Below are 72,089 nucleotides of genomic sequence, written 5' to 3'. Positions count from 1 at the left end.
TGGAAAAGTGCCCAAACTAGGGCACTTACATTTTTGCAGAAATAAAATCAAGAAAAAAAAACAAAGTACATGGATAATCCACTAAACAGCTGGTGTTAAAGATTGCCGACTGTGGGTGGGGGTGATAACGATCAACGTTTTTGGTCTCTGACGAAAACGACAGATTGCGGGGTTGGATTTAATTATGGTTTGAAAACATATTGTGGTTTGCCTAAAACTGTCTAAAGCAGCGCTTCACAATTCTTTTTAAACGGCGTACCATTCTGTTATCCTGCTTTGTGTGTAGCTTAAGTCTAATGTCCCAAAAGGCGATGGTCACTGGTTTGCCTGAATGAGCTCCACCTCAGTGACATAAGCCTGCAGTCGCATGACAGGTAAACAGGTTCTCGGGAAGCTTGTCATTCAATCTCACCCATTTACCACATGCCCATCAAGAGAGACTTCATGCAAAACCCATCAGCACCACATAGGACAAGAAACAGCACAAGCAGTGTGGACAGTGGAACACTGGATTAGGTTTGTACATGCAGGACATATTCCAGAAGACTGTTCAGCTTCAAATCAAAATGCTGAAAGTTAGTGGGAGAGACATAAGGGGAAAAATTGTACAATATAAAAATAAAAAAAATACAAAAATATACACTTTGTCCACTGGTGTAAACTCTCAGAGCCCTGCATGTGCCAGAACAGATGCCTGTCTGTCTCAGAAAGGTACCACCAACTGCTTTCCTCTGTCTGCGGTTTTCATCACCGACAGCTTCCTCTCAGCCTGAGGTCAGCCTTTAACTGTGTTCCAGCTCCATTTCACTGGCACCTATAAACTCACGGCTACAAACTCAATGGTGCCTCATGCGGGCTGCACACCCCTACATATCTGGAGCTCCTGATGATTTCAAGTGAATAATTCTCAAAAGTCAGCCCAACAAACTGCATTTTTAAAAGAATTTACTGCATTAGGGTAGAATCATACTGTTGATGTGTAGCGACTTCCTGCTAACAAGTAAGCTTCTGGTCTAGCACACAAAAATGAAAGCTAAATAAATATCAAACACCTAATGAAACTATTACTGATATTGGTGGCTAAAAAGTGCATGTCATGCCAGACTAATCACAACAACTGTTGTATGCCAAAAGAAATGCAGGTCAGATACTCCCAGGCATTTCTATGCAAGGTAACTTTCAGGGGTGAGTTTCCCAAAGCCTTCTTAACGCTACGCCGTTCCTAAGTTCTATCTTTTATCATAGAACTTACGATCGACGTGGCGTTAAGAAGGTTTCGGGAAACTGGGTCCAGATCATTTTCTACGTAGCTATTACCTAGCAGTCTGTTACAAAACTCTTGCATCAATGGATTAGTTCTTTATTCAAACTGGTCTGTTTTGGCCTTTTTTGACCCTGAGCTGTCAAACGTTGAGACCCAAAACTCTCCAAAGTAAGCCTTCTGTAGGAATTATAAATATTAAAAACATATGTAAACGGCGTATAGGAAAAGTGCACTGATTTAGACTGGAGAACGAGGGGCTCCGTGCGGTGGGGGCGGGACGCAGTACCAGCGAAGCCGGGGCTTTCCGTAGCTTCCGTTGTCGTGACCATGCACTCCATTCATCTCCTGTTTTGTCGCTTAATTTTAAACTCGGCGTAAAGATTCAAGACCTTTTTCCCCTATATGCACAGCATAGTCAGTTACACTATACAGCGAAAATCTTACCGTGTATATTCTCCCGGCTACCAGTAAACACAAGTTAAGCACAAATACCAATTCAGGTACTTCAGTAAGACATCCATAAACACATATATAAACCTGTAATGAAAATACTGTGAGTGTTGTGCAATGACATATGACGCATGCTTGCAACACGTTTTGCGTCGCGGCATAAAGCAACATTATCTCTTAAAGTTTCAGTATAACTGGATCACAAGGACAACCGCGAAAAGCCGCAGTAATCCACATAAGTTTGTCGTCTGACCGAGAGACTACGAGCAGCGCGCCTTACTGGTCCCACCAAGGACCTCATGCAAAGTTTCAGATCCCGAAGTTCTCTTAGCTAGATAAAAAGCCATTTATCTTGGCAGCATCTATGCGCATACAGTACAGAATGCGCTAGGCAGAAAACAGGCATTGGGAGTTCTCGTAGTCTGTAACCATCTGTACAAGTTAACCGTATTAATCTAAGCACTGTAATAGTTCGCTAGGCAAGATCGATAATAAAAAGGCTAACCAAAAGGTACAATACTAGGCAGATAGGTCGACCGTGATGAAATACCTATTGAAGCCAGTTAGCTGGCCAAGTATCTTTCATACAATTTTGCTGGTTACTTTTGGACACAGCATCGATTTCACCCGTTCCTAATAAATGAAGTTAGCATCTAAATTGGCACATTCTAAATTTGATGCGAACAAGTCGCATTCTGTAAAAGTAAAAAGAGACAAGATAAAAAGATAGATAATATCATGAAAAAAAATCTCACAGGAAATGCCCCATTCGCGCTCACTTTCTTTAAAAAACGTATCTTAAAACATTGCAGTCGTTGGTGCTTTATATCCACCGACGGCTTTGCCAGGATCAAACCAAAGCTTAGCATTTAAAACGATATTATTGAAGCGATCGGACAATGCACTCACCCATGTTGTTGACGTCCGTAGCCTCCTCAATAACCAGCCCAGCTACAATCCTCACGCACCCACGGCGGCTCCCTCAATTCTGATCAAAATACGTCACTTTCCTCACGTAGCGCAGAGGCAGCGCTGGCGGCGTTGAGCAAATGGGGGACCGAGCAATGCACTTACGGCTTGGTGAATAGCAATTCGAAGCTCGACATCTCGCGATAGTCTCTCGAGCCACACCACGAGATGTTTGAGTCCTCGGGAGAGGCGCGAGGAAATCTATTCGTTAGGTTCGGGTGAAAATACTTCGCTTTGCAAAGAAGAGGACGCCGTGGGCAGGACGGAGAGGCGTGAAACAACGCCGATATGATCACTGAACGTATTCTGATGGTACAAAGCAAATGTCAGCATGAAACAAAGCGAAATCCCAGACATTTCTGACATTTTAGGTCTCAATAAAGAGAACAAGTCCGAGAAAAGAGGACGTACTGTCACCCTAGTCAGGCTTGAGTTTGAGGCTGTAAATGTATGTGTACCCAATTTAATGATATAATCTTGTTTTTGGTGATTTTGCAGGCTAATATGTCTTAATATTAAGTATTATCAACTACCACACTGAACAATGCCATTATTTCCTTTTTCAACAGGGAGATGTATGATATAGCGGTCGTATCCCTTCAGCAGAATAGAAGAAGAGGCGTGTTTACTGATTGATTTAAATGCGTACACATTAACTAAATCATATAAACACTGTACTCTTATTTAACAATATGGCATAAACTATAAAGACAGATACAATAATCAGAACACATTTTGAAAATTAAGGCATAAATATGACATCGTTGGCTAAATTTAATTTAAATCATGTTAATGTATTTTTTTAACACCGTATGTCCTTCTACGTTATACCAGTGATGTAATATCTAATGGTAATATCGCAGTTATACCTTGTAGTCAGATTGGAACCACAAAGGGAAAGTGCGAATCTTCCTGCCATCTACAGTTTGAGTGTATGAACGAGTATTGCTATGGTTGCCCATAGTGGACAATAAAAAAAGCTGTCAACGTTTTACATTTTCTCTGAATATATCGAAAACCTCCACCAAAACGGTAACAATACCTTGCAAACTGTTGCTCCCCAAAAGTTGGGGAGTCATGGAAACCGAGGAGAGCAACAATCACCATGGTGATGAGGGCACCCTTAACATCGTTGCTACCTATTGGCCGGTCTGGGTGTACGCCTAAAGACAGCCCTCTGTGATTCGGCGAAAACGTGTCAACGTCCTTACTGCTTCATTAAAAACAAACTCCTGCTGCGTAGATTCAGGAAGTGTCGCTGCTTTCTCGTTTTACCTGGTGGCACATTTTCAGGGTGAGTTTTAAACAGGGTGGAAATATTTATTTCAAATCTTCTGCCCATACAATTTAACATGCAAAAACTGAATTCATGCATTCAATTAACCTTTAATAATATTAAATTTGGTTGTTAATTGAATGCATACCAAAATTAGCCACTGAATAAGATTCCAACAGCCGTGTACAGTTTTTGCATTCTGTATTATTTGAAATTGGCCGCACTACGTTCTTCAGATAATTTTGATCTTGTATCTATAGGGATCATATAATGTCAGTGTTTAGGCTTAGTATTTACAATTGCCTTTATTTTAGAAAAGTTGTCCATAAACTGGTAATTATGAATGTGATTAATATACTTGTCGAATATATATCACAACCTCTGGCATATATGCAGAGGTTTGTCCTTGATATACGTATGTGTAAGTGTATGTAAACGTACATTTATACGGCATCCTTATTAAATGGGTGGGGTAAACGCATTTAATGAACTGCAGATTGTACACACATAGATATGGGGCAGTGAGAATTCGTGAGTAAATAGCATTCTTGCAGTCCATGTTTTGTTGTAATGACGTCGTATGACAACGCATACGATATGTATATATACAACTCCAGGGATGACTCGTGAGACTTTTTAAATGGCCAGCCAAGATAAAAAGGTGAAAGGACCTGACAAATCACTAGCAAGGTCGAAAGGACCAGTTGAAAGGTAAAATATTTTATTTTCAATATCTGTATATGTATTTTGTTATACACTTTATAGTAATTTAGTTATCCCCTCCATCCACCAGGGAATTGTGCTGCCTCAAAGCCCTCTTATCTCTCCTCAGTGTCCCTGTTTCCAGACATCAGGTAAAGTTTTCTTCATTACATCATTACATTTAGGAGTGATGCAGGGTGTCGGGTCTGCATGTGTTTTTGGGGGTTGCTCTAGTTGTTCCCATCATTTAAAGAGAAGCTCTTCAGATTATTTTTTTCGGTGAACATCTGTGCATATCCTGTGATCAAGTGGTATCCCATCCAGGACGTGAAGATATCCTATCTACGTTTTAACAGTATCGTGTCTTTTCTGCATTGCACCTTCTGCTCTGTATATCTGAGATATGGTCCTGCTCAGTGCAAATCAAATGAATAGTAAGACAGATATATTCATATATACAGCACGGCATATATCTTGCTTTCCAGTCTGCATTTCATTAAAACTATTCTGCTGTATAAATCTGCAATAGTATGTCTTAAGAATGCCTGAAATGGAAGAATGTAGCAACAGACAATTCTTTACTCGAAGATGCTGCGCTCTTAGGTTGCAGCAGGGAGCCAGTCGAGATCCCAACATATCCACCAGCGGAACAACAAAAGCTCGAAGAAGAGCAGCAAGCATACAGCTAACGAGGCTTCAGAGCTGGAGAGCTTCAGGTACTTGGCACGGGAGTACAGAACTCCCATTCCCGTCTGCCGTCTGCACAGCTGTTTTTAGTACCTACCCGCTAATTACTCACATCTCTTGCACAAGCGTGACATACAGAAATCAGAGAGACTTCAGCCACCACCCACTGCACAAGCTCTTCTTGAACATCTTCTCCTGTTTGATCAAGAATAGACTTGTTTGCAGGTACTTGTATTGTTTGCGCAGCACGTTTTTTTAAGCAACATTTTTCAGATGAGAAAAGCAGATAATAAAGTTGGAAGGGAATGGAAGAGTATTGATTAAATGGGAACAGGGAGCCACAGAGTAAGGGCAAGATATTGACATAGCTTGGGTAAACCCAAGATGAATGAGGGTTATTTCATTTTATTGTCCTGTACTACCAGTGAGTGGCTCCGGCAAGCCTCTCCTGACAACATCTTAGGAGTGCTGATCTGTCTGAGGCTGTTGATAAGAGACCCACACCACCAGGTAAAGTGTCTACTCCCATCTTCTCAATCTCACTGATGACATCAATGCCTCAGTTTACCTAGAATACCAAGCATGCCTGATGGGCTGTGTCATAACATCAATACCTATCAAAACGTCTCACCTGAAAAACTAGCTAAGTAACATTTTCTGTTTTAAGGAAACCGCGATTCTGCCATATGAAAAGCAAACGCTGCATTCTTTTGTTTGTGCCCAATTACGGTTAAACACAAATCTGTCGTTTTGTCGATTGTTAGCATGTGATGCCTTTTATTTGCATTTCTGTTTCAGAAAATCTTCCATGAACTCCACGGAGTTGATGGCCTAGCAAGGGTAAATCTATACAAATCTGTTTTATTTTCTGTAAATTGTATGAATAAGTTTAAATAATGTATAAGTTAAGAAATTTTTCACTTCTCTACAGTATATGGAATCAGTGTCCAGTGACTATCTGGAGGGAGGATATCAAATATTTGCTGTGGACAAACTGGTCAACATGACATGTGAGCAACATGTTATCTCTTCTGTTTTTTAATGAATTTATTTTAAAATATTGACTCTCTTGTTTTGCTTTGTTTTTTTTTTGTTTTTTTTTGTGCGCAGATATATTCCAGAAGCTTTCTGCTGTTGAACACCAAAGAGCCTGGGTTATCAAGTGTCGTGCTCACGAGGTCGTCTGTGTTCTCTGTCCTCCCATCTTTTATTGCTGGCCTTGTCATTTAAATCTGTTTGCTTCAGTCACTTTACTGTCTTTGGCAAAAATCTTCAGCCACAGAGTACTGATAAGTATGCAGTAGTAGGGCTAGGCAGGTAGCCCTGGTGTCTTGTGGAAGGAAATTCCAGGCAGAACGTGTGGTATTAGCCAATCAGGACTGATCCTTGGTCATTTGACTGAACAGATAAGAAACACAAATAAGTCTAATCAGACAGATATAGGGACCATTAGACCTTGACAAACGGTGCACTATGTCCGTCACACTTCAGCGTCAAACTCTGATCTTGACACCCGGAGTGGGAAATGAAAAATAACAGATACATTTGTTCAATGGCAGGACATTTGCAATTCTTGCTGTCACTGTAATGCCATCATTCATTTCACTTATGGCATTCCCCCCTCACATTTGCCATTATGATGTCATCATTAGCTCTCTTGCATCACTTTCATTTTACTCGCTTCTTGAATCTTCTAGTAATTCTCACGATTTTTCAAAAGACTTGGCGCTTTTCTGCCACGTGACTGTAATGATAAAATTACTGTGTGATTTATCTTACACCTGATGTATGGTCTTGAATTGTGGGACAGCTGATAACAGTGATGAGCAGCCATGTGGTTTTTCTGTACCCCCGTGTGTGTTTCTGAGTTTCTCCTCTATGTGACTAGACCCTGGTGAAGCTTCTGGCCTCACGGGACACCAGTGCATTACTGGGAGCTCTACTTGCCCTCACCAGCTTGGCAGACAGGTATCTATGCTCCTTCTCAGCCCAGAGCTTTATTAATGATGGTCACATGACTTGACTGCTCTTATAATGATCAGTAAAATGTACAGTTAAGGGGTAGATATCAGGGCAGTGTGGTGGTGCAGTTGTTAGCACTATTACATCACACCTCCGGGACCAGGGTTCGAGTCTCCAGGCGTGTGGAGTTTGCATGCCCTCCCCGTGTCGTCATGGGGTTTCCTCCGGATACTCTTGTTTTCCTCCACAGCCCAAAAACATGCTGAAGTTGACTGGAGTTATTAAATTGCTCATAGGCGTGCCAGTGTGTGAGTATGCCCTACGACGGGTTGGCACCATAGCCTGGGTTGTCCGTGTAGCTTCTGGGATACGCTCTGAACCCTCCGTGACCCTAAATTGGACAAGCGGATTCAGAAAACGGAAGGATAGAGGCAGATATTAAGTGTTAATAAACTGGCTCAACTGAGGATTATGCTTGTCAGCATTAAGGATTTAAGGGTTTTATTTGTCACATGCAAGGTACACACTCAGTATTCTATTTGAATGATCTATGTTGAATGACTTCCTCTAGTCTGGAATATAAGGAGAAGATAGGAGAGCTGCCAGTGGTCGGAAGTCTTCTCGTGATACTTCAGGAGTATGACCTGCTTTCGAAAAGGTAAATGTGCTTTATTTTTCGTCACGTGGTCGATGTGGCCGCACTGACGGTGCTTTGTGTCCCTGCATGGCTACCGTCCCTCAGAGTGAGTGCAGAGCTGCTGAGGCTGCTGTGTCCCGCCCCACGGATCCGGGAGCAGGTGCGGGCCTACGAGGGCGTCCCCGTGCTCCTCAGCCTGCTCCAGTCAGATCACCTCAGGCTGCTGGGGAGCGCAGTGTGGGTCCTGGTGCAGCTGTGCGAGGACCCTGGCATCGCGGCGGAGATCCGTGCTTGGGGCGGAGTACAGCAACTGCTGCATATTCTGCGCAAGTGAGTCCGTCGCCCGCAGTCCGGCAGTGCGGCATCGGACAGGCCCTGCATATAACGGCATGGGCCAGAATGACGCCTCAGTGAAGGTTGTCGCTGGGCATAGTTTCTGGGGTGAAAATGACATGCAGTCTTCTGAAGCTCCCCTTCCTGCTCCTCAAAGCAAGCGGGAATACATCTCGGACCGCTCCTCTGTGGAGACACTGTCCAGCGCCAATGCAGCTGGCCGCATCCAGAGGCAACACGTCTCGGAGGAGTTCAGCCCAAAGGAAACATTGGAGAATGTGATGTCTCTGCAAGCGGGTGATTGTTTCTAACACACACACTCACACACACACACACCTGTACACATATCTTTGTGGGGAGTGTCCATTCATTTCTATGGGCAAAACCATAACCCCAACATGACGACCTTAAGCTCTACCCAGCACTAACCTTAACCATAAGTAACCAAATAAAATACAAGACTTTTGGCATTTTTAGTTTTTTGATTGCAGTCACAGATTTTTTTTAAATTTGGATTTCCCCTTATGGGGGCCGAAAATGGTCCCCGCAAAAATGCCAAATGGTCCCCGTTCTTTGGTTCCCACAATGTAAAATATACCTGGGCTGCACACACACACATCGTGTACATGTATGAGTCAGGATGCTATACATGGGTGAAAGGACTTTCCTTTTAACGGAAGTTATCCTTTATGTGCCATTTGCACAAGTACATGCACTTTGGATGCTTCGTTTCTCATATCCCATCATGCTCTCCTTTGAGACAGACACACACACATATACAGCTGAGAGGGTGCCTGGGGTCCGAGTGCAGGGTCAGCCATTTATCTGGCATCCCTGGTGCACATTGGGGGGTTAGGGGCCTCGCTCAAGGGCCCAACGGAGATGCCGCTGTTCCTATGAGGCTCGAACTGGCCGCCTGTTATTTACTGCCACAGAGGATTGACTCACTCAGCTAACACACACAAAGTCGATTAAGAATTAGACAGGGAACATATTAGCCAAAAGCAAACACAAAGGAGTCATTTTCTAGGGCATAAAGAAGAAAAAAGCCAACAACCACAAGCATATCAGGCCGTCAGAAGTCACAGCAGGCAATGTGCTGCTGCAGATCAGCCCTAAATGTACCTTTCGTTTTAGATGAAAAACATGCATAATTTGAAATCAGGAATTCAGACGCTGACCTTTGTTAGTCCCCAGGATATAAGGCTGGAAGCTGGTTGTCAGAGCCCTGCCCTCTGCTGGTCTGCTTAGCTTCACGTGACGTTCAATGTTAACATGTTCTGTGCACTTGCTTTGTGAGACACAGCCCAGTTGTTGCCATTCACTTCATGCGTCCTTTCCCAGCATGCTGTGCTGCACTGACGGAGCTCATCCTGGATGACACCACGGCTCATCATGTTGTACAGGTTGGACACTTTGCACTTTGTCTTCACCAGTAAGGCTCACCAACACCATCCTTATAATACAAAGGCCTGGTCTTTTAACCTTTGATTTCAGTTTTGGATTTAAATCGCAATATTGTTATTATTTAAACTGATATTTCCCTAATACTTCTGAGAAATAAATCATTAGTATATTTTAGGCAAATTGAAGTCTCTGCATAATTTATGGGTTATCTCAGGTACTCACTTCCAGATTTTGCCTAAATCCAGCGATAACATGCACGGCGTGCACGCCCTGTCAGAGAAGAGGTGACCCCCTGCCCTTTGTCTTCCCAGGAGAATGGGGTGTATATCATAGGAAAGCTGGTTCTGCCACAAAGCTCACAGCCAGGGCCAAAAGCAACATCCCTCCAGGTTTCCAGCATCTCTCCTAATGCATTGCCCATATACATAATGAAACACTCATCTGCATGAATTCTCCCAGTGAATGCAGATAAACACAGACATTTGTTTCATTTATGGTCTTCCTAATTGTTTCTGGCATTTGTCTGCCTGAATATGATATTATTTCTGAGTAAAATTTAACGTTCTTTGTGAAACGTGTTTGTTTTTGGCAGTGCTGCGCCTTCAGGACATTACGTTTCCTCTTCAGCGTGGAGCGAAATCGCCGCCTATTTAAAAGGTGATTGTACGTTTCCTGTGTTAATGTTGCCCACAAAGGCAGAGCGCGTTATTCACGTTTTTTTGAAACTTCAGACTGTTTTCTGCAGAGCTGTTCGAGATGTTTATAGACGTCGGGCATTATGTTCGCGACATCACCTCGTATGAGGCACTGCAAGCGAAGGTCTCTCTTCTATCTGTAAGTGTTTTTCATTCAAATATGGCATTGCAGGCTAAAAGTGCAGATATATTATTGGTATAATTGATATTTAACAAATAAGTTGTACACTTTGGCACCCCATTTGCAAAAATAGAAAAGTTAATCTGGGGTGATGGCTGGCTCTGTGGTGCAGAACTCTGTCTGTAATCAGAAGGTTGCTAGTTCGAATCCCGTGATCATATCACCCTTAAGAAAACCTTTAACCCTAATTGCTCTGGGGACCGGCTGACCTGCTCTCTAATCCTTTCTTGTATGTTGCTTTGGACAAAAGTATCTGCAAACTAAATGTAATATAATCTATCAGCTTATGGAAACTGTATAGAGAAGGAATAACAAGAAAGACTTGGTTAATCTTCTGCTTTTTTTTTTAAATCTCTTCTGAGCGAAGAAACGTCCCAAAGAGTGAATTTGTCATGAGAAAGGAATCTGCGGCACATTCCTACCAGCAGGGCTGAAGTTCTTTTGCCGATGTGCAATTTCTCGCTTTTTCTGTAGTTGGTCTTATTTACCACTAGAGGGCGCAAGACATTTTGCAGTCAAGGCCTGGACTCGTAATTTCCTTCAGCGTATTACATGTGGTACTTTTGTAGATGCTTGTATCTATAAGTGTATAAAATGGTGAAAAGCTCATATGTATGCAGGAAGAAGAATTAAAGAGTCTGAGGGAAGGTATTGAGGCCGTGAACTTGCACAGGTCCCCCTTAAAAGTGATCAATGGCTATGCCGTTCTGGACCATCTGGGCAGTGGAGCCTTTGGCAGTGTGTACAAGGTGGGAACCTCATGCTGTAATTAATTAGATCCGTAATTTATTGCAGCATTTCTCATTTCTCAGCATTAAACATTAGAGCGTAATGAGATGGAAACCTGAGCCACTGAAAAACTCAGCAGGGTTAGTGGCTAAATTTTCAGATTTTCCTGGTGAGATATAAATGGATTCATCTTCCCTCCAGGCTGTTCGTTTGGTATAAGCAGTCAATGTAGTATCTCTCCTGCACTTTTTATTATATTACTCTACTTACACAGTGAAAATATCTTTCTTGTATGTATAACATAAACAGCAGTGATTTCCAGTGGATTCTCTTATAAACTATTTCAGGGCATCATCACCTAAGTTGAAACATTACTGATGAAAGAGACGAAAACTGTTTAATTGCATGTAATTTCGGTGACATTTGCTTTCTGAATCATTTATTAGATTGCATTTGCAAAGGGGTGTTCTGCCTTAGTTTTAGAGTCGTCATTACAGTTACTGTGAGATTCACATTCTGTTTTGTTTGAATCTAAGCATAGTTGAACAACGGTATTTATAATATATATATATAGATAAAACGGCACCTAAGAGACTCGATTTCGGTCACAATTCAGTTTTGATAAAATGTACAGGTGGAGTCTTTTGCCTTTGTAGGGCAGAATTGTGTTTAATGATATTTCATCCTTCCTGGCGCATGGCGAAAGGTCCGGAGGCAGAACGGGCAGAACCTCTTGGCTCTGAAGGAAGTGAACCTTCACAATCCCGCCTTTGGCAAAGATAAGAGAGAGCGGGACGTGAGCGTGGAGAAGGTGGTGTCTGAGCTGAGCGTCATGAAGGAGCAGGTAGTCCTCCAGGCTGCCTGTCGTGTTAGCAGGCTGCCTGTCTTCTCCCTACTGCATCATCCTCTTTAATCTGCAAAAACGCACATGGGCACCACAACTGTGCAGTTTACAGCATAGAGTGGAAGTAATTTGGGTGGTGATGAAGATTCAGGCAAGCTGTTGAGAAATGAGACCAAAATTGCTTATAAATTATAATTTGCATGCGTGTATCATGCTCTGCTACACCTGTATTTCTCTCTCCTTTTTTTTTTTTGGGAGGGTTGGGGGGGGGCGCAGTGTCCCAGGTTCCATGCCAGTCCGTTACAGGGCACACACACACCATGGATTATTTACCAATGCCAGCTAGCCAAACTACACCTCTTTGGACTGGAGAATGCCCACACTGCACAGGGAGAACTTGCAAACTGCACTCACACACGGCAGGGTTGGGATTTGAACCCCCAGCCCTGCATCTGCGCAGTGATGGTGTGCTCAACAAGTCACCATGCCAGCCATTTAGTGTTTACTAATTATGTCATTTATTTTTTATCTTTACTACAGATAAGCCATCCAAATATTGTTAAATACTACAAGACATTCTTGGAAAGTAAGTACATGCATGAATGTACAGGTTACACAAAATTATATTCAAGTCATATTGATATCAGTGTGGCTAATCATGTTCCTTGATATTCTGAAATAATAAAAAAATCAAAATTGTTTAACAGTTGATATACGGAACATACTTGCATGTTTATATTGATCAACATGAGCGTGTTAGTCAGAATATATAAAGCAACAAAGTAGCATCAGTGAATAAAGATTAAATTTGAGGTGGAATCCTTGCAGATGCTAGATGGATGGATGGATGGTTGGATACATAGATACATAGATGCTTAATTATTCCCAAAGGAAATTGCAGCCGCGTGTTCCTGATTGGTATTGGTCACGCTTGGTAGGTGACAGGCTCTACATCGTCATGGAGCTGATCGATGGCGTACCCCTGGCTGAACATTTAAACTCTCTGAAAGAGAAGCAGCAGCGATTCACTGAGGATAGAATTTGGAACATATTCATTCAGGTTGGGAAGCTGACATTACTGTCGCACTGTCACTCTTAGGCCTGAGTAATTAGTGTTCATCAAACACATCTACAGATAAGGGGCCATTGATGGATATCGACTCCCTGATGTCTTACTGTTTCCACAATGAATCCTCTTAGATGTGCCTGGCGCTCCGATATCTCCACATAGAGAAGAAGATCGTTCACAGAGACCTTTCCCCTAATAATATCATGCTAGGAGAGAGTGACAGAGTTACCATCAGTGAGTATTGTGCATCATACTGCGTGAGAGCGCTGGACTCGCACAGACATTGTGAAAAAGATTCTTGCCATTTTGCAATATGTATTCTAACATTTGTCCTACAAAAGGAGGAAGAATTCTGATACGTGATTTTTTGTACAGATGCAAATACTGATTTGTGATTAAGAACAATTCTGAGCTTTCCGTATCAAAGAGGAAATCAATAATAACATCTAGGCTTTGCCAAAGGGAATTTATAATTTGCTAAATTACAAAGTAGGACGTGGAAACACCATAACCACGATAATGTGTGGCTCTCTTAGCATGTGGCCATGTTTGTGCTCGAATATTATTTGATGTTTAGCGGACTTTGGCCTGGCGAAGCAGAAGGAGGCCGGCTGCGAGCTAACATCAGTGGTGGGCACCATGCTGTACTCCTGGTGAGTGCTTGTGAACACGCACATCCAAAGAGGTACTTGTGGGGAAAACAGGGAGGTTCACGTTCCGCGAGGCTGAATTAGTGCAGGATCTTCTGATGTCACCGAGGAGGTCGTGCCTGATTGGAAGGCTGCCACTTCAGATCCCAGGCTCAGCAGCGTGATGTCACTGCAAGGCCATTAACCCCCAATAGCCCCAGGAACCCTCTGACCCGGCTTTCTCAATTGTACCTCACTTTGGATAAAAGCTTCTGCTAAATAAATTACATGTATTAGTCTATCGCTCTCCTAACCTGCTCAGGTTCGTTTATTGTGGCCTCAAATGCATTCTTGTTATTATAGAGTTAAAGGGTTAAAGCCCAAGGGCAGAGCGACCGGTTGGATCATACAGAGGTCACGTTCACCCTGTCCCCGACATATAGACTTAGTGACAGTGTTCCCCCCGCCCCCCCCAGCCCAGAGATAGTGAAGAGTGAGCCCTACGGCGAGAAGGCTGACGTCTGGGCTCTGGGCTGCATCTTGTACCAAATGGCGGAGCTGCGCCCTGCGTTCTACAGCAGCAACACACTGGCTCTCGCTACCCAGGTCAGACACAGAGATACAGACGGAGACTGTGCACCAGCACTGTGTGGCTGGCTAATGAGCTAATGAGCATTTCAGCCAGAGACTGTGCACCAGCACTGTGTGGCTGGCTAATGAGCTAATGAGCATTTCAGCCACCCCATGTGTGCGTTGTATGTACCTGTGGAATATTCCAGATGGAAAACAAAACTTATGGTGCTTTTGTTATCTATGATTCCCTTTTGTTCTTTGGTATTAGATTGTAGAGGCTGTATATGAACCAGTGCAAGATGGTGTCTTCTCTACGAGAGTAACAGACATCATTAAGTGGTAATTTTTAATGAAATACTTATAAATATGGATTTACTTTTGTATCATCTAATTAGGTTACAGTCTGCTGACAGTGGATTAGCATCGCTAACAAACTGATAGATATGAATTTCTAGCATTAATACCCATGATTATCCAGATGGTTACATTTCTGTTTCTGCCAATGGGATGCTGGGAAATGGTGTTACACAAAGCATGGCGATAGACTTTTAAGAGTTTTAAGATGTGATTGGGATTTACAGATTTAAATGCTCCGGCATATAAATGCTGCTGTTTGGGTGCCTTGTAGGTGCTTGACCCCAGATGCCGACTTGCGCCCCGACATCGTGGAGATCAGTGGCAGGATCTCTGACCTCATGATGAAGTTCATCGACAACCTGTGCACTTCCCAGCAGGCACTGGAGAAAAAGCTGGAGCGCGACTGGAAACGGGCACTAAAGTACTTCCTTGAAGCCAGCAGAGGTGGGATCGGTGCTTGTCATTTGTACGTCTCGCAGGTAAGAACCTCACAGTGCTGAAACTCAGCTGGATCTCTTGAATATATTATAAAATAATGATTCCTTTGATGTGTTTTTATGTAACTGGGCTCGTTAAAGCTCTTACAGTTTCCAGCTGTGAATAAAAAGGTACCTGATGCTGAAAAAACATTTTCTTGCATTTTTATTGTCCAAGAGATTCCCCCTCCCTCCCACCCCAAAATTACAGAAGAATAAAAAGATTTTTGTCAGTAGGCCAGATCTGAAATGCCTCCGAACATCCAGCAGGTTTTGGGTTCGGAACCCAGACTTTGCACTGATGGGCTAGCAGATGTGAAGAGTGACCCCTGCGACACTGAATCGTTTCCCTCCCCGACTCAATGCCCCGCTCAGAAGGAGGAGGGATCTGCCCTGGTAGCCAGCCTGCAGGGCTCCAAGCAGGGTAAGCTGCATAGCCTACTAGCGTTCGTTCGGCAAGAAGTATTTACCCACACACCTCCTGTCGTGTTTGTTCTGCTTTCAAAGGAAGGAGTGCTGACACCTCCTCTGACTGCAGGGAGCAGAATAATTCTAACATTTCAGTTATGCCAGAGTCAGTCTGATATTTTTGGGGGTTTTTTTCTATTGTATCTTTGTCAGTTCTGTCAGTTTTGTGTAGGCAGTTATTGTTCCTGGAAAAACATGCATGTATGTTGGAAACGAACAGTTTTTGCTTTAGTTACAGTTTTGCGAAAGTTTGCTTGTATGTGTAGGTATTATAAACATGGATCTCTGTGTAGGGGTGGGGTGGCGGCTCGGTGTGAAGCGCTGTTGCCTCATGCCTTCACATCTTTTGGTTTCCTCTTGCAGGCCAAAGACACGCATGTAGGTGAATTGATGTCTCTGAATAGCCCGTAGTGTGTGACTGTGTGTGCATGTGCCCCGTGGTGGGGGGGCATTCCACCCAGTGGGCACCCGAGCTTCTGGAGCGATGGTCCCCGTCCTGGTTCTTAGGGACCTCCAGAAGGTCCACGTTTTTGCTCCATCTCAGCTCCCCAAGGATCGTTGTGAGAAACACTGCTTAATAAAACTTTTTAATTGCGTTGAATAAAAAAAAAATAGTTTTGCATGAACAGTCCTTTCCTGTTAATATTTAGTTCCTATTAAAGTCAGTAAATCAACTTATTAATTTAAGATTTAAAAAAGGTTTTGCGGTATTCTTACAAATGACTTTTTATCATCTTTCTTGCATTTCAGTTTCAGTCTCTAGAAGTACAAAAATTTTCAAAGAGCTGTCAAGCTTGTAATGCCATGCCACGATAAAGTCTGCCTTCAAAGACTAACAAACAATTTGCTGTTTACCTAGAAACTAGGGAGGAATAAATTAAATGCTTTGTTCTCCTGTAGTCTGTTGATAATCGTACCCACAGTGACAGTGACACTGCTGTCTTAGGCCTGAATGAATTTGGATAATCAGAGCTAATTAATCAAACCTCTTTTCTTTTCCCAGAAAGTTATGCTTTTAGTGCAGAAGAATGTTTAACAAAGACATATTTTCCGTTGCATATTCTTGTAGGCAATTGTACTTAGCATGGTATATACACACAGTCGGCAATTTAATTTATTAGTTACCGTTATGTAGTGTAAGGTAGGAAATTGCATTAAGGGTAGATGAGTTATGTGTTCAGAGAGGCCCTTCCTCACGTTAGTGCTATACTGAGGTGAGATTTTTACACTTGGGGCCTCCCTGTTAGCTTTAACGAGCTCGAGTCTAGCCATTCTACTCTCGTTAACAAGGAGTTTTTGGCCACAGTGGATGTTCTAGTTCATCATACCATTCTCTGAAAAGTGTAGACCAGAGGTACTCCTCCCGACGTCCAAATTTAATAAGCCGCACAAAAGCAGGCCCCATGGGGAGGTTCCCCTTGGTAGATTTCAGCAGCCTGGGAGGGTCAGGTGTCGTTTGAGAGGCCCTTGGAGGGTCGGGTGTCGTTTGAGAGCCCCTGGGAGGGTCTGGTGTCATTTGAGAGCCGCTGGGAGGGTCGGGTGTCGTTTGAGAGCCCCTGGGAGGGTCGGTGTCGTTTGAGAGCCGCTGGGAGGGTCGGGTGTCATCTAAGAGCCCCTGGGAGGGTCGGTGTCGTTTGAGAGCCCCTGGGAGGGTCGGGTGTCGTTTGAGAGCCCCTGGGAGGGTCGGGTGTCATTTGAGAGGCCCTGGGAGGGTTGGGTGTCATCTAAGAGCCCCTGGGAGGGTCAGGTGTCGTTTGAGAGGCCCTGGGATAGTCGGGTGTCATTTGAGAGGCCCCTGGGAGGGTCGGGTGTCATTTGAGAGCCCCTGGGAGGGTCGGGTGTCGTTTGAGAGGCCCTGGGAGGGTCGGGTGTCATTTGAGATCCCCCGGGACGGTCGGGTGTCGTTTGAGAGCCCCCGGGAGGGTCGGGTGTCGTTTGAGAGGCCCCGGGAGGGTCGGGTGTCATTTGAGAGCCCCTGGGAGGGTCGGGTGTCGTTTGAGAGGCCCTGGGATAGTCAGGTGTCATTTGAGAGGCCCCTGGGAGGGTCAGGTGTCGTTTGAGAGGCCCTGGGATAGTCGGGTGTCGTTTGAGAGGCCCTGGGAGGGTCGGGTGTCATTTGAGAGCCCCCGGGAGGGTCGGGTGTTATTTGAGAGCCCCCGGGAGGGTCGGGTGTCATTTGAGAGGCCCCTGGAGGGTCGGGTGTCGTTTGAGAGCCCCTGGGAGGGTCGGGTGTCGTTTGAGATCCCCTGGGAGGGTCGGGTGTCGTTTGAGATCCCCTGGGAGGGTCGGGTGTCGTTTGAGAGCCCCTGGGAGGGTCGGGTGTCGTTTGAGAGCCCCTGGGAGGGTCGGTGTCATTTGAGAGCCCCTGGGAGGGTCGGGTGTCATTTGAGAGGCCCTGGGAGGGTCGGTGTCATTTGAGAGCCCCTGCCCCAGCAGTGTATGGGAATCCCAGGAGGGAGGCTGTTTCTGAGATGCTGGCACCTCCACGTACGGCACCAAAAGTAACACTGCATTTAAAATCACTTAGATTAGATTAGCCTTAGCTTTGTTTTTGAAAAGCAGCTGAACCTCTTGATCCTGTCTGTATGTTGTATTTAGTTGCAGGTACATGATTTGCTCTTTTCATTAGAAAGCAAGTATATTTAGCAGCCTGAAATAGACCCTTGTAATCAGTTACAGTACACTGAGCATTTTAGGTAATAATAGACATAGATAAGGGACTCAAATACTGTGATGAAGTGTGACAGGCTACTGACTAACCCTCATTACCTTATTTGTCGGCTTTAGAGCATCTCTTGTAACTATCTAACCATGGGGCATTTGGTGGAGGTCAGAGACTATTTCAAGGTATATTTATGATGGAGAAGAAACTACAGAAAAAAATATTATTGAAATATTTATGTTGACTTGTTCAGAGGCCATAAATCATGAACTAAAAAATGCAATGCCGTTTCAGTTACAGCTACAATTGGGAAGCATGTGACAGCAAGTCATTTTTTTCATCATTTTTATCAAATGAAAAAAAAAATCCTGTAAAAAGGAACTTGAAATAAATATTGAAGTATTTCTAACTGGGAAATTTGAGTAATCCTGATGATTTGAGGAACAGAGCTGGGGGCCACATTTTTGCATTTTTATCTGTTTGCAGGGTGTATAAAACACAGTGTCAGTGCTTCTGCATATGAGGAGAGAAATTGCACTGGGTGAGTGTTGCCCTTATCTCTCATCTGTATGTGTGCTGGGAAGTGGGTGTGTCTGTGATCACCCAGATGAGCTGTTTAAAGATATAGGCCTGTCAGTATTATCAATGCTAATAACTTAAATTCCTGTGTTTCAGTGGAGATCTTGCTGTTACAAAAACTACTCCCCGGCCAGGTATGTCAGGCAATTGTGGAAGTACTTGCCTTTAGACTGTTATGATAATTAACTTTTTTGCGCAGTTTTCCTTCTCTGGCCACCAGTAGGGACCTGGCAGCCCATGCAGTGTAAATGAATCTGACATTTATACAATAACATATTTAATACCATCTGTGTGTGTCAACAATAAGGCATAAATTTAGGGAAGTGATGTTTTACTTGAACTGAACACTTAGCATTTACACTATATGGACAAAAATATTGGGGCACACTTTTTAATCACTGAATTCAGGTGTTTCACTAAGATCCATTGTCACAGGTGTGTAAAATCAAGCACCCAGCCATGCAGTCAGGTTTACAAACATTTGTGAAGGAATGGGTCGTTCTAAAGAGCTCAGTGAATGAACTAAAATGGAAACTAAAACTAAAATGCAAGCCAGGCCTTCACATCCAACGTCAGTGCTTGACCTCACAACTGATTCATCAACATCCTACTGGATGAATAGGCAAAAATCCCCACAAACACACTCCAAAATCTTGTAGAAAGCCGTCCCAGAAGAGTGGCAGCTGTTATAACCGCAAAAGAGGGACCAACTTCATATTCGTGCCTGTGGGTTTAGAATGGGATGTCATAAAAGTTCCTGTAGTTGTAATGGTCAGGTTTCCCAGTATTTTTGTCCATATGGTTTACTCCTGAGCTGGCATGCTGGTGCAGTAGAGCATTAGGATACACAGAATTCACATGAATCAATGGTTTTCTCTGCCTCATAGCATCGGCAGGGATATGTGTGTCCCAGAGGAAAGTTCGCCAAATCGACGACCCCATCCAGACGCTGCTGCTGCTGTTGCATAAAATTATCTACATCAGTCAGGTGCAAGACTGTCGTTTCTCTGCCTGAAATATTGCCGTATTGCAAATGAAAGGGCCTGTGATAGAATTTAGATTGATGAACTGAATGAACTACAATTACACTCCATTTGGGATAGTTTGCTGCTAGCGGTTTAACCATGTTTTCTCTTTTCAAGAAAATTTTTGAGAAGGCAGAATAAATATCATGTCTCAAATATCCTTATTAAATCTAAAAATCTTCTACTATCTGTAACATATTGAAATCATAAGAAAGTGAAAAATATATGAACAAGATTGATCGATGAGTTATATGGGCTAGTCCAGCTTTGCTTTGAGTGTTTCCAAAGGGATGGACGACTGATCACATTTACGCGTTTGTGTCAGACTACAATAATTCCTTTATCTACAAGTGGAAAAATCTATCAATGTTCTTTAGACCTTCACATTTGTTCTGTTGTCTTCCAGCTTCCTCCAACTCTTCAGCATGATTTTAAACGTTGGGTAGTTGAGAGGTTCAAGAAGACTCTCTTTGACTCCAGGAGCAGTCCTTACAATCTTAAGCTGGAGCTAAAGAAGGTCAGGAGGATTAGCAAGTGGGAATACAACCATGCTTAGCCAAAGAACAACACTGCCAAATATCAGAGTACACATACCAAAGGGGGAATGAAAAGAACGAAAACCAAAGCTTCCTTGGCATGAATTAGTTCCTCCCCCCATTCTGATCTCTCAAACACTGTCTGGTTTCTCCACAGCTCCTGCAAGGATCTCCAGAAGTTATCGAGCAGATCGATTTGAACTGGTCATCCTCCATTCAGTCTTTTGGGGGGAAACGGTTTTGCATTGATGATAAAGGTCTCCATTAATATCCTTCATGTAACTGATAGAAAAAGTCCTCTAGTTAATGCTTACTGTCCTTTTTATGTATGTGACTCTTTATTTATACGACTTGAAATTTAAAAATAGTTTTTTTAGAATTTTATGGAATTTAGTGCCCCAGAAAAAGGGGACTTTCATGCAAATTTCATAATTTTGTGTTTATTTCATGAATTTACAGTAGCAGTAATCCATAAAAATGCACCTTTGAATTATTTTTCTTCCATGGTACCTGGACCACAGGTGGTGGTTTTACACTTTTTCCTTCTCTACTCATCTATAGTACTTTTAAACAGCATGGATTAGTGGGATTTGGGGAGTTAGAACCTGGAAAAGGAGGACCCAGATTCTTATTGTAATACAGGAATTTTATTATTGAAAGCAGAATACTGATGGTATTCAGAGCGCATACATATTAAACACATATGTGACATGAGAATAGTCATGTTTTCACAGGTGACTCTGACTATGCAAGTCTTCAGGAGGGAATAGCATATGAACAGATGATGGTAAGCACTACATTTTTGTGTTCAGTACTGTCTATTCTTACGTAAACGTTTCCACTTTTTGCTGTAGTCATCAAGATGTTTGATAATAAAAATAGTATCTTTCCTCCTATGTTTTCAGACTATAATTGAAGAGGTATTGGAAGAAAACGAATACTGCAGTGCATTATCGAACAGGTAGCTGACCAACTTTAGATCCCCTGCAGGGGTTTTGTAATCATTGTAGCAGAACGATAACCAAATTCTTTAGTATGGTTAGGCACTGGCAAAGTTTACGAGTGAACTAACTGCTTTTAGTTAATTGTATGTTCTTGCACAATAAGTAACTTCTCTTTGGAGGATGATAATTAAAATTAATGCAGAATATATATTACAAAGTTTCTGCTGCCAATAATGATATTGGTGTTATTTTAAGCTTTTTATGTCTATTTGTAACACAGACTTATTGAATTTCCATGAAAAGAGGTGCTAACATCAAAAATTATGGTGTCTCAATGTAGGCTATTAAATCTTCAGTTTGTTGATTTTAACTTAATGGTATTTAGTTAATCGCTGGCTGCTTTACTTTGGTTAATGGGAGTGGCCATCATCCTTAGACACAGAAGAACAGAAGACTTCACCCCAGCACCACGTTTACGAACTCCCGATGTCCAGGTCTTACTGCCAGAAAACCAAAGAATGAAATTCTTCAAACAATGACTCAGTCATTATAGGGCTTTTGTACTGAATTGTAGAATTACAATTATCTTCTCACCGAGCTTAGGTCCACAGTAGGTAGCCTTACAATGTGTAGTGTGACTGGCATGCTGAATAGAAAAACTTGCCTGCTTTCATAAACCTGTGCCTGCCAATTTTACTGGCAGGACAGATGGATTTAAAATCAAAATGCAGTGCTTTTTCGAGAAAAGGGAGCTGATTACTTTTGTCGTTGCTGAATACGTTTTAGTATATAAAAGTACGAGGGAATGTACTTGTAGTTTTTAAACCTCCAGTTTGTGAAGTTTAGTGTTTTCAGAATCCATAATCTCCTGCTTTTACTTGAGTTCTGCTTTATGCACAATTATTATTGCCTCTCCTACGATTTTAGGTCCTGATCAAACCCAGTAATTGCACATGATTATCAAGGGAGAAAAGCTGAAAAACAATGTGAAAACTAGTATATGCTGTGAAGTTTAAATAGTGCATATTTATAACTTCTGAATCTGTACATCATTATTCATTGATTGGTTTCCTCTGTGGTGAACAGTGGATCATTTTTTAGTTCTCTGAAACTTTGGAGTTATAGTTTGTGATGCCTGGCAATGAAAATATATCGCTGTGTGTTTCTTCCAAAGATATTAAATTAACTATTCTTTCAGTTTCTGAAATCTCAGGGTACTCTTGCAGCACTTTGTATTGTAAGCACAGCATATATGCTACATACATACATGTCTGTATATGGTACTTATATTTACAATCCAAAACAATGTGTCGAAAAATGCACATGGCTTGCATGCTTGGGCATGATAAGCTGTTAGTTACTTAATTATCTCTACATTCTTTGTATTTTACTTAATTCTCCTGTATTGTTAGTGATATCCATGTAGGTCAGCTCTCTTGCATGTTTTTTGTAACGTCTTAAAGATACTTTTTTTTATTCAGCTGAGCAACATCAAAATGGTAAAAAAAAAAAATTTATGACGTTTTATGAAGATTCAAAACAAAAAAGATCCCAACTGCATAATTAACTGCAGATTTAAAAAGAAACAACATAAAGAATGTGGATAGATACATGAATGTAATGGACTTTGTATTTCATTTTAACAAGCCATTAAAAAACATCTTAATATCTGTAATCTATTAAATACGTATTGACTCCTTTTTTAGCTGTGGAATGACCATTACACATACAGCAGCTTATACCTGAGGTGGTTTAACATAGACTCAGTTTGGAATTTAATTTCATCCCATACAGTATAACGAGTATAATTCAGTGGAAGTAGCAGCCAGCCTAGTGTCAGCTTAAGAGAGTTTAATCGCTCTAAAGTAGACAACTGCACATATTGTAAAAGGACCCTTTCATTATGAGTGATATTCCTCAGTCTTCCTGCTGTTCTACATCACCTCTGAGATTCAGATTTTGAGGCATTCTTTATTGAAGACCCAGAGCTGTTTTTAAAGCTGTTTCCCCTATTTCACTGTGGGCTAGTGTGCGGCTCACTGGGCTTGAATGATATGCCTGTGATCGGAAGGTAACCGGTTCAGATCGCCTGGCTGGCAGAGTCTGATTGCCTGAGCAAGGCCCTTGCCTGCAGAGATACTGTGAGCCTGCTTTCTCAAATGTGTGTCACTTAGGATAAAGGGCATCTGGTAGATGTATAAAATGTAAATTCCATGACAATTCTTTGAAATGAGAAACCTACACGTATAATGGCATCGTCTGTGAGCCTCAAACTGCTTAATACAAATAAATACAATTACAGTCGACACTCTAGAATTAGACGTCAGATCTAACCCTAATTGACAGGCAGGATTTGACAGTTCTATAGTCCTGGTTGGCTGCAGGGTATGCTAGCTTTCCTTCCAGTCAAAGTCTTAATTAATTAGGCTTGATTGAGGTGTCTGATTGCGACACATGGTGTAATTCACAAGTTTGAAGCATTGATGACTCTATATATTTTTTGAAATACATTAAACTGAATTAGTCACAGAATACCTTCTACACCGTAATTATAATTATTATTCATTAACTTTAAAATTGATTTGTAAAGTGTATGGAGTCCGCGCCTTAACATGATTTGTCTAACAGGATTTGAATTCATTGGCTTTCCTTGGTGACCCTGATCAAAATGAATGCTTTGAATAAAATACTGCAAGATATAAATCATAAAAGGAAGCATTGGAATTATTCAGAAATATATTTTAGGATTTAAAGATCTGCTTGTATCAATAAAAAACTGAGCAGCGTCAGACACCGTAATGTCAAGAAAGCTCTGTAGCAGGTCTGGGATTCCTATCTGCTCATAGGCTGGGACAAACTCAGTGGACGGAAGGGTTAACCAAACCAAGAACTTTATTGTAAGCATCTAATCACATGGGTCCCTAAAATGCAGGCTACTAAGACCACCCCCCCCTACAAAAATTGAGCAAAACAAAGAACATCACTTGTTTAAAGCCATGACAGAGGTCACTGGGAGAAGATGACTTTTCCCATCTTCTCAGCTGACCCAATGAAACACTCTAACAAGGAATTTACTTTAAACAGAGCCATCTGGATTTCATTAAACTGGTAACTGGCAGAATACCGTCCATCTTTCATGATGCAAATTACTCCACGACTTTGTGCTGTTTCTGCACCCCCTTGCAGACCCATACAGTGCTATAGAGCAGTGATGTAGCCTGAGGACCCACGTCATTCTTTGGTCAGCAAGTCACAACCCAATTTCAAGATAGAAGTTTTTGACCTGGGCAGCAACGACTGAAGGGGGGTTGGGTGCGGTGAGTGGGGGCTAGGATGGTAAAAGGTAACTCTTTATTGGAGATGACATTGCATAGGACCCATGGCGAAGCTGTAAAACAATAGGAACCATTAGAGTTCAAACCCGATCTCTATTATTTTGTTTGCTTCACAGTGTCTACAAAATGATGGTATCTATTATCCACGTTTAATGAGTAATTTTTTGGTACGCGTGCACCCCACGACCCACTGAAAATGATATTGGTCACGACCCAACAGTTGAGAAACGCTGCTATAGCATTCCTGTTCCCAGGTTATACCACGGTAGGTTTTCTGCTTGCATTGGAAGGACGTAAGGTGCTCGAGGGGTCTCCTAAGACCTCCCAAACTCCAACATATGATACACCGCGTCAGAGATGACCGAATTTCGTGGCCAGAATAGTGCATTGAGTAGCACACATGGCCAGATTGCAGAAGTGAACTTTCCTGTCAGAAAGGGCTGTCCCTGTCGGTCCCTGGCATATGAGAGGTTATATACTACCTGATACAGCTGTAGGTCAAACTGCTAAGCGTTCGTTGCCCAGCTTATATCAGGTCACAACATGCCTGGGGCCCTTACTGGGTTGAAAACATTTTTAGGTGCAGTACTAATGAGTTTATAGGGAGATGTAAGTTGTACAAGGTATCATCTACACCCCTGTGCTCGCTGAGGGTTATGTGGCAGGTTGAGCATCCACAGCTGGGACAGGAGCTGAAGGTGACATCAGAGTGGCCCAGTCAGAAGAGGCAGGTGGGGTAAAGCAGAGATCACAAGAGATGTTGAGGTCATTGATGCAGAACCACATGGAAGTTTTTCAGGGACACGCAAGTAGAATAGAAGCACAGGGAGACGAGGACAAGGCTTAGTACACGATAGATTCATGAGGGGAGGCAGGATTGGTCAGCGGCCTTGAACAGACGCGAGAACCTGTTCTCCCACCAGAGCTGGTCTAGAGTCCTACCAAGAATACTCAAACTCCAAGCTGTATATCTGTCTAAAGCCATAGATGCTTAAATAAGCCATACCTACAGTTCATTTGCCATACATAAAATATATTGACATTGACAGATATGCTTCATTGATGCATACTACCCATATTTCTTGACAGCAAACAGAAGCAGCTAATTATCCCGACACTAATGCACACCACCCTGTAAAAAAAATGGCTTAAGTGCCGCTAAATCTAATCATCTACTCACGGGTGGCGGACACGGCTAACTAGATCTCCGTGACAAGAGAGTCACTCCAGGGTCGCCCGTTAGGTTGGACGCACATTTCCAACGTAATTTAATCAGAAAAAGATTCTTCACTGGGAGCTTCTCTCTAGTCAAGCTCGGTTAGCTCTCATGGCAGAAATTTGTTTATTTTACATATGATTGGCCGTTAAACATTACTCGTTAGAAAACGGCCACAGCTGTGGTTGTTGCGGTCCATCATCTTCCTCATCAGGTGCTAATGCTCATCATTAAGAACGTATTAATGGACTCTCGCTAAAGGTTATCTTGGAACACAGCGTTGAGATATTTGCAGGAGTCTTCAGGAACATTCATCCTCGACAGGGTCTTCAAGCCATGATTATTCTCTTACCAGTCATTATGTCGAAATATGCTGAAAGGAGATGAAGCATTTCAGAGGCGAATGATTAATTATGGAGATGTAGTTACCAGGAAGTGTTAAAAACATCCAAAAGTCATTGCAGAAAGGGAAGGCAGCGGCAGGGCAGGGCAGGGCAGGGCAAGCCCTGAACATGGAACACGCGTGAGGCTTGGGCAACGGTACAGCCACGCATACCTTACAATCACTTAGATCCAGACCCTTCAGTCTAACGAAATGGAATGATTTCTCTGGCCTGTGATTCTGACGGTGGCAGCATGATTGTTAATGTTATTATAATGCTGTGACCCACACCCATTAGTACGGAGAACAGGCAGCCAGGCGTGGCACTGGCTGGAAATGGTATTCTAATTTTAAACCCCTGTGACAGACACCCACGTCCCAGTGGGACAGCCACGTCAAGGTGAAAACATGTGCCATCTCCGTTTCCATGGAGACCGCCATTCATCTGGCGCATCTTCTAATTGAAGCGCGTTGTGGTCGTGTAAACAAATCCGCAGTATCGGCATCATCCACCGCAAAGTATCAAAACGGATCCCCGCTGGAGCTCTGAGTCCGGAACTCCTCATGTATTCTCAGCTATTAGATCACCTGTTTGAAATGCTGCCTTGTGTTCTGGTTTTGTTATTATGTACAAAATCAGTAGAGGGCACAGCATAGCCAGAGCCAAGCCTGCATACGCTCGACATACGATGGTGGCTGCTTTCAACAACTAGGTCCCTGCCGCTGCAGTCTGGGTCAGACAGGCTTTCTTTATATATAAATCTGTTAATAATGTTAAAAAAAACGGATTTAAATCATTGATAGTTAATTTTAATTAGTTTTAATACTTTGAGTAAAGCATTGATTCTTAATGCTCTGTGCTTATTAGAATTCAAGTTTTTTGTTTTTTTTTTCCACGATAGTTTCTCACATGATGCAAAATGGGGAAACTGATAAAAGGGATTGTTTTAGGTTTTATTTATTGCATATTGTTTTCTGTGAGAAGAATTTCAATTTATAAATGCACGTTTTCACATACTTTGAATTGACGAAATCCTCTTAACAGTACACCGATATGTATGTTTATATAGTGTATATATTTATATACACAAAATTTATGCTGATGGTAACGTTCATTCGACAGACCACGCTACACCACTTTCTATATGTAAGGTTTTGTACCTATTTGTTCAAAGGCATCCAGTGTCCACAGTGTCTTCTGCCTTGTGCTCTGTGCTTCCTTGGATAGTCCCCTAGATTGGATATGAGATTCAGGAAATCAGACGATGTAATTGCTCCACTTGTCACACATTCCTAAGGCTTCCACTTAAACCAGACTGTTGTTAAGCATTGCTGGGCACTTAGTCAGTGGACGGGCTGGGGGGTGTCTTGGCATATACATGTATTCCGACATGTCAGACTAAATCCGTCATTGTAACTGGCTGAGAAATGCGTAGGTTTTTAAAAGAAAAAACTATACATGTTTATTTAAAAATAAATATATTTAATTGTTTTGCCGATGAAGTCAATGGTAAACAGTATAAGAACATAAAAAGCATTGTTAATTATTGAAGAAGCACTGTTTAAAATACACATTCAACAGAGTATAAATAAAATTTTCACTACACGGTTCCCATGGAAACAGGTTTAGTCACCAAGAAAGCAGTAGTATGAGTTAAAGATGTGTTGCTGTCCTTTAAAAACATGTTATTCACCATCAACATCAGATGTGTGCATGAGTAGCAACGCCAAGAATCTTCCAACATCTTCCTCGGCGACACTGCATGATGTGGTGCCTGATTTTTTTTTTTGTTTGATAACACACCAATTTGGCAGGCAGGCACCATGATAAGGCTTTAGCCTAATTTGTCTGCTCCCTGCCGTTTGCTGCCGGTGCCGGGTTTCAGCATGAAGCTGGTGATGCCTTATGGGTAGATTGAGCAGACTGTGTCTGTGTTTCATACCTCAGTCATAAAGCAGAACTCGCAGGTGCCTCCACCCATTCCAGTCTACTGAGATACAAAAAGGGGGTAAGACCCAATTTTTGAGGGGGCATATTGCAATATTTACTGCTAAAATACTGCTTTGAATAAGACATTCTTTAACACTGCATAAATAGGCCTTTTTCTTCCTGTCTGCATTATCCATTGCATAACGAGGTATTCGTTGAACTCATTTTACGTAAAGGAAAGTGCGATGTTTTCAGGAACAATATACTAGGTATTCAAATGATACCTTGCCCAACACAACTTTGTTTTGGTAGAAAATATGTGTCTGAATAATGTTTGCTTTATCTAAAACAGAACATGATTTTTTTTTTGTATATTTAGTGGTAGCATTTTATAAATGAAGTCTAATATGTAGCCCATTCATATCAGCTAATACATAAATATTGGGAATTTACCTCTCAGATGTCTATAGTGGAACACTAGACCCTGGAAAATGAAATGCAACTTAAGACTTAGAAAACGTACCAACATTTGTAAGTTCATTCAAAAGATATATTTAAGAGTAAAATCTAATTATTCCACTTATCTTAAGTAACGTTATCGAAGAATGTATCTGAATATATCAGGTTTTGATAAGTGCTTTAACAATGAATGATGCATTCTAGACTTAGTGCCAATCTGAAAACATTCGGAGGCAAACAGCCCAAACCAAGCACAATGATACGGGAGAAGTCGACGAGTAATTGGCACAATAACTAGGTAAGTAACCGCTTCATTAATTATAATGTACAGTCCCCTCAGCGTGTGAGTGATTCCATGGCTGCTCTGCCAGCAGCAAGACGTAAACACAAACTACATAAAAGAAAAGCTCTGTCGTGGTTTTAAAATGACCTAGAGCTCCAACTTACTGTGTCTGTGTTTTACTACGGGATACTTCTTGTTAAGTAATGTAGTGAACGTACTGAACTGGATGAAAGAATTGCACTTTCATGGCCAAGAGTAAAATCAGTAATAATGTCCTCAATCGACGGCTGTAAGGTCATCCGGGTTTGAAGAGCTTGTTGCAGTCCTACTGAGTAACGGCAAGGGGACACAAAGTTAAAAACCATCTTTAAATATGACCGGTTAACAGATGTAAATACATTGCTAAACTATCTATACGCGAGAACATTCTGTGTGACTATTTCAAGGACTTTTAATAAGTCAGCTTTTGCTTGAAGTATTGCCTCAAACATTGTTATATTTATGACAAAAGCACCACAACAATCATAGAAAAAGTTGAGCCATACAATGGTATGTACAATGTACGCTGATGACAAAGATAGTTCAGTTTGTTTAGCGAGCTGGATCCACCATGCAGATATAAACCTATACAATGGAAGCCTGAAATGTGTTCCTTTCTTTAGGGCTGTAACATAATGAAGTTACCCAATTTGAAATGTTGAAGGCTAGGAAGGAAAGATTTATACACTAAGCTTAGGTCCTCTGTGGTCAGGTTGTGTCATTACATCCAAGGGAACACGAGGCAATGTTCGACCGCGTATCTGCCAGATCCTTCTTCTCAGCTGTGCAAAGGAATGTCTTATGTGTGGATCTGAAGCTGTGGCCTGAAGCCAGAGCTGCTCAGTCGAGGGGCACGGGGCAGTCTGTGGACTCGGGGGACGAGAGGCTGGGGCCCGGACCGCAGCTCCCGCTCGGGCTGCTATCCTCGGAGCTCTGCTCCTCCTGGCCCTCAGCGTTCTCCAGCATCTCCTGGATGAGCGGTGGCATCGCCCCGGGGATCTCCATCTTCAGAGTGATGACTCTCTCAGCACCTGTTTGGCAGGAGACATACACCGTTCAGCGCCTCAGTGAACGCCATCACACATGCTTTCTGGTTGGTTGGTAGGTGGTGTGGTGTGGTGGCCCATTGGGTTTGTTGTACCCTCACATCTCCAGAGCTGCGGGTTTGAATCCCACCCCTGGCTCTGTGTGACAAGAACATTGCTTCTTTCCTCGATGTCTTGTAGTCCTTACATCCTACTCCCTTTCTTCCCACAGTACAAAAAACATGTGGTCTAGGTTAAGGGAAGCCTCTAAATTGCCCATAGTGTGTGATTGTGGGTGCCCAAAAATGGATTAGTATCCTGTTCCAGGATGGCCTTTGCCCTCTGCTCTATACTTCCACAGACCTAATGTAGCTCTGTGCTGGACACAAAAATTAGAAATCGAATATATCTTTCCAAAAAGAATTTAAAGATAAAACCTGTTTTAACTTAGGACTTACATTATTCTTAAACTTGGAATATTTCTGATTGCAAAAAAAAAACAACCACTAAACTTCCTGTTACAAAAGTACCTTAGTGGATGCCTGTTTTGCCAGTTAAAAATGACGCAACATCAGCAGTCAGCAGTGAGTGTCCGACCCAGGCAGAGAGGCACTGCAGGGCCTGGCTGACTGACCTTTAGCGCTGATGCTACGCAGGTCTGTGATCTTCATGAGGATCTTGGGAAACATGTGCGGCTTGCTGGGCCGGCGCTTGCGGATGTAGATCTTCAGAGCTTCCAGAAGAGGCTCCTGCAGCTTGTCCACCTTGGAGGGTTCCTCCAGGTCCTGTCGATCTGAAAGGCCGTTCCCAAAAAGCTCAAGGTGCTGCCGTCTGACAGATCCCCTCCCCTTTCATCCCTCACAGACATTCAGGTCGATAATCATGACATCATGGGCAGCACTTTCATAAGAACTGCTACAGCTTACTCAAGCTGTGCCAAGGAAACTCAGCTATACAAAAACAAATCCTGGAATATTAAGCACAACATCAGAACACTGATCAAATGCTTATTTGATGATAGCTGTTGATGTGGCATATTGCGTAGGACTGAGGGCTGGAATCCCAGCTCCGTTCTGCATATGGGGCTGGCATGTTCTTCCTGTCATGTGAGGTTTACTCCCTCGGCCCAAACACATGAAGATTGGCTGAAGGCATCTCAACATTGCCAGCGTTCAGCTTGTGAGTGTGCCCTGCTGCCATTCCATCCAAAGTGTACCCATGCCTTGTACCTTCTGACAGGGATAAGTCCCAGTCTGTCCAGAGTAAGTGGTTGAAAAATAGAGCAGCAGGTTCCAATACTATGAATGCTTTTTGGGGAAAAATCTTAACAGCTGTTCTACGCCTGACCAGTAGATGGCACTGTAAACACACACAATTTAGAACCCCTGTAAGTGAAACCCATAATTCCACGTAGCTCATGTCGCACTAATTAAAAGTTTCATGCTACTCAGCGTGAGTCATTCAGTCTAATTCCACTCAGAAGTGTGTGGTTATGGCCAAAACGAGATGAGATTTAAAGATTCTTCAAATTTTCACCATCTAGATGAAAAGCAGGGTGCACAGCTTGTGGTTTCCTTGTAATTAAACAACGCAAAATAATTTGTCATCATGAGCCCCTGTTGTGTTGATCAGTACAGAGTCAGTGTAGACTTACCTTCAGACAACTCATTTAAATTAGCACGTTAACATCTGAAGTCTCCAACTGTTATTTTCAGGCTTCCAGGATGTCGGAGATAACGATGGAATGGACACCCATAGTACATCCCATATATTATTCTACTACATTTACTCACTTATGTGCAGATTTTATCTTAAGCGACTAACGGTAGAAGGAAGATGTGTGCTCACTGGGATTTGAACTCATGCCCTTTAACTTCTTAGAACTTTACTTGTTGAGCTATAGGAGCTATTATTATTATTACTATTATTATTATTATTATTCTATTATTCTTAACAGAAACACACAGAAACACTGACAGTAGACGGCCTTAACGGCAAAGCCTGTGTGTGCCCGCTCCGCTCCTCATGCCGCGTGGCGGACGGGGCTTCCTGCTCGGGCATTACCTCCGGAGATGAGGCATATGGCACTCAGCAGGCCGCTCTCCGTGTCGTCCATGTCTAAGGGTAGCAGCTGGCCGGCGAAGGTGAACACCAGGTCCGTGAGGGGCCCAAAGCCAGCATTGTGCATCTGTGTGCGGTTTAGCGTCAGGCCGTCCGAGAAGGTCATGGTGTCCTGGTCAGGCGTGTACCTGGTACAGATCCTCAAGATCTATGGGGTGCAGAAAGAGATGATGAGCCAGCAGCATCACAGAGACACTTCTTGATTCGGTTCCAAGTATTTTCACTTCGCTTTTACAAGTTTGCAGGCATTTGATTTCTCGGCCTGTTACAATTGATTGGTCTCCCGTTTGGTCTCCCGATTGCACCAATGGTCCCTCACTTCGAGTTTGGGCTTTACATACGATTTTCACACTCTCTGCATGTCTTGAATCATCTACAATATGGTGCCTTGTCTGAGGTCCTGTTCTGACCCGAAGACATCACACATTTCCAAACCACCCTCCTCTCCGCTCCAGTATGTCCGCCTCGCCCTTCATGTCAAGCGTGCAGCCAGACCCACCCCCCACTGATAATGTTAATATCTAAAAGGACATTTAGTTGTCCGTAATGCCAAAGAGAGTGTCTTGAAAAAGGGAAAAATGAAAGCACAGGAATTACATTATGAAGACACAGCCCTGCCAGGAGGGGAGCCATGAAAATGTCCAGCCTTTGAGGATTTTGGAGGACAGCGCTGTCGCTGAGAGGCAAGAGCCACCACATGATGAAACAGAATAAAACATGTTTAGTGTGACTCACAGGGACCGAGCCCAGAAACACTGCCGGTCCAATCCCATTATTCAGCCCTCAGATGTCAAAAAATTACGACATTCAAGGAGCACCGGCAAATTCCAAAAACAAAACAACCCAAATGTACACAACGTACTTACTGTAGAAAGCACCATCTCACAGCGAGCCAGCTGTGTCTTAAAACTAAGGTCACATCGTTGCCTCTATTTAATTGGCTTAAAAAGTAATCATCATTGTAGTGCACTTATTATGGTTGCAGTGGGAAAATGTGTTAAATCAAATTTAATCTAACAATCACAGCTGTTTCCCATGTAGTAGCTAATCGAAGCCTGTGGCCGGTACCTACCTGTGGTCCAGGTGATAGCTAAATAATTTTAGCGCAAAACAAAATATGCCGGCATGTTTATTTACACTATGAATGATTAAACTGTCAGCTGTAAACATTTTAGAATAACATGAGCAATATGCTAACGTCGTAGCGTCAAACTCAGACTCGGTTACCCGAATGCAAGGAGAAGCACTGCGTACTTCTGTGTAACGATATTTCGGGATTCATTAGTCATATATTTGCTGGACCTTAAAGCAGAAAGCAGTGTAGGATCCACGGGGCTGAAATCGGTGTGTATCCTCTCTCCCCTGGGGGAGGAGATAATCAGATCACAGAGCTGTGTGGCCGTATGGGGGGGCATGCACTGCCACCCCCAGAAACGTACACCTACGTGCACCCCTCTCTGTTTCGGTCCAGCATTTTCCTTGTATCAAATCATACAATGAAGTAAAAAAAAGACACACCCATAGTGAAAAAGTGCAAGCCTAAGCTTTCATTTTAGTAATGCGACTGAATGATTCCAGAAAGGATGGAAAAAGTCCATTTTTAAATAAAAGGCTGTTTTTCAAATAGCTGAATTAAATGATGACGCTGTGCTATAAACTGCCCAATTACTCAGCTACAGCCATGTGTGTTTTTCAGTTTTTCAGCTTAGCGATTAACTAACGGAAGGTTCCAGTAGGGGATACCAAGAGGGATATTGTGAAATGATTCTGAGAGAGCTCACTGCTGATTGAAGATGTGTTGGTACACCATCTGCTTAAAAGACTGAAATGGCTGAGCGGTTGTAATATCTACTGGGAGGTTCAGAGAAATGAAAACCAAATTGTGGAAAATATGTCTCATCTAGACAACCTGACAGCTTCCCACACAAGTTCCGTTTTGAGATGACAGGTGACGCAGCAGCGATACCTACCAGTATGTCAAGGCAGGCGGCCTTCAGGAGGGTGATCTGGTCGGCTATGGTGAGCCCCCCGAAGCCGGGCACCTTCTTGGCAAACTCCACGATCTTGATGATGCACTTGGTGGCCAACTCACTGAACTTATCCCAAAGGCCCAGGTCCAGGCGGACGCGGTGGTCGGCGCTCGAATTCTGCGGCCGGGCAAAGAGAGGAGAAGCGGGACTCAACCATACATGTCACGTCCCATGAGACGTAAATCATCATTTTCCATGAGGCTGTGCCATCTTGGCGCCTTGGCCTGACTCGAAGAGTGCCGGCGTTTCTGTTTTGACACTGCCGGATACGCGCCGCCAATCAGAAAACGCCCGAAAGTTAGCCCACCTTTCCCTACCAGGCTGACGGGTTTGACTAAGACACACCATCTAACGTATCCTGACTTACCTGCTGAAAGGTTAACTCTTCACAATCGCAAATCCAGCTCCTTAACACCGATCCCTTCCATAATTTTATACTCGCCGTGACTTTGCACTCATTCGCAGAAGGTCACACAAAAATGGCACGTCACTCTCCTGTAATTAACATCATATGCCTGGGAAAAAAACCTCAATATACTAATTATGATGACAGGAATATCTATTTTAATTTAGGGCAGTACAGTACCTCGTTCTAACTGAAAAGCAGACACATGGTAGTGAGAATATTTTTGGGTTCAGCAGCGATTCCATAAGGTGTGTGGGCAACAATTTTCCTCTCACCTGTATATATCTGCGTGTCTCACAGGAGAGCAAGAGCAGACCAGAGCTGTACTTGTTCAAATGGAAAATCAATTAAAGCCTCGGTTGTGAGAAGTAAAGCTGAAGGACGGGGAGCTCGAACGCATCCACAGGGGCCTCGGCCATGTCCACACGGAGGAGCTCACCAGAGTTACAGGAAACAAGGGGGGAGGGGGGGCAGTGGCCCGAGAACGGGGCCTGTGACGGGTTAGACGGCGGGAGGAAGCAGGAGGTGCACAAGGAGAGCAAGAGGCACAAGGTTAAATGTTTAAAACAGGCAGAGTTAACACAAATAATGAATTTGCCCGGGGCAGGGGGGGGGTGCATGAGGATCCTGCTCTTCTCCCTCCCTCCTCCCCCAAAGGCCTAAATCAACAGAGTTAATTGCCCGGTCAATGAACTGTGAATGCAGCCTGGATGAGATATGCTATTATACTGTTGCGATTTACTGTAGTTGCCTTTCAGAAGTCCTCTTCCACTTCTGTTCTGCACAAGCTGCCTGTCAGGCTCGCTGACTGAAGCCGGGCGCCCCCCACATGAGATGCCTTTTATTTTTAAAGCATCATTCCAGAAGCTTCTAGGAACACTCGTTTAAATTCTATTATTTAGCCCCCATTAATGTCACCTTTAGGAGAGGGCTCTCGCCCGTCAGCGCTTTCGGTAAACTGGGAAATGCTGGATAACCATGCATCCTTTTTTCTGCTGTGCTGAGACTGCTTGTGGGACAGAGAGAGAGAGAGAGAGAGAGAGAGAGAGCGAAATGTCCAGCGTCTGCGTACAGGTGGAGAGTAGCCAGGGTATAAAAGTCTGAGGGCGGTGCTATTTTAGAACGGCACCTTGTTTCAGAGGTTTGCCGCGAATAGCTCCTTTGTTCTGGCTCATTGAGTTGCTGCAGGGATGACAGGGATGTACAGTTAGGTCAGACTTTCGCTCTGAAGTGATGCTCCTTGCCCGAGGGCAGATTTCACAGTCAGAGCAGAGTCAGAGAGCAGTCAGACTCTCTGCTGTTGCAGGGGATCTAAGCATGTTTACTGAGATGTGTGAACCTGCCTGATATATAAAATAGCGCTGGATAGTGTGGTCTTCTGAACCTTGACGCAGCAGATCGCTTAAATTAAAACACTGATGCAGCTACTATTAATGTTTATAAAATATGAGACTGTTGATAGCGTCTAATATCTCTCATAAAGGGGTCTGATTTAGATGGTTATACGGAAGACAGTAATTTTAAAAGCTAATCAATCGACAAATATAATTTAATTTTATCCACAAAAGGAAAACATCAGATAGCATCCTAAATGTATGTGTTTTTGTGGAATATTATTATCTAACAGTGGGGGGGGGGGGGAGACGCACAGATAAAAGCGAGTTGTGGAAATGAACGTCTTGCTTTTTTAGTCTCGTCTCATTTTCTCCGCTCAAAGGCGTCGCACGGCGGCCAATTTACACGGCGGACGCCATTTGCCGCGCTGCGGGTCGCGGCGTGACGGCGAGGCGCTTTGGCCGAGACGACTGCCGCCCATCCGGCCCCCATGCAGACGGATCGCCGCCGCACCGAATAAATTTACTGGGGGCAAACGGCGGCAGACATAAAAGGGCGGATATATGTCCCATCTTGGGAGAACGGCAGGCACGGAAAAGGCACTAAATATTATCCCCGGTTAAGCGAAAGAGGCATTATGTTGTACTTAAATCACTCAGAACGAGCTCTGTGAGCCTCATCGAGACATATAATGTCTCTGTGGGACCCCTGTAAGCGCACTCCGGGTCTGACGGCATGACACCTAAATATGCTCATGTGATCCAGCAAAGGCAGCCTGCTTCCCCTCACGCCACTGAGGACATTCTTATGTCTTTATGCCTAACACTGATTTATAGCACCATATAATGAGCTGCTGGAAGCGCTTATGGGCCATAAGTTTGTTATATGATAACTTAATATGCGCTGTAAACATAAAGCAAACGATTCAGCCCATGGAACTGCATTAAAAGCATGTGAACGCGCTTTAATTACAAGAGTCCTGCCGTCTTCCTGAGAACGAACTTGAGTGATACAAATTACAACCGTTCAAATTCAACCAATATTTTCCCTATTTTGCATTTCACATTCGCAGTATCTATCACAACGGTACACAAAATATATACACTACACAGTCGTTAGAATTACAGAAATGTAACCATCAATTTTAATCAGCATCATTACCACTGTCCAGCTTGTTTGTTTTGGGCATATTTGTGTTCAACTTCTACCATTTTCACTGTATAACTTGGAAAAAAAGAGGATTCAAATGTTTACCTGCCATGAAAACCAATTTAAAGATCTAAATTTTAACTTAATTTTCACATAAAACACCTCACTGATAAACACTGTGGCGTGATATATATGAGTATCATCAATGATTATGGTTAAAGGCCATTAAAATGCTTAAATGGTAATAAATGTCAACAAGTTTAAGTTAAATGATATTTGATCAGTGTCTGTTGGCAGATATTACTGTGAGTTTAACGTAACGTCTTTAACGCGTCTGTTTAACTGTTATAAATACCCAGTATATGGATATTCCTGCAAGTTGTGTGGATAATTCCGCAGACACCCTGACGCAGAAAGAAAACTTAACGACAGGCCTTGACTTTACTGCATAAACATATGTTTCCTAGTCATACAGCTTCACAGGTCAAAGTAAGTTGCAGAATGTATCAGGCGGGAAGCCAATGAGAGGAACACACAGACAGAGGGTGGTAAGGATCTCACCTAAGAACCATTGCTACCTGGGTTCTCAGCACCAGTGCTGGTCCCAGACCATGCAGTGCGGGAGGGGGGCTGTTGGTCCCATACACTGGTTTGAAAACGCACTGTGTGTTTCTTGTTTTCCTCTAAACTGGCGTAGGGGGTGGGAGCACCGCGAGGGGCCCAGCGAGGGGCCCAGCGAGGGGGCCAGCGAGGGGCTGCTTTTCACTTACAGCCCAGGTGCAGACCTGAGTAGACTTGTGGCGGGAAAATGAGGGACACAAAGCCTGATGATTTACGGCGTGAGATGCTGTCAGCTCTGCAGAGATCAGGCGTCGGGGTGCCTGGGTTTTATATATATGTTGCCTAGTTGTCAGTGTCAGACATTTTAAGCGACGACCGAAATGTCTGCCGAAGCCGGTTTCTTGTCAGATTTGAAGCTAAGCCAATTCAGCACGCTCAACTCAGCACTGTAACCTGGGGGGACACCTGGAATGTAATAGCACACTCCTAAAATGTGTGCCCCCGTAGCCTGAGATGGGCTCCAGACCCCCCGTGACCCTGAATAGGACAAGTGTTTACAGAAAATTGATGGATGTATGGATGGATGGATGGATGGATGTATGGCTGGACGGATGTATGGATGGATGGCTGGATGGATGGATGGACGGCTAGATGGATGGATGGATGGACGGATGGATGGATGGATGGACGGATGGATGGATGGATGGATTACAAAAGGGGCATTTTGTCCAAATAAGTACAGGTACTGGTAGGCTTGGACAGTTTTACGAAAATACGGTATTCTGCAATATTTTGGGTATTCCATGGTATTTTTATGTATATCACAGTATTCTGAAATCTTGACGCCAAAATTAACTGAGTGAAAAATATTGCGGGGGATGGCCCCCCCCCCCCCACCCCCATCGCATTTTATTGCCAAGATTTCAGTAGTTGCTTTTGAAAATACAGTACCATCAAAATACCATATACAGCGATGCGATGTCTGGATGGTTTGACGATATGAAAAATGACACCAACCCTACACGCAGGCACCGTGAGAGCAGCCTGTGCTTTCTGGAAATTCTGTTTTTGGGCTTGTGCCCTTGGCTGGAGCGTCATTTAAACAGTTGAAAGCGAGGTTTGCTGCGCGTGGTACAAGCCGAATCGAACCACTGAGGGTGACGGATCTTCTGGGTGCAAACAATGGACGCGTCAACAAAGTCGCTCCTGTTAGCGCGGTGATTTCTCAGCTTTGGCAGGTTTACTCACATCCATTCCTGGACAATCTGTCTTCAAAAACAATAAGACGAGACACTGGACGCCATCAAAGCAAATTCAAATCCGAGGGATTTCTCCCTCAAATGCAGAGCTCCAGCACATTCCAGCTCTAGCTAACGTGCTAAAGACTGGACTCTTCCCCACTACTGCCGGCTCCTGCCCAGTCTCCTGAGGGAGGACGTGTCTGGCCCATCTAAGAGTGCCTGTTATTCTCCCCTGGAATGCTGGGACTCTGCGTGCCGCTGCTCACGTGACCGCCGGCACAATCTGCCGTTCCAGCAAGCGCCGGGTGGAAAACCTTATCTTTTTTCCCAGCGCTCCCCTAAAGGCGGTTCAAAGGACACTAATCCATGACTTGAAAATGCAAGATAAATGCAAAGCTGAATTTAGGTGAAGAGTAATAGTGATCGCAATAAGAGGAGCACGCTGCCGTGAAAACGCGTGACTACAACAAGCTATGGAGTCTAGCTGATATCAGTCTTCCCTACAATACCCACAATGTCGGATTATACTGTTAATATCAGTAATATGATACAGTGGTGCTGACGTTATAAAAATAAAGTGATGTCTTTATGCTTATTAGATAAAACAACATCTTAAGAGTGGCATCATTTGGCAGTGATAAAATGGCACAAGCAGTTGTAAGCAGTCAGTGAACCACATTGAGAACAGCATTAACTGCAGATGAGTAATTGTCTTCTGGAACTTTCCAAGCTATTCATCACCACTGTGGACTAGGGGAGTTCAAGGGTCAAGCTGTTAGGTTGGTGGTTCTGGCAGGGGCTCGCGGTGGTCCCCTGGAGGAGGACACTCACCGTGGTGTACTTGCCCAGCTGACACAAGGAGGGGAAGGTCTCCTGGTGAGCCTTGCGGATCTTCTCGACGGTCGCCTCCAGTTCGGCGCTCAGCTCGCACTTCTCCACAAACAGCCTGGGGGACTCTTTCTTCTTCTTGTTTCGGTCATTGCGAACCGCTGGAGAGAGAGAGATAGAGAAATAGGGATAGATAGATAGATAGATAGATAGATAGATAGATAGAGAAGAGAGAGGAAGAGAGAGATAGACAGAGAGACAGAGGAAGAGAGAGAGAGAGACAGACAGAGAGAGAATCACCGTGAAAAACGTGCATCTTGTGGGCACGTGGGTGGTATAGAAAATACTAGCCATTACAGGTTCATGTCTAGGCCACGGATGGAAAAAGGGTGGATGGAGGGAATAGAAGTTGCTCTTAATTAAAAAAATCGGCTAATCTAAATTTCCCCCACGCCATGCCAACATTCTAATTCTTCCATGCATCCAGCCGTCCGCTTTTAATAACCGTCTGTTCATTCCGGGTGGGGGATGACCTGCTCGCATATTCATGCGTACAGACGCACGCTAGGAGTAAGTCAGACTCCACCATTTTCCCGTGCGCCTTTGGAAGAGAACCGGAGGAGCCGGAGAAAGCTGGCACTAATGTGAGGAAGTAAGCAGACGCAAATCTAGGGACGGATCGGAAATAGCAGGAGCGACGCAGAGGAATTTCTATAACGTCCGATAAAAATCCTTCAGACCTCCCAATACTACATCTACAGACTGAAAGGAAATGAACTGAGGGCTCCACTGGTGAAATTTACTGCTTTTTTCACTTTTAACCAATGTAATTTGCTACTGATTTATACAACATTTATATGAGATTTACAAGAAAAAAATTTACTGTGATTTAAAGTGGCAACTTTCCATACCCGAGCCGATATCCTTAACCGCTATGCTGTCTACTTGAGAAAGCAAAGCTTCTCCAGAGAGTAAATATGTTATTATAACTCATTAATTCATTCTGACTCCCCCCTGCCAGATCAGTGTCATCGCAGAGGGCTCCTGTCAAAGCCTAATCGACAGTAATCTAAGTCAGACTCGTGACTGTAATTCCTAGCTGGCCAGCTGACCTCTTGGGATGGTTTGCATGGGATATTGTGTGCAAGGTCAGGGTTTAGCGCTGGCTGCCAATAAAAGGAGAATGGAAACCCCGCTTTTCCTACAACGGTTCAGCTTTCTGAAATTATCGAGAGTCAAAGCCATGAAATATGGGATTTATTACAGAGCTCATCCTGGTAAATAAACTGAATGCTGATGCAAACTAATATTTATGAAAATATTAGCATGATTCAGACAGCTTGATTTGTAATGCATGTACGATAGGTAACCATGTTAAGAACTGCAGCAGAAAACCATCTTCATTAAAAGATGTGATCTTATTGCCGATTAAATCAGTCCTCTACTTTGTAGACACACGTGTGCTTCACAGCTGCATGGACAGGTAGAATCTTTCAGCAACGCAAACGACCTTGCGGCACTCAAACTAAATTGCAGTAAATCTTTTATTATAATTTTCTTTATTTACCGAACCACGCGTAGCTAATTAAAAATGACTCCGAGCAATAGTATGAGTAGATAAAAAAGCAAAAGTTAGATTAGAGTGATTGTGAAATGAAATATTCATAGGGCATCGGAGCTTAAATATAATTTGCTCGAAGGCACAGTGCACGAGCGCTAGGATCTGGAGGCCGGAAGCAGATGGAGAGAGAGACGGCAGTTCCAGTTAGCTCTGGTCAGGCTGAGGGCTGCCTGGTGTTTATCGCGCGTTAAGAGAAACACCCACAGGTGGGGCTGAGCGACCCCATCCTCTGGGAGAAGGTAACGCGGATGACGGAAATGCACGGGGTTAAGATGAAGGCCATTGATCCGTCACGTTAGAGTGAAATACTGCCTGGAATCACTGGGGATATCCGTCGGCAGAGCAATGAAGCGGGGCCCGTGATTTAGGAAGTACAGAAGACTGTGTGATGGGCAAATCACTCTGTGTAATTACCATGGACTGAAACCAAATTACTGCCACATGGAAAAATGGCCAACCACAGCGAAAACCTCATAGAGCCCGAACATTCAAATGATCCATTGGACAGAAAGCCATGAACATAAATGGATATTTAATATGCACCAAAGGGAAAGATAAATCCCAAGCAGGATCCTATCACCTACAAGCAGGAATAATGTTTTTGCTTCACACATACTATAACACACATCACCTACATTCTCTGCCGGCATTACGGTTTAATCAGTATAATCAATAACCTGGTAACAATCAGCCGAATCTGCGATGTCTTGATATGGCTTTTGACCCGTCCCATATGAAGGTTGCCCCTCGCTAACCAGGTCCCTCACCTGACAAAGAGAATAACACGGCGTTGCCTCAACATTACGTCACCTACCGGCAATTTCCAAGACACAGTCATTGACCCAAGATGTACAAAGGTCACCAAAGGAATATTTGTAGAGCAAACTAAACGGCACGAGCGTGGTGTCTAATTACGGATATAGTTTTGCTACTGGTCACAGCTGAATAAACCATACGCGCTATAAGTATGACTCATATGAGCCGCCCGTGCATGTACTGCTGTCATTGTTAATTTAACTGAGACGTCTGACTGCAGAAAACCTGACACCTTTTGAATACAGTCACTTTAAGTGGTGTTCAGAGTCCTTTATTAAATATATCTTCTGCCACGGTGAACTTACAGGGGCTGGGAGAAGAGGGACAGCACCAAACGAAAGGAGACACAACTGGGTTGCAAACAGCAGCTAGCGTAGAACATTATTTTTTGTATACCTATGGCTTAATCACCGAATATAATCGGCAATAATTTCGTTAAGTGGAGCGGTGCCTTCAAACTAAAGTTTGCTTGCTTCCACGGGCGATTTCGCTGGGACCGTGACTCAGTGTACTTAAAACAAATGATGGAAATTGATTTTATGCTTTGGGTTGAAAAACCCAAAACGGTAAAAGAAGCTGGATCTCGGCCGTAGGAAGTGTTTCTCGTACGTCGGGTTGTAATGCCATCACGGGGCTGCAAATAACCTGCAGTAAAATCACGAACCGTAGTGATGCTGGCACCAGAAGATAGCAATTACAGCCACTGGAGTGTGTGAATATTCAATTACCAGCTCCATCACCTTCCCTAAATTGACTTACATTATAATTTTATAAGTTAGTCTAATATTTAATAATGTTGGCTACCAGCTCAAAGTGCATTGTGGGTAAAGAGCAGGAGAGGTTACACCAGGCGACTCAGAATTCACAGAGCGCTTACAGAGTTCATACTCTCAGGGCTTCTGACCTACTTTCAACCCGTCAGAGGGCAAACACCTTTAAAACGAACCGACGAACAAGTGCTGATCGTTTAAACCGCGGCCTGTCACACACTGCGGGCCCATCAACCCCAGGACCCAAGAGTGATGCCTTTACAAAGCGGTGACACCTTAAAAAGGGGATCATCTATTCTATCTGGGAGGAAAGTGGAACAAAGACAACGACGGGGACTGGGTGGAACGCTGACGAAGAGCTTAGAAATCGAGTTTTGAGCACCTGGGCCAATGACACTCACACTCTTTGGACATTCCCACGGTGAAGCATCTCTGCAGACGACAGTACTGACAGCGGTTCCTCGTAACCTTGTTGATGATGCAGTTCTTGTCCCTGTGGCATGTGTAGACCATGTTCTTCTGGATGCTTCTGCGGAAGAAACCCTAGAGATAAAGAAGGAGACGAATGGGAAGCCAATCAGACGCCCAGACTCTATGATGATGGCTGCTATCAAACAACGTTATGGACGCTCTTTCTGACATCCCTGCTTTGTTCCTTTTCCTCATTTTCATCTAAATGCAGCAGCGATATTTCCGCTCTGCGAATTTTCATTTTGCAGTGATGCAACGTCAGGATTTGTACGCACTGCAGGACGCATGTAGGAGAAGTGACACCTCTCGGCATATGGTGTCCTGTCATTGGTTGCTAACCAGCTAAGCTAACGCTTTCTCTAACCAGCTAAGCAGAGACCCTCGCACATGCTAATTACTTATGTAATATATGCAGGTTAGTGCTCATGGTTTCAGTGTAACACGAACAGATGGAAGAAGTAGCGCAACGCGGTAAGATGAGAGTTTCCAAAAAATTCAGACATAGCCAGCTGCTAACTTCAGCTGTTTGGTTTCGGAAGGTGACCTGATTCTAAGACACCTGGCTGTTCAAATTTTAATTGAACTGAATTTTTGCTCTAATGAGTTTCATAAAAAAAAAATACGCATTTTTATTCAAGCCTAAAGAAAATGCATATGACTACATAGTTTTAACCACGTGTGGTAAGTGAAATAAAACAATAAAAGAAATTAATTTAATCTAGGTCCTAGGAAATAACCAAAATGCATTTTGAAAGTATGCTTTAAGTACTATATTTATGAAGAAAATATTAAATCAAAACAAAGTATACTGAATTTACAGAACGCTTACAGAATGATGTTGAAGAATATGCAGATCTACAATTTTATTTTTAACACAGGAAAAACATTTTATTTGCAATGATCTTAGAAGATTCATTGTCCGCCTCTACTGGTAACGCGCCCTGCGTCTACACGTCACAATGGCGGGGAGACGTGTGCTAATCACGCACATGTGCATCACCTGTCAGGAGCGATACTTTTTTCTGAGGTAACAGACCTCGAACAAGACATTTCGATAAGCTCTGCGAGTTATGAGCGAGCGAAAAACGCTGGCCTAACGTACCATAAAAAGCCTTTGATATCGCACGGCGAAGCTAGTCTCTGGAACGCAGTCAAGCTCCGACTTGTGCCAGTTTTCGTTCCACTCGCTGGGCACGTCATCGAGCTCTTCAGAAGTAATGCCAAGGCACTGGACTTCCTCAGCTAATGGGCCGGGTCCAGCTTACCCAGTGCCTCATCCAAGAGAGCCACCACTGGTGCCAGATTACTGGTGGAAACCCTATATGGTCCACCTGGGAACGCTGTGCTCTTCCTCAACCTGATTTCCTTCTATAAACAATGCCTTCATTGGAGTCATTATCTTTCATCTTGTTTTGGTAATGGGGAGGCTAAGGTGTCGTATGTGGCCGTGGAATATATGGAATTCTCATTTACAGCTTAAAAAAAACAGTGACATACATCAATTATTTACCGCTCGCCATTGTAGCCGCCTGTGTTTCCCGAGCATTCAGGGCCGGCCGAGAGAATCAGATTAGTTTTCATTCTTAATTGTGTTGACAGCTTATCGCTACCGCCGAAAGTGGAGAGGGACACCTGAAACCAGGAAGAGTGGCAGCGAAAAGGGGGCAATTAAACTGGGCTATTGCTTACACTTCAAGTTTGCCAGACAAGGAGAAAAGGCCGCTCTATTACCAGGGCAGAGTGAGAGATGAAGAAGAAAAATAAACTGTTTGTTTTTCGGTTTTTTTTGGAGGGGGTGTATTTCTCTGTTGAGCAGCAAAAAGGTGACGACAAGGTGAGGGATCCCTGACAGGGAGGCAGCGAGAACATACACGCCGAGGCTACGGCTATATGAAAGGAACCCAAAGTGTACAAAGATGGGCTTTGTTGCCGGGACGAACATAAAACCCCCACAGATAACACGCTAGACCTGGAGGGACGCTGTTAAATAGCAGCTTTCAACGCCATAAAAAGCAGAAAAATAATGCAAGGGAGCCACAGTGTCACACTTATCAGCCGGTCTGACTCAGCGAGGTCTAACCACAGTGTCAGTGATAGAAAAATCTGCACCTTTCACTGTAATGACACATGATAAGGCAGCGTGATAGAATGGAATAACAGCGCCTTGTCCAATCGGAGCCGCCGATGCCGCCCTGACTCGTCGCCCGGCCGCACCTTTGTTGTCGTGCGCTCGTTCGCTCCCCATATCTGGCTCCAAAACAGAGAGCTTTCAGAGAGCCCCGCGGACACTAGCGGAAAATGAATAACAGATGTCTGTCGTCTGTGTGTACCGACAAGTCCCCGTGTAACCCACGGTGCAGATAAACAGTTTTCAATTTCCCCAAAATGACGAAACGAGGCCCCTTCTGTGACATCTGCCATTCTGCGCTTTCCCAAACCGCACAGGGCTCGACGGGAAGGAGAACGATGTGGTCAAGCCAATTTCCTCGAAAGGAGACAGAAGTGCATTGTGGGAAAACAGAAAAAGCAAAACGGAATTTCAGCAGTCGTTCCTCTGGCTTCCTGGCGCGTGTTCATTTTTATGTTTGCCTGGTGGCACGTCTAAGTTTAAAAATCACACAGAATTGTAAAGATATTCATTGTTCTGACACATCCAGGGCAAACTTTTACATAGAAATACGGTCCAGGATGGCAGAAGTGAAAAACACCGAAAAACACAGACAATATTGCAAACCATTTTGGATTATTTCTGAAGGTACGTGAAGTTTTACTAATTCTGAACTTGTACACGCCACAGCGAGCACAAAAGTCAGAACCACCTGAACTAAGTTGTGATTTTCACATCCCTCTCCTTTATGCAGTGAGATACTAACTCAGAAGGTTCCACTGATGGCAATAATCATCCATCCATCTTCCAAGGCTGTGCGTCCTCTGCTGGGTCACGGTGGTCCAGAGCCGATCCCACAAGCTATGGCAACTTCCTGCTTCTCCTGCTGTCTCACACCTTCAGGGCTGGGGGCTGAGACCCTGTCTAGGCTGCATGTGGAGCTTGGATGTTCTCTCTCTGTTGTGTGTTTCATGACTTTCCCCCCACATTTCAAAGACATGCAGTTAGACCAGTGTGGTCTTTGGGAACCAGAGACAGTCTATGCTTTTTGCTCCCAAAATGTGGAGCACGGAGGGAGCGAAAACATGGACCGGCTGCGGGTCCCCGAGGAGCGGATTGGGGAACATTGACTTAGGTGTTTCTAAACTGCCTGTAACATGACCGTGTGCATGTGCCTGGAGATGGACTGGCGAACCATGCAAGGTGAACCCAAGCCCTGTGCCTGATGCTGCCTGGGACTGGCTCCGGGTCCGCCAGTGACCCTACCCAGGACAAGCGATCGGAAGATGGATGGATGTGCTCTACGCTCCGTCACACCATCCTATGTGGACAGCAGCAGACAGTAAGCTCAGAGCAGAGTCTAACGACGCTCACGCTCGGCCATCCCTGAATATGGTTAAACATCTGCTGCCTCCATATGCTCCGTCATACTTATTAAAATGTGAGATTTCTCAAGGGCTTCATCTTGTGTCAAATCATTTAAATAAGCAGAACTTTGGATTGTTTCTCATTAGTTTTGAGGCAGGCTGAGTGGACCGGCCACGTGAGGCAAGGCCAACAGCACTTGGGTTCAAACTCATGTGCATGATTAGATCAGAATGATATTCTATTAATCCCTGTGGAGAAATGCCCTTTCTGATTTACCATTCATGCTCTCTATGAGACACACAGACAAATACACAGGTGAGAGATGGGCTGGGGGGGGTCAGCCAGCATGTATTGCCCCCGGAGCTGGCGGTTAAGGGCCTTGCTCAGGACAGCAATGGTGACATCACTCTGGCAGCCATGGGATTTGAACCTTAACCTTCCAATCACAGCAACAGAGGCCCAACCCTCAGTCACACCCAGCCCTACGCATAGCTGCCCAGCGTGCTAATGAATGCTGATGGAGCCGCTCATCTCATCAACCCATGCAAACAAAAAGAAGCTGTGACTAATGTCAAACATTAGCCTTTAGTGCTTAGCAGCACAATCTGCTACCAGAACAAGAAAAACAAGCGGAAAAGAGGAAACTGATTTTTTTTTATTTTTAAATGCCATTATTCCTGAAATACTGGAAATAGAAAACCCACAACAGGGTATTTAAATTAAACCAGTTAACCTGCCTCTGTCTTGGATCTGCGGGTCACCTAAAAGGTAACGTTTGGTGACATTCAGTTTATGTTTGCATGGGTTTTTACAGCGACGATGGGATGGATGAAAATAAACCACTTTATGAAGAGGGAGATCCAAGCAAGCTGGCTGAAATCTGCTTAGTCCCTGCTGGAGATAACGAATGGCCAGACTCATGGGTGTAAATTACTAGAACCGGCCAATAAAGCCTCCCCCCCAAATAATCATATTGTCATGATGAATGGGTGAGGACCTCAACCCCCTCAATATTCAATCCAAAGTTAAGCCCTTGGCCAGACTAGTGCAACACCTACTTCACAGCTAGTAATGTCACATGTGAAAGGCAAGGAAGGAAACGCAACAAAAAACAGCCACCAGGAGAGGTGACCGAGCGGAATGTGTCGCCATTCATGCCCGGTTCCAGACGTGACCCGGTCGGCACCCGGGAGGTGAATCAACCAGGCCAGTCGCCTGACTGCGTAAATTCCGGCGCATTTGCTTCCCGTGAACAGCTAGCCGCATAATTGGCGAGTGTAAATCGCTTAAAAATAAACACATTAAATATTGATAAGACGGTGCGGGGAGAGAAAAAATATGGTCCAATTCCATGGTATTTATTCTAGTGACTTTTCTCTTCGCCCTTATTCCTTGAGCATTAAGCTTTTACCGTAACTGGCAATAAGAAGGGATTCTCAGAAATGCGTCACAATTTTTAAAGACATACACCTGCCGTGGACAAGTAATTGTCAGATAAGAGTTCGACGTCTTCTGTTAGATACGAAATGTGTTTTATTCTGTCCGCCTTACACTGTGAAACCGCAAGGTTTAATACCGAGACGCGCCCAAAATGCACCCCAGATATTCCGCTTTAAAGCGCGTCCATTTCTGCACAGTACTGCTCATTTTCTGCATTGGATTGGGTTATTTAAAAAAAAAATAAACAGCAGACCTCTGTTCTGGCTTGCTTACAAATATTATATATATATATAAACACTTTGGAGCTTGTCACATCTCACATAACACGAAGGCTCATTGCACAACAATTTACACACAGTGCGTTTTTCTAGCGAAAGCTGAATCATCGAAGTTCACACAAGCGCACGGACTGGCGATAACCGGAAAAAAGTAATTTCCTATAATAAAAAAATGAAGGAAAACCCCGCTATATTGCACTGGCTTGGTGTGAATCGGTAATTCCTTGCAGTTTCCTTCATTTGCTTTGTGGTAATGGTGACGGTGAAAGGGGAAACCCGGCATGATGCGCATTTTAAGCGCAGCTCACCTGCCTGGATAGAAAGCGGGGCTGCATTCGGGGTTCAATGAGGCAAGAAAGAAACAATAGCTACGGGAGGTCTACATGTCAGCTGTGGTTTATGTATGTCATTTATTCTTGTTCCTGAGCGGCGCCGGGGCGGGGAGCCTCACCTTGCAGCCCTCGCAGGCGCTGACCCCGTAGTGGTATCCCGAGGACTTGTCCTGGCACACGAAGCAGGGCTTGTAGATGCGCGGCGGGGGCAGCGGAGACGGCGGGCTCGGTACCAGCTCCTCCGAACTGCTGCTCCGAGTCTCCACGGCTGCCGGGACACAAGGGCGATAATCCGCGGATTACAGCAGCGAGGGCCTCCGATCGTGCATATAACAAGAATATATATAAGAATATATAGACCTAATCAACAATGACCATGGTGCAGTGTCATTTTTTATGTGCTTTTTTCTCAGTAACATTTTATATCGAATTAAACCAGTATTCGAATATATACTAACACTGACATGTACATAGAATACATTCAAAATAAAATTTCACCATTTTCAAATGTTTTGCTTACTTATGTTTATATAAGAAGTAGAGACTTCTGTTGCAGATCAATGATTAGAATAGAATATGAATATATCTGTTATAGAATTCATCAGGAAACATAAAGGTTTTTGACAAAATTATATAGACATTTACCTATTTTGGCAGTTATGATTGTAAACGGAGTAACAGTTTACGAACCAGGCAATAATACTATAGTACTACATTTAGTCATTAGTCCGCAGCGTTTTGTTTCGTTGGTTCCTGTTTGGTTTGCTAAAATGCATAGACTCGAATCCCGGTTAAGCACTGCCCCGCTGATCCTGGATCAGCTACACAAGTGGGTGGGCGGGCGCTCCCCTTTAATCCTACACCTTCGGTAGAAAGCACTTCGTGGTCAGAGGGCACAGAATAATCTTTGCTTTTAGGGGCATATTTGGGCGACTTAAGCCTGGCATTTAATAAACGGAAACAGCAAGAAAGCTAGATTTGATGCTGGTCATAGTTTTGGCTGTATCTTTTCGGTCACACCAAGGTCCAAGTGCAAAAATCCTGAAATGTTTCTCCTAGTTCGAGGTAAATCGACAAGCCCCCCCCCCCTCCCCCCGCAGCCTGACACCACTGGTGCAACAGCAGCGGATCAACTGCTTAATGAAGATTATGATTATGAACAAAATTGCTGTATATTTACAGCACTGTGGGGTTTCTTTTTTGCAGGGTAAAATAAGGTTTTAAGGTTTTCAGCCATAAAAATACACGCGTTTTGTTTAGTTAGGGCATATAGGCCTATCTGAGCCCGTGGATTATTCCGGGTCTGTGAGGACACCTGTATCTTTCTTTAGCTTTCTCTGTGGGGACAGTGCGAGGGAGCAGTGCTTCCACTAGCCGAAGGCTCTTCTTTGTGTGTTTTTTTCTTTTTCTTTCCGTGACCTCCTCCTACTAAATACCAGCTATGCTGTCTCTTCTTACTAAAGAACATGTGTCATTTTACTCTTTTCCATGTCATTAGAAAGCCGTCATTCTTCCAGCGAATGCGCTAACCAGTCAATGTTTTCCTTTTCGATCTACCCAAGTCCGTGTTTTCGGTTTTATTATTAGATTTTTTTTCTGTAAAATTCGTTAACAATCCAGAATTGTTATTTTGACCTTAACTGCGCAATGAACCTAAGCCCGGAATGACGCAGCCTTAAGCAAAAACACACATAAATCTTTAATAGCATCTCTATAAAGAGGTTGTACCACTTTCTTGATAAAAGGCGAGATAAGTGGGTAGGTGCATACTCAGAGTATATTTAGAGCATATTTAGAGCGTGTGGTGAAAAAAAATTGTTATTTGACAGGTTAAGTGACATTTAATTCCTAGCCACTGTACATCTTGAAAGGCGATTGATTGGGGACCACAAATGGCCTCCAATCCAAAACCTCCTATATCTGCTAACCTTGAACACGGTGCTGGGGGCCAGCAGATGGGAGCTTTTCATTGCCACTCAGGTGGGGGTTTTCTTCAGTCCATTTTCTGAACATCGACCCACAGATTATAATCCGTAGCCAAAAAAAAGAGGTTTCTTCTAAATACAAGGTCACCAAAGTAGACGTGGACTAAGTCGGAAGAGTAACACTTCATTTTAAGGTAATATTTATCAAGGTTTTTCTAGGTTTGCTTTCAGAGTCCTACTTTTTAAGCAGAGAAATATAAAATGAATACATAAATAAGCTATATTTTATGAACTGCTTGTTCATGTTTATAGACTAGTTATAAATAAAATTATATATAATCCCTTTGGGTATAATTTACAGTTCATAATACTAGGTCCCTCAAATAAAGACACTGTTAACATGAGGCATAACCATGCAAGAAGTTTTGCACTATCCTCAGTCATAAATCTCTCACCTTAAACACCCAGTGTAATATGAAAATGAGGTACCGTTTTTTATATAACCCAAAACAGGGACGCCTGCAATTTTTAGACACTGCTGGAGTCTAGTGCAACAACGGCACCAGAACTCAGGCAAACTTTTCAATTACGTGTATGTAAGTGCACAACATGTACATGAATTCTCTGTATCTGTGGATATAAACTAAGGAACAGCAATGTCTAAGAACACAAGGAGAGCCAACCAGAGCTCGGATTTTTATTGCCATCTCTGTTGGCCAGACCTCATTTCACACTTGAAATTCACACAGGAAAGGAATGTGCAATGTAGTTTATCCAGATGGACAAATCACTGATGCGCAACACAGGAGGGGGGGGGGGGGGGACAACAACAGATCACATGAAATGCCTTTTTTTTCTTGCTGTATAGCAATAGATTTAAGGAACCACTTAAATCTGCAAGGCGACTTCTAGGCTGGGCTAACACAACCATTAGATGAATAAAGATAGCTGGCATGTAACTGAATGGGAGCCCTTTTAGAGGAGTAAGAAAAATTGCTGGTGTCTTTCCCTTGAACTCTTAGCCCCCAGCTGAACCTGCAGTCAGGGTCAGACAGGAAAACACACCAATTAATGGCCGTTCTCCGTACGGCGCAGGCAAAACCAAGTTCCAAACTTGCCGCTCGGCCACAAACGTTCCGAGGCTCTCTGTGTCTCACGGTTCCTTGAGAGGACGAGACGCAGTGGTTCCTGTAGGTTTAGGACAGCCCCCTTTTTCATTAGTGGGCCTAATGACTTGAGTGCAGCACGAAATACTTCCTTCCCACGACACCTCCGGCCTTCCAGCTGCCTCACTCCGTCGGGGAAGTGCGGAGACGGTCAAAGAAAAGATGGCGCTCCAGAAGGAGTTTCTAGTTTTGGTCTCTAGAATTCTGAAGCGTTTAAGCAGCAGAACATTCAGGGTAAAGCCACGCTGATGTTTACCATGTTTCTGGACCATGACAAAGCAGAGCCTGAAACACCCCCAATGACCAGATTGTAGAAGGTGACATTCCAGCAAGGTCAACTACCCCCATATAACAGAAAAACAACACTGTGATAAAACACCAGGGCATTGAATGAGTACGGCAGTGAGGCAGCTTTTAAAACCGGAGCGAAGGACCACTGTAGTCTCAAAAAGAAAGGGGAAGTGAGGATTTGGGAAAAAAGTGTATGCAGCACCCTGCAAAAGGCAGTCACAGCAAATGACGTTTAAATGATCTTCATGTCATCTATGATGTCTGTCGCAGTGTGTTGGCTTAGACATTCCGAAACCTCTCTTAAAACCTATACATTATTTGCACCTTCCAATGCACGCGTGCATTTTTGACTTGGCACCCTCTGATTGGCTAATCAATACCTCATTAAGTTATTTGATGAATTGAATTAATTGAGCCGGTGGTGAAATGTAACAAATGCATGGAATGGTTGGGGTGACCCTGAGGAGAGTTTTGGGAAAGAAACCACGTTCATCTAGCTGTCCAGCGAGATATTACTGACTCTTTGTAGATCTGAAGAAATTCTTGTTCATTATTATTCTGCTACTGTTAATTTTCATGTGTTCTAATGTTAATTTGTTTTTCTTTTTCTGAGCAAGCTTACTGAGCAAATAAATTGCTTTAAACATTTTCTTTGACTGCCTAAGTCTTTTGCACAGTTGCACAGTGCTGTATATTTTTCTCAGATCAGCAATAAAAGTACTTCAGAGCCCAATGTCAGGCAAGTGGGGCAGCGGAGGGGGGGGGAGGGAGCTCAGTATGTAAAGACGGAAAGCACAGGGAGTCTGAAGCGGCTTTCCCTCACACCATCCCTGTATTTCACTGCATAGAGTCTATTCAAACTTCCCTTTTATGTCTAAGAAAAACCTCCAGAGATTTCTGGCGGCGATGGAGTACCAACTTTCTTGTGCTGCAATTCCACCGCTAACGGGATTCTAAAAAAGCTGCACCTGCAGGAGATCGTTGCACCCAAAGCACTGTTAAAAGACAGAATGGCATTGAAGAAAGAATGCTTTCTCACAAGGCTTAGGTCTGGGGTTGACTCTCCGGTGACCCTGCCTTGACCTCACGGAGACCGTCCTGACCGGGTCATGCTGTCGATGACGTAAGCACTAACCCAAGCTAATTGCCATTAGCCAACATAACTGTATTTATTCAGTGATAGCACAGCCATTTGGAACCCTCTCAAAAATAATATTCATGATCAATGCTACCATTATTTAAAATACTCAGTTACCACTGCACTTGGTTCTTCTAGCCAGTACTGGGTAGGATCCACTTTTGCTTCCAGAACTGCATTAAGGGTAGACAAGCCTTGCGCTCATCCTGTAGGTGATATTTCTGCACTTGTTGCCTTAAGATTAACTCTGCCCATCCACCTCTGACCTCTCTCATTACCAAGGTGATTTTGGCCACAAAAATGTCATGGGCTGGAAGTGCTTTGTTCATCACACCGTTCTCTGTAAACTCTAGATACTGTAGTGTGTGAAAATCCCAGGAGGGCTGACATGCTGGAACCAAACATAACACTGCATTCAAAAATCACTTTAATCAGGCGTCTTAGCCGTTGAAATGCTTAGCCAAACAGTAAGCACACCTCTTCACCCGGCCTGTGTGCTGTATGTATTAAGCTACAGCCACGCCATTCGCCGTGTGGAGCAGGCAGGACACTACCTGAATTAGCAAATAGGTGTAAATAGTATTCTAGCCACTAATTGTAAATCATTTCTGTTATGCAACAAATTACATCATGTGTCTATATTGATTATCAAAACTCCTGAATCAAAATTACAGAGGAGCTTAATTAAAACAACTATATAAAACCAAAATTACATTCCCACATTCAGAATAAGATATTTCTACTTGCAACCAATCGATTTGATGCCAAAAAATGGAAACACCATTCTGCTCCCTGAAAACCATGTGACATATGACCCCAAAGAGGACAGAAAAACAATTGGGACAGATCAGCTCCATTCTGTCTGCTGTTTATTTAGTCTGCACACGTACACCTGCCTGGTGGCATGGTCGGCCAAACAAACAGACGCACACATCTGCACAGGCTGGATAATGACGGTCGTATCTGCATCTTCAAGCCGGAGAACATGCAGCTAAAATCCAAAACCTCTGCAATGCTGTTAAGGGGAGAAACATGTTTTGTTTAAATGGGCCAGTTTTCGATTGATCAGCTGAACTGAAAATGGTTGGAGTAAAGATCACGCGTCCAATTTATAATTACATGAATCCATGCGGCTTTCTTGTACACATATAATTGAGGTGTAACTCAGTAATCAATAATACCAAGGCAGGGTTTTTGCACATAGCGACAAACAATGGCGTGTCTGTGTCACACAGCCTTGAGCTCATAGGGGCTGCCAGACTTTCAGCATAATTGGAAAACATCCCACAAAATTAATTCCAAAATTTCCATAAACACAATTTCATTAAAAAAAAAAAAATGCTTCCCAGTCCAGAAAATATTATGCAACTGTGATAAAATACAACAAAAACTTAAAATAACATCCATATGTATGGCAGGCTCTGATATCTGGATTCTTCTGTGTCTGAATGTAGTAAATTTAGACGGAATGAGAGGACAGGACACGGCAAAGGCAAGAGCCACAAGAGAACACAGCACATCATATGTATACACCCACACGTAGCTACACTTCCCCGTGTATCTGACACTGACAGAAAGGCTTTTCAAAAGAGTCTCCTGTCTCCTCCAACCACGCAAGCTGCTTTTCAAAGTTTACACTCTGTGAAAAAAGCTGGATTATAAATTACAGCTCTTCTATTCCGAACACCCCAGCAGCCTGTACTTAATTGTCTATTTTCTCCACAATTTTCACCGCTTAATCACACCGCTTCTATGAAGGTAACAAATAAGTAATCAGTCCTCGCCTTCCGGTTATTTTCTGTCAGCCATTACAAGAGACAGTGCTGCCCCCCCCCCCCCCCCCCCCCCCCCCCCCCGCAAAGGCTCCTCATAACGCCCTGGCCGATTAGGCAGGCTCGTGTTTACCTATGAGCACCTCTCAAAGCCAGTGCCTGAGATCTTACCATGTTTACTCCAGTTAAACTTCTTATTAATTATGCGTCAATCAGCACTTGCAAAAATACCAATGCAGAGAATACATTTTACAGCGCGGTCAGTGAAAACTGAGCTATTACCAGTGGCACTGGGCTACTATTACACATCTCCTTTAATAAATGCAGAAAATTTGTGTCCATCACACTGAAATTCTATTATTAATTTTAATGGGTGCATAGAGACCATCTCTACTTGACAGTACAAATCTCCAGTGAAAACCCGAAATGTCCAGATATGGTCACAGTCCAATAGAGCACTATTAATAATTTTTGCTTTTTCAGTAATGCGAATCCAGCCAGGGTCACAGTGGTCCAGGGTATATCACTGTAAACGCGGGGATAGACGCAGGTACCGCATGGACAAGCTTTTAACCCCAATCGGGGGCATTAGGGTAGCACATCACCGGCGACCGACACGTACGGCACATCTCTGGATTTCTGGAAGGAAACTGGAGCACCCAGAGGAAACTCACACCGGCACGAGAACATGGAGAATCCACTTTGGCAGGGCTGGAGCCAAGTGCAAAACCACAACCAGGCAGATGTGGGGGTGAGTGAACTGCCCACCCAACCACACAGCCTAATAAATCTAATATATAAAACACCGCATGCCCCCTGTGCGTCCCCTAGACCAGCCTCCCCGGAGGGTATACCTGAGGGTTGGTTTTAAAACCGGTTATTTGGAATCACCCAATTTCTCGCGCAGAATATATTTAAAAAGTACTGAATTAATGAACCTCTGCTGTAACTATAACAATCTGTGGAATGTTTAGGGGGGGAAACGTACCGTACCATAACGATCAGAGACCATAAAAACACCTTCTAACAGAACATCTAACTTCTCTGCGCCCCATCTCTGCATCCAAAACAATGCAGGGACAGTTTTATGATTAGAAGGGAAACACCGGGGTTCCTTCTTCAGACATATGGCTAAATGTAATACGTGCAAGCGCTGTCTGTGTTTGATTAAATCACTTTGCCATAGACTAACCTGACTGGCTCACCTGACATATGTTCACATATGTGCTCCTAAACGAGGAAAAACCTAACTCAGGAAACAAAGGGGATTCATTCACTTTGAATCAGGCTCCGGCTTTACGGCTATTCATTGACGGTGAACTGCTTTTTCCCAGGTTCCTATTAAAAATGCCAATAATAACTTTTTATGTAAATTAGGGATACATCCTGCAGGCTTTCTCTGTAAACCTAACCAGCCCCGCAAAATGCCCAGAGCTGAGACATACAATCTGTAGTTTTTCTCATGACTGCAGTAAAAATGTACTTATTACCATAGTTACTATTATTACCTTTAACGCCGAGCGTTCGCACGCATTAATGAAAATGATATGTATAATTATGCGAGGCTGCGGGCATTTACTTTCACTGGATGAGTGATTAAGATATTGCCAGTTCAAATAAAACGAGAGTACTAAAATCTATATACTCGTGTAAATATATGCAATCTTACGTAAACCACGGTAAAACCGCTGCTGTACAAATGAAATTATGTAATCCTTTAAAAAAAACCTCTTAGAAGGCTTTTAAACATGGATAAAGGTGACAAAGAAGGCTGTGCTGACATTACAGTTTGGGTGTTGTCTGCTCACAGACATAAATATATGACGGGAATCATGGACAAAGCGCCAGGATGTCCATAACTGCAAGCTACTGGATACATGTCTGCAATAATAATATTTTTGTATAATTTTATATTATTATTATTATCATCATTAATAATAATGACAAAAATAATTAGACAACATACAACTATTCCTTTTCACTTTCACATAATGGTCAATACCTCTCTGTGACTTTGTCCTAAAGTTGCACATGCACACTTTCATATATTTTGATACATACACTTTGAGTATCACTTTCGCTGCGTGGAAACACGCACACAAGGCTGGTGTAAGTTAATTTATTTAAGGGTAAAGCGCTGCATTGTTTCACAGCGGAGCAGAATTGAGGCGAAGGCGCTATATTGCGAAAGGCTCGCCGGCAAATGCGCTCTCGGAGACCGGCTTGCATGCACGAATAATTGGGAAAAAAGAAGCAGGGAAAGAAATGAACGTACAGTGCTTGCTCCGACGATGCGGCCAGTCTGCTGGAGCTATCCCACTGAGGCATGCTTTGAGAGCCTTCTCCTGAAGCATGCATGAGGAAGGACTCGGAGAGTAAAAACCCAGCATCTGTCCAGTGCTCACTGCGATCACATCCATGCAATCAAACATGTTGTCCCGGCGCGACAGTCCCTCTTTACACGCTGTGATCTTCCAGCTCAAACCCGACTGGATTCATGTGCAAAAAAAGTCGACGCAACTCCATCAAACTCTGCCCCCTTTTTTGGCACGTCCGATCCTTGGTGTTTTTTTCCTCCCCCAAGTCTTATAATAATGAATTATGACAGACGACGCCGATAAAAGCTTGTGATTGATCCCGGCGATCGCTCGCCATTCTCCGCCCGCTCGGTGCCGCGGCCAGCCGGGATTCCCCGGTCCTTATTTCCCTTCTCGCCGGAGCATTAAATGATCTGAGCGTCTGGCGCCGTGAGCCCGATTAAAACGCATACATGCACAATTTCCATCATACACTTTCCGTATTAAAAAAGAGAAATACGGAGTCGCCCCTCGGTGACGGATGGCTCATCCGACCACGCTGCTCACCTCCTACTAGTTTTGTCGCAGGGAATGAAAGATTGGATCGCCTAATATATGCGAGTGAACTTTATATGAACCCTTGTGGCGCTGCTAACCTTCAAATGACCCAAAAGCGCTCTGACATCACCGAGTCCCACGATCCTCAGCCCGGCCGAGACGCCGCCAGCCCTGCGGCGGCATCGGGTGCTCGAACGCAGCGCTCCGACCGCGGAGGCTCCGTGGATTTATTTACCCCTTTATAAAAACAAATGAATAAATGAAACTAGTTTGATCTGAGGCAAGATGACGGAAATGTGTCCATTTCTTTGTTTCTTTAGCTGGAAGTTGCCGATAGGAACGAGAGAACCTTTGTCAAATTTAAATACCGCTAAAGACACCCGCGCGTTTTCACTTTTAGTTACAAAACAGATAGACACACACACACACACACACACACACACACACATATAATATATATATTAGCTTTACGTGGGTTAGTCGGCTCCATAGTGATGCCGATGGTTCTCTATAGCACAAGACACGTACTTTTTGTACCAGTACAGCAACGTGCTGCTGAAAGTGAGATTAAAACTGCAAAAACACGAAACCCCCTGCCGTGAGTCAGACATTATATGCGACGAGTTAAATAAAGCATGTACTGACGGATCGATCGTTAACTTTCAGCAGTTTCATTTTTGCTGGTGTTTGTCCTCAAACGCTTTGGAGCACCGTAACTGATCGATATGTTTTGCCTGTTACACGTCAGTTACTTTCTCGTTGCATCGACAAATGCATTAACACCTACCCCTCTAATGCTTGAATATTATTTTAATTTTGCATTTATGATATTTGCTGGAGATTTTGACTGCCTTATGTCGCGGGAGGAAATACCCCAAAGCGTCAAACTTATAAATGTATTTGAAGATTTTCAGCATACTTTCTTATTAATGACAGGCAGTGACATGCTATAGAGCTAATGGCAACCGGCAACATTGAATACATTTTCCCACAAAATTCTCTCATATTTCTTGCTTACAAGAGGAATATTACCATATTGGCTGTCTTAGCCATGCACATGGAATATAACAATACAAACATGGGTTTCCCTTTTTAAAACTGACTGTACTTTCTCTTAAATTAGATCTGCATGGTTTTCACGGCTTTTCAGAAAATGCAGTTAATTGAGTCATTCACGTTTTGCAGTTGCTTCAATAATTTATTGTTATTAATATTGATGAGTTAAACATAATAAAATACGATCCCACAATCCTCTGTTATGCACAAAGAGAGAATGTAATATTAAATAACAACAATTGTAACAATTTGTGCTAACAGAGGAGTGTACTTTCCCGTCTATAAAATATTAATGAAATATTTGGACCTTTCATTTCTTGCTGTGAAACATGCGTTGTGTTAATTACACTGACAAATTACAATATGTTGAATTATTCAGCTTTAAATCATTTTTTAAAAAGGCACAGGAAAGCTAAGCAGGAATTGCCTGGCATGCATTATAATCTTGGTTCTATGTTGGTTATTTGACCCATATGGAGAACTGGTTAAACCATGAGTATCCAGGATGTCCTATGATGCTTTCATGTGGAAGTCCCCATGAGCAGTCATCCATTTCGGGTGGTTATACAGCAGGAGAGCCCATCCAGAGAGCCCCATACCTCCAGCACGGTACCAGGCTCCATGCTCACTGCGACCCCGTACTGGTTCAGCGATTATTGAGGATAAATGAATGGATATTCATCTGGATTGTGGTTGCTACTTCCTTCTCCTTAAGTGTGTGGGTTTTGCACATAGCAATAGGAAAGGATACCATAAATCATAGATATAAATGAAACCACAGCCTGGTCAGACACACACAGCAATGTAGTTTTTGCCAGCTGTTTAATTCGCCTTAAATCAGACATTTTAATGAATCTGGTGCTGGAAACCAAGACTAATAGCCGCTCGCTATGCGTCTCATTAACTTGTACTGCTGCAGCTCACCGGCTTTTGACAGGCTTTCACAAAGCCAGTACTGTGGCATCGCGTTTTTTTTTTTGTTTTTTTTTTTGGAGCAATAGTTTATCAGAAGCGGCTTTCTGACCAGATGAAGAGTTGTAACGTTTTAGCCATTCTTTTCTTGTTTCTTGAATCTTTTAAAGTGTGACCCTTTGACGTATGTCATACGTAGGTCATATCTCTTACGTGGAATGCCCTGAGATGATAGATCATGCCGATGATGTTTGTTTCGTCACCCGCAATTATCTGGGTGTAGCATGATTTTCACTGAAATAAAATGAAAATGATTTTTCTTTATTAGCAAAACCGCATCTCTGAAAAGGTACAATCGTACAAAAATGCATAGGTACATTACAGATTATGCATATTTACAAAATGTGTATTTATACATGAAGTGTGTGCGGTAATGAGAATGCGTGGATCCTGTCACAATAAACAGCAGGTGCACCTTCCATAGGTATCTTCCCCTTGCTGGCTGCAGCATGGTCAACTCTGATATGTCACCAGGACTCAGGCAGCTGTTCACCTGTTGGAAACACTATTCCTTGGACTCGTTTAGAGCTGCTCAGTTTCAGGGCTTGAGTGACAGAGAGAGTGAGAGTGATCCTGCAGAGCTCCATGGTATAATAGCACCAGTGACGGGGGGGATATGGTGGCCAGTCCGCGGACACCTGCCCATTGTAACAGTAACCCTCCTCACCGTCCTCACTGGTCAGTATCGTGCTGGGAAATAAATACACCTGTACGTCTGGAGTCAGTCGAGGACCGACACTGCACACCTCGAGATCGATCCTCTATTACAGTACATACTTGGTATGCTTCTATCACAAACTGGCCAGTTGTTGTACTCCGATAAGACATAGTGATGATTATCTGATGTAAATGCAAGGCTTTGATAATATTTTCTTTATTTTTCCACATATGGCAGCTATATCATTTGACTATGTCAGTTTTAAAGGCCTGCATTCATCCATCCATACATCCATCACCATAACCGCTCAATCCCAACTGGGGTTGCTGGGAGAACTGGAGCCTGTCCCGGGAAAAACAGGAGCAGGCAGGAACCAACCCTGGGCAGTCGGGCCTGCATTCAGTGCGTCCGTATTTTACAATTCCAAACACACCAAATATAAGTTGAACTTAAAGCATATTACCCTTGCTTTTACATAATGTAAAACATCAGCTACAAGATTTGAAAGGTATTTCTTACCACAACCTTCAAACCCCTTCTCCTGGTGAGGATCGTGGGGGCAGCATGCTGAGCTGGTCAGACCAGCCTTCTCCTTCCAAGGCCAAAGGTTCCAGGTCATTCTACGGCATCCCCAGACCTTCCCATGCCAGCATGTTCCGGGTCCGCCCTGGGGCCTCGACCCAGTGTAGAACAGATCCCTGGAGAACTGACCGACTGGCATCCTTAGGTGCCTGAACTACCTCAGCTGACTCCTCTCAATACGAAAGAACAGCTTATCTATTTCCTGGGTCCCCCCGGATCTCCAAACTCCGCGCCCTGTCACGGTGGGTGAGCCTGGAAGCCCTATGGAGAGACCTCATTTCGGCCGCTTGTACCTGCGACCTTGTTCTTTCGGTCATTACCCACAGCTCATGACCGTAGGTGAGGAAAAGGACATAGATTGACCGGTAAACCGTGAACTTCATCGGATGACTTTACACCCACATCCCCACCAAGGACCGGCTCACTGCCCGCAAAATGCCCCCACCGAACCGAACTTCCTGTCACGTACACTCTCACCACTCGTGAACCACATCCCAAGGTGATTACACACCCTCACTAAAGGCTCACTCTTCCCCCTTACCTGAAAGCAGGAATTCTCTTTTCTGAGAGAGCTCCATAGCCGTGCTGATTCTTATGCCTGGTACTTCACACTCAGCATGTATCTGCTCAGGTTTATCCTGGAAGTCCTTGTTGGATGAGGCTATAAGTGCATGGTATGAAAATAGGAGAGATGTCACCTCTATCCCCCGTACTGGACACCATTCCAGCTGAAATCCTATCCATGAAAACTGCAAACAAGACTGAAGATGAGGTGGTAGATGTCAAACCCACTCTAAACAATTTGCTGTATTCATACAGGGATCACACAGCATACATTACTAGCCCAAGTACTCCATACTCCAGCAGCACCTCCTACTGTACGCGCCAAGCCATGCGGTCATATGATACGCCAAAAGTGCACATGTAGAGACTGTTGGCATATCCCCAGGAATCCTCATTCAACTGTGTGTGTGTGTGGGGGGGGGGGGGGGGGCTGGTCTATTATCCCACAGCCACGCCGGAATTTGCATTATTGCTCATGCGTCATCCTAGCACATCTTGCCTCCTCCTCATGCGCTGCTTCCAATTCAGGACCCAAGTAGTATCTCTGTTGCTCCTAGCATGAGCGTTGACGTCTCCCAGTAGGACCACAGAGTCCGTAGGAGGGATCCTCCTGAGCATGTTGCCCGTCTTCTCTACAAAGCTGTTTGCCGCGTACACACAAAAAGAGCCGGAATATTTCCCTCCCCCCACCTCGAGGCTGGAGAGAGCCGATCATCACGTAGCCTGGGGACACCCCAACTGTGTAGCCTTCAGCTTGACACTTGTGAGTATCCCACCACCCCCACCCGAGGGGTTTCACCATGGAGAACTCCAGAGTAGGAGAGATTTCACCCCAATCAAGAAGTTTAGTTCCAGAGCCTATGGAACTATATGAGAAGGTCAGGCTGACTATATCTACACACCAGCTTAGGGTCCTTCCATGTTCCCAAAGCCAGTCTCCATTGTCATGAGCCTAAAACATGGCTACATTTCCCTGACTGGGACATTTCCAGCCCCCAAGCCTGGCTAAAGGGTTAGCCTCCAGTAGCTCTGATATGAGAAGGGTTTTCCAGTTTTTCTTGGAACCTTTCACCAAATTTCCCCCTGGGATCCCAGGATTTCTGGCAACACGTTCTATCAATGCCATGTCTATAAGAATCTATGAACACATTCATAGCACATTGTAATACAAGCATAAACCATTATAAACATGGCTAAAAATATTTACAAAAAGGCATAACCCGTGTTGATGCGGGCATTACGAATGCTTCATGAAGCTCTCAACTATAACGCACTATACATACCTTCATAATGCAGTACAAAGCATCTTTACACAAAACAAAAGCAATTCTGATACCGACTATTATAATGCATTATGAAGGTATCTATAGTGCATTATAGATGAAAGCTTCGAGTTACGTGTTACCAAATTTCCCACTGGGATCAATAAAGTGCATTTTAATCTTAAAGATATTTCTGTTCTCAGTACTAATTTTTTACTTAACAGCTACACTTGTCTTGGGCTAATTCTTATCCCGAGGTCCAATGAAAAGAAACCAAGAAAACAAGAGAGTCCATAATTAAAATTTCTCTGGTGTGCTACTATCCTAAAAGCAGCATTGTCATTCGGCATCCACAAGACAAGCCTTGATATGCATGAGTCATATACAGAGGAGCATCTTCAGGCCCACCCTCTGACATCATCGGGCACCATCCGTTCCACAGATCAGGGGTCTGTAATGCATGACTGTACGAAAGGCAAAGAACCTCCCTCCTGTGACCGTATGGCAATGTGACCTCATAGCCCTATAGCAGCTTCTTAAAGGACTAGTAGGAAATGAAGAGTGGACTGCGGCAGTGCGCAGTGACACTGAGGGACTGCGGCAGTGCGCAGTGACACTGAGGGAGAAATGGGGCTCCATTAATACAGAGCAACATGTATATTAAAGTTCTCATAAACGATTGATTCATCATGCATTCCGATAAATGCTGTGAGACAAAAGTAGAATATATTAATGATCTAAACCTTACAATTGTTGCTTAAAAATGCTCCATATTGTATTTAGAATGTGTGTGTGTGTCTGTCATGCAGAGAATACATTGTGGGGACCAAATGTCCCCACAATGTGATAAAAAATCTCTTATTTAGATGCGATGGAGACCACCTTTTCAGGGGAAACTCAACTTTATTAAAATCTGTGACTGCAATCAAAAAACTAAAAATGCCAAAAGTGTTTTATTTTGTTTGGTTACTTATGGTTAAGATTAAGGCTGGATAGGGGTTACGGTTGTCATCACTGGGATTAGGGTTGGGGGGGGGGGGTGTGGATTTTGGGGCCCAACAAAGTGCTGGGCCCCCTGAATTTGTCATGGTATCCATGCCCCTCCGGCACCCATGTATTAACACATAGCATATAGTACAGATATGTTCAGGAAAGTAACGTCAAAGCTTTTGTGGATGAGATTAGCATTTGTATCTGAAATAAAATATTCAGTGAAATGTTCCAAATTGGCCCTTTTGCAGCTCTTAATCTCTCACAGGGTCCTTAATTACAGATTCAGAGGGAATTTAGCCAGCTGGTTAAATACTGAGACAAATGGAAATGCCAGTAAAAAGTAAAATCTTGCATCGAGGTTCAGAGTGTAACACTGTAACAACTCCAGTTACACAGAATTCCTCCTTGGCCAGATGACAGGTTTTCAATGCAGCTGTAATTCCCCTTTGAATACGCCTACGCTCCATGAAGTGGGAATCAGTGTAATATGTGCAGTTAGTGCTGATTTACAAGCTCAGTTATGGATGAGGTGCGTATAGAGCGGGAGTCTGTGTGTTTTCCTGCGGTAGGTCCTCCTTTATCTGAACGATCTGAAATGTCACAGGGCTAAACTTTGCTTCAGGCCTACTTACCAGTCCACCCTTTTCAAATCCTGCGTCACATTTCAGCAGATGAGAAGCTTTACATATACAGACGTCGACAAATTTGTTGGTACCCTTCCACAAAAAACTATCTCTGAAATAACTTGAAACTGACAAAGGTTTAATGGCATCCCTTATTGTTTATTCAATATTTAACACAAATCAGACTTTGCTTTTGATTATTGATTAGAGTTGAGTATTTTATATAATTAAACAAATAAAAATGGTGCGGACAAAAAAAGACCCTTAATTTAATATGTTGTGGCACCACCTTTTGCAACAATCACTGCCAACAAGCGATCTCTGTACTTCACAGTGAGACGTCTACATTTGCCAACAGGTAGTTTGGGCCACTCTTCCTGAGAAAACTGCTCAAGCTGTCTCAGGTTTGAAGGGTGGTGTCTCCACACTGCAATTTTCAGGCCTTTCCATAGATGTTCAGTAGGATTTAGATCTGGGCTCATGGAGGGCCATTTAAGAATAGTCCAATGTTTTTTTCTCAGCCATTCCTGAGTGCTTTTAGCTGTATGTTTTTGGTCATTATCCTGTTGGAGGACCCATGACCTGCGAGTGAAGCTGAGCTTTCTGACACTGGGCAGTATGTTTCACTCCAAGATGCCTTGGTAGTCTTGAGACTTCACTGTGTCCTGCACAGATTCAAGGTTCCCTGTGCAGCCCCAAAACAAATCCGAGCCCCCTCCCTGTTTCACAATAGGTATGATGTTCTTTTCTTCTAAAGCTTCATTTTTCCTTCTGTTAACCATAGAGCTGATGTTACTGGACCACTGTGTAAATACAAAATGAAATACAAACACATCATATTTTTTTTTTTAAATAATGAAATTTCTCTATTTCTGATTATACGCCAAAATCATGACTCATCTGCCAGTTACAGTACAGACTGTCTTCGTGTCACGTGTGAACCAGTAGGAGGCAGAACGTCAAAGATCTTCCCATTGCAATCGATCACCTCAGGTAATGATACTGAGCCAACTTGTCTAGAATGAGCAGCTCTTCATGTGAAGGGCGTAGGTGGTATGTTTCTGGGAGGATAGTGGCATATTCTGCATTGAAGAACGGTCTGGTTTTTGTACTTTCATCAAAGATTCAAGTCGTTTTATTGGCCATGGGCAACAAGTGCATTGGAAAGCTTCAGTAGCAGGAACGATTAGAAGCATACAGATCATTTAAAAAGACAGTCCATGAATGGTCCTGTAATCCATGACAGTCCAACAGTGCAGGTTATTTTTGTGTTTGCTTTTTAAGCTCTTAAAGGGACGTTGCTCTTCTTAAAGGGTCCTTGTCCTCACTTTGCCTAAAAGAGTCATTCGGTTCTTTTCAGTTTAGCCTGATCCTGATCAGAGCCGGATGACTGGCACATGCCCTCTCATTTCTGTGACACCTTCTCCACCAGAAAGCAAGGACACAGGAGGACGTCACAGACACGGCTTAGACTGTCCAAGGACACTCTAAAACGAAATTCATTTTTATTACTGACAATGGAATAATGCAAACTACCACAGGACTGAAAATACTTCACAGCCAGGAAGTCTCACATAACAGAGCATGTTTTATAAGCATGGCGTGATGCGGAACACACTTTAACTGGACTTGACCAGGACAAATCTGCAAAGACTTACAGGGGTTGGACAATGAAACAGAAACAGCTGGTTTTAGACCACAATAATTTATTAGTGTGGTGTAGGGCCTCCTTCTGCAGCCAATACAGCATCAGTTAGTCTTGGGAATGATAGATACCAGTCCTGTACATGGTCAGAGGGACTCTCAGCCATTCCTCTTGCAGAGCAGTGCACATGTCACTATGCTTCCTGACTCACTTCTACAAAATGCTCCAAAGTGGCGCAAGAATATTCAGATCTCATGTCTGTGAAGGCCACGGGAGATGTTCAACTTCACTGTCATGTTCATCAAACCACTCGGTCACCGGTCTTGCTGTGTGTATTACTGCATTATCATCCTGATACACGGCACCACCTTCAGGGTACAATGTTTGAACCACTGGATGAACATGGTCCTCCAGAATGGTTCACGTATGAGTCCAGTGTACAGTTGTATCCCCTGGAAAGCCGGCCGTCCATAGCATGGAGTTGCCATCTGAATAGTTTTTAGCCATGCTGATGGGAAGCATTTGCTATATCAGCATTTTAGCGAGTCACACTCATGTAGAGCACATTTGGCTGAATACAGTGTAACTGTGTGCATCACCATCATGAGGTACTGCAGTGCATATGTACTATTTGATTAACATAACAACAGTTACAAAAAAAGTAATTTTCTTTATATTTTACAGCAGAAAAAAACTACTTTCAGTGGGCAGTGACCATATCAAACCCCCCCCCCCCCCCAATAACAGAGGGGGTCAGAAAAGGCCTGTGCCTTTAAATTTACTTTGACTTTTTTCTCTTTGCAGTCATTTATGTTGTTTTAATTAAAGACACTGATTGCAGCCCAGAGAAAACAGAAAAATGGCAGACAATCCTCTCAGCACTTATGAAGCAAACAGTGTTTCCAGATTCCAACTGCCCACTAAACCAGTGTCACATGATCTGTGAAAGTCTGCCTTTACAATGGATTTCCTCTAAGGTTTCACTGGACCAGCTTCTCAGGTCTGGAAGGGCTCTGTAGCTTGGGCGAAATTACTCACGCTGAGGCGGATTTGGATGATATGGCTGGTTTCTTCCATCAGGGCCGGGCATTATCTAGAGCTCACTTTCAAAGCCTTCCGTCTCAGAGAGATTAACACAGAGACACTCTTAATCTCCCTCTGCTCTGATATAATCAATGGCCACTTAACTGCATCATATTCAGCTCGTGCAGCTGTAAGGTCTTCATTCAGCTGTATGCTTACTCACACACGTACAAGAATTAGCTATTCTCGAAAAATTCTAATCGTACTTGTTGCATTTTTGACAGTGTGTCAGGATTCTTGGCAACGGAATTTAATTAGTAATGAAGAATCTTCAGTAGCAGCAGTAGAAATTTACAACTTTAATTTACGGATTTGCAAAATTTACAAGCCGGATGTAAAACACTTCTACGACTACCTCGTAACGTTGGAGATTCTGCAGCTCTGTCTCCGTTGCTGGGTGGAGACTCTCAGCGTCACCATTAAAGGCCTTTATTTTTTCGAATTATAGAAAATGACAAGTGAACTCAACATGAACCAGAGGATAAGGGAGATTCCAGTATTGGCATCTTAATCTAACCCAACTGCTGGGGCAAAATCAATACACTTCAGCTGTGCTGCCTCTTCTCACTTCTCCTCTTGAAGTTCTGTTTTTTTTTTTTTTTTTTTTTTTTTATAAAAAAAAAGACAAACACCAAATGCGGGTGTCCGGACGGCAGCTAATAAAACACACGGTCAGTGAGGTAAATGACAAGATGAAAAAAATAAATCAATAACGTAATGCGAGTAGGCAGGGAAAAAAGAGAAACAGGAGAAAAGCAAAAAGAGGGGGAAAACAAAGTGTGGAGCTTTGCAGAGGAAAGTTGCTTCTGGTCGTCGGCGCGTGGGGGCCGCTCACAGGATTGGCTCGGCCCATGCAGCACGGCTGAGATGCCAGTGCCGGCTGATTACCTAATAACTCCCGCGCTCCTCGCTGAGGGGGTCACGCAGAGGACAGGCATGTCTGCCCTTTCTTTAGGCCAGTGCCCAGACATGAGGATGACCCCCCCCTGGCTAATTCCCCTTCCCAAGTGACCGTCTCCCTGCTCTCCTCCATCTTCCCCAACCACCTCCTCTTCTCCCACACCAGGACACGAATGCCCTTCATTCTTTCCTTAGGTCCCCAAACCAAATCTGCTTCATAACCCCCCCCCCCCCCCCAAAAAAAAGAGTTTCCGTATCACCTAATATTATGTTACTGACATATGATGATCATCTTTAAATGAAACCTGCAATGAACAAATTCTGTGTCCATCATTTCTGTCGCCACTGAAATGTCGCCACATTTCATTTCAGAAATGGCACAAGGAAGAGGTTCCGTGTTTCCCTGATATGATTAATCTGGAATTCCCTGAATCTTGATTCTAATTTTCCTTACAAACATTTGAAGTTTATTTTGTGGCCTGGTTTCAGTGGGGTTTCATTTCCAACCTGGCTTAGGCTACTCATTCATTACTTATCTTTATACGTTTGTATTCATAATAAGTTTTATGAATTAGCTGTGCAGATCGACTTAATTCAATTCAAATGTGATGATTCAGGTTTTCAGGTACAATGAGGAATCTGTGTTGATGGCCTGATCTATGTTCAGCGTCTCTGTCTCACCGTGCAGGATCTGGTCTAACAAACACTATCATCCCCCCCATCTCCCACCACCCCACCCCTGCCCCTGCTACCCCCCTCCCACCCCTGAGGGAGAACGTTTCCCCACAGAAACAACTTTTGTTCGTATCCCGATGAGGGGGCTACGCGAGCTCGCTGGCACCCCTCCAAGACAAACATGCTCAATTAGAGGGGTCGGTTTTATTGTTTATGCGCGCTGGAGGAGAACAGGGAGCACCGCACTCCGGGTGCCTGAGAGCATCGGGGGTGGGTGTGGGGTCCGGCCATCTCCCCTGAAGCACAGCGCGGCTGCTACAGCTTGGCCAGGATGCTGGCAGGCGCGGCCGAAGCGTGTGCCCAGACCGGCCACCCCCCTCAAACGCGGACATCTGCAGGTGGACACAAAGCGGGGGGCAAGGCAGGCGAGGATCACAACGGAGGGGGCACAGAAACCAAAAAACGAGGACCGGGGCAGCGGTTGACTGACGCCTTTGAGGATGGTGATACTTGATTCATCCCCTCGTGAACATGTCCGTGGCAAGACTCTGTGTCCGTGGTAACAAAACCTGCGTGGTAAAAACTACATTTTGATCACAATATCCGTCAGAATTCACCATTCGACCCAGTCTGCGGGGACCCACAGATGGTCCACGTTTTTGCTGGGAGGGAATGACTGGATTGGGAAACCCTGCACCAAGATGTGCACCCCTGGGGAAACTGTCTTGTCGCATCCTGCTCTCCATTAGATACACAGACAGGTGGGAGCAAACTTGGGGGTCACAGCACAGTACGTCAGCCAGCATGCGGCGCCCCTGGAGCTGGGGGTTAAGGGCCTTGATCAAGGGCTCCGATGACAACCGTCTGTCAAGGTCCCAAGATTCAGCAAACTTCCAATCATGTGCATAGTGTTTTCCTATCCTGGCTTTAATGTTCTACAGAACAACACAGGTGCCTGTAAAAATGTTACTGAGAACTTAGAACCATACCAACAGCCTTCACCAACAATAACATCGCTGAAGTAGACCAGCAATTTGTAATGGGGGGGGGGGAGGGTTCCATCCTGGGTTATTCCCTGTCTAGAACCCATAGCTTCTAGGATATGCTCTGGACCCTTGTGACTCAGGATAGAATGAGAGGGTCTATCCAGCCATCCAACTGTATTGCGTGTGTCATGATTTTGTGTCTCCAAGACTGATCACTCCCCATGTGCCCACAAATGCTGGCGGTGATGAAGGCGATCTGACCTCAGTGAGCCTGATCACCCCTGACCAGCTGAGAGCATCAGCCGAAAGCCCATCAGCCGAAAGCCCATCAGCCAGGGGACTCTGCTGCCCAGCTTCCTGTCTCACTTTCACTGTTTTACTTTAGCTGCATTCTTCTCTGTTTGCTGGTAATATGTTCAGTTTATAAAGAATAAAATTATGTTTTTTTTCAGCCTGTGGTTCTATTCCACTCTTCCGGCAGACATATTATACTGCTGAACATTATGCATAAAGCATAAATCATTAATGCATAAAAATTCAAAAAATGCAAAAAAAAATATTTAAATTTATGCACTATATTAATACACTAAAAGTACAACCACTGACTAAAATTGAAACAATACTTATATTTATGTAATCAGTTATTTTGAATATGAATTTTCTTTTGAAGATTGTTGTACAATATTAATGTGATTAAAATGTATATAACATTAATATAACTGGCTATTTGAATGTGTAAGGCTTAAAACAACAACCCAATTCAGTTTACTTTAGCAGTATACATTATTATTGTGAAGTAAAGACCATTTTTAATTATTTAATTGCAAGCTAATAGTAAACTCTGGAGTATGAAACTGCTGCGAACTCCTGTCAGAGGCTCCTGTGAGAATATGCTGAAGGAATCCCCTTTAACAACAGCCCCAGGGCGGTGTGGCTCCTGGCTACGCCTGCAAAAGTCAGCCTGAGATTCTCATTTCCGAAGGCGAGGCTTCTCCAGGTACCAAAGACCGTTTGCTTCGCTTATCTCTGCGCACAGCAGTCAGCTGCGAACTCTGAGGCCCACGGAATAACGCTGATACTCTAAAATTGGCTGGAGGGGGGTCTTTCCTTAAGGGCTCAGGACAGCTCTGCAGTCCCTGCTCAGCTCTCCTTTACATAAAACATGAGATCAAGCACAGTTAAACAGCCTTTGAAAAGTCTTCCTTTGAATGCACGTTCCTTCGAGCCGGGGAGATGGCGGAGGTCGGTTTGGGAGGCACTGAGGTTACAGCACGGTGAACTGGGACATGAATGGAATCAAGACCCAAGCAGAGATTCAGTTTTATCACAGACCACTAGCTAATATGCTATTTCTGTATAAACACTCTATTTATTTAGCCACTGTTGAATACATACAGCAATAACACACACACACACACACACACCTGTAATCATATCTTTGTGGGGAAAAATGCTAATGCAAACTATGCCAACTTTAACCCGAACCCAGAACCTAACCATAGCTGGGAGTAACCAAACAATTGGTTGCATTTTTATTTTTTTGACTGCAGTCATGGATTTTTAGAAAATAAAGTTCTCCCTTATGACGACCAGGACAAACTAGTATTCATCACATTCTGGGGACATTTGGTCCCCACAAGGTAAGGTATATCTGGCCCACGCACACACCATATACGTAGGGACCCGGCCGCACAATGACAAATCATCACAATTGAACTCAACGTGTGTGTTAAGCAAAGGCTGTGCCAACTCAGTTCATCTGTGCCTTCATTACTTTTCAACCTCGAAGACTGTTATTTACTTTCCTGTTATTATTACTTGCATGTTTGTTAAATAGTTTGCTTTCAAAGTGAGATAATCAAAGGCTAATAAATGGAGAAAATGAACAAAGAAAATAATTTGCTGGGAACCTTTAACACACTACTAACCAACCAACAAGAGACAGT

The 72,089-nt window shown here is 43.6% G+C and overlaps 2 protein-coding genes across 8 annotated transcripts; one reads left to right on the top strand and one right to left on the bottom strand.

The window, feature by feature from the left end:
* Window positions 1–3,733: 3,733 nt before the first annotated feature.
* Window positions 3,734–23,138, top strand: nek10 (NIMA-related kinase 10). Of its 4 annotated transcripts, none has more exons than XM_023802692.2 (35): window positions 3,734–3,977; window positions 4,577–4,670; window positions 4,753–4,813; window positions 5,265–5,377; window positions 5,475–5,573; window positions 5,774–5,858; window positions 6,147–6,188; window positions 6,280–6,358; window positions 6,459–6,526; window positions 7,237–7,316; window positions 7,882–7,968; window positions 8,053–8,277; window positions 8,438–8,577; window positions 9,625–9,686; window positions 9,999–10,076; window positions 10,280–10,344; window positions 10,419–10,521; window positions 11,184–11,312; window positions 11,999–12,136; window positions 12,677–12,722; window positions 13,075–13,196; window positions 13,337–13,439; window positions 13,783–13,858; window positions 14,311–14,440; window positions 14,676–14,746; window positions 15,036–15,243; window positions 15,511–15,664; window positions 18,857–18,911; window positions 19,046–19,083; window positions 19,837–19,937; window positions 20,381–20,491; window positions 20,668–20,767; window positions 21,245–21,297; window positions 21,416–21,471; window positions 21,891–23,138. In XM_023802692.2, exons 2-35 carry the CDS (start codon window positions 4,600–4,602, stop codon window positions 21,991–21,993), a joined length of 3,252 nt encoding a protein of 1,083 aa, XP_023658460.2. In that variant the 5' UTR covers window positions 3,734–3,977; window positions 4,577–4,599; the 3' UTR covers window positions 21,994–23,138. The 4 variants fall into 4 exon arrangements, with proteins under 4 accessions (XP_023658460.2, XP_072572127.1, XP_072572129.1 ...); XM_072716026.1 differs by having other exon boundaries at window positions 21,875–23,138; XM_072716028.1 differs by lacking the exon at window positions 5,475–5,573.
* A 6,397-nt stretch (window positions 23,139–29,535) lies between these two features.
* On the bottom strand, window positions 29,536–58,254 carry LOC111839084 (retinoic acid receptor beta-like). 4 transcript variants are annotated; one of them, XM_023802701.2, is made up of 8 exons: window positions 57,565–58,254; window positions 49,117–49,265; window positions 43,403–43,544; window positions 39,798–39,955; window positions 34,215–34,391; window positions 32,188–32,392; window positions 30,758–30,916; window positions 29,536–30,129 (listed from the first exon to the last, which is right to left on the bottom strand). In XM_023802701.2, exons 1-8 carry the CDS (start codon window positions 57,719–57,721, stop codon window positions 29,939–29,941), a joined length of 1,338 nt encoding a protein of 445 aa, XP_023658469.1. In that variant the 5' UTR covers window positions 57,722–58,254; the 3' UTR covers window positions 29,536–29,938. The 4 variants fall into 4 exon arrangements, with proteins under 4 accessions (XP_023658469.1, XP_023658472.1, XP_023658471.1 ...); XM_023802704.2 differs by lacking the exon at window positions 57,565–58,254 and adding an exon at window positions 50,926–50,941; XM_023802703.2 differs by lacking the exon at window positions 57,565–58,254 and adding an exon at window positions 49,643–49,820.
* Between the last annotated feature and the right edge of the window lie 13,835 nt (window positions 58,255–72,089).

The sequence above is a fragment of the Paramormyrops kingsleyae genome, chromosome 9, assembly GCF_048594095.1.
Source record: "Paramormyrops kingsleyae isolate MSU_618 chromosome 9, PKINGS_0.4, whole genome shotgun sequence".
NCBI classification, from domain to species: Eukaryota; Metazoa; Chordata; class Actinopteri; order Osteoglossiformes; family Mormyridae; genus Paramormyrops; species Paramormyrops kingsleyae.
This window is presented reverse-complemented; position numbering and strand designations above follow the sequence as displayed.

Bases quoted from the DNA above. Each gene is read 5' to 3' on its own strand.
- nek10 (XM_023802692.2), top strand. From the start codon at position 4,600: ATGGCCAGCCAAGATAAAAAGGTGAAAGGACCTGACAAATCACTAGCA. The intron at 14,441-14,675 runs GTCAGACACAGA...CTTTGGTATTAG, and splicing joins CACTGGCTCTCGCTACCCAG to ATTGTAGAGGCTGTATATGA. The intron at 19,938-20,380 runs GTGCAAGACTGT...GTTGTCTTCCAG, and splicing joins AAATTATCTACATCAGTCAG to CTTCCTCCAACTCTTCAGCA.
- LOC111839084 (XM_023802701.2), bottom strand. From the start codon at position 57,721: ATGTTTGATTGCATGGATGTGATCGCAGTGAGCACTGGACAGATGCTG. The intron at 32,393-34,214 runs GTAGGTATCGCT...TGCACCCCATAG, and splicing joins CCGCCTGCCTTGACATACTG to ATCTTGAGGATCTGTACCAG. The intron at 30,130-30,757 runs GTCAGTCAGCCA...CCTGCCAAACAG, and splicing joins GCGTAGCATCAGCGCTAAAG to GTGCTGAGAGAGTCATCACT.